The sequence below is a fragment of the Podarcis tiliguerta genome (assembly GCF_965153285.1).
Source record: "Podarcis tiliguerta genome assembly, chromosome: 12".
Lineage (NCBI taxonomy): Eukaryota > Metazoa > Chordata > Lepidosauria > Squamata > Lacertidae > Podarcis > Podarcis tiliguerta.
This window is the reverse complement of record NC_139545.1, coordinates 24,531,673-24,593,856: the sequence shown is the minus strand read 5'-3', so window position 1 is coordinate 24,593,856 and position 62,184 is coordinate 24,531,673. Positions and strand designations below refer to the sequence as shown.

Sequence of the window (62,184 nt, the reverse complement as noted above, 5' to 3'; positions counted from 1 at the left end):
GTTGTTTTCCCTGTCTGCCAGGTTATCTGATAATGCCTTATCTGATTGCTTTTCCTGATAGTCTGCCCATTCCTTTGAGATGGCGATTACCCAATTCCTGAGACAATGGGAAGGTTCCCTCACCCCCTCCCTCCTTGCAGAGAAAACATTTGGTCAGTTTGGGAGGCAAAATGGTTTCAGAGCAGTCTTCCTGTGCTGCTCCAGACATGTGGTCCACATATCTATGTTTGTGCTTGCTTGGTACATTTATGAACATTTATTATATATATTTAAGACCTTAAATTTTTTATTACAACACCATCCATCCATCTTAGGGACTCCACTCTGGATTGTGTAGGGTTCACTCCCTTAGCCTTTTCTTCTCCTCCCGCAAAGCAGTAGAGGTTTAGGATCATAATTTCCCCTCTCCTAGATAAGCTTCCTTCCCAGGGTGGCAAGCCCCATCTGCCCCACACTTCCCTCTACAATGCGTGCAGAAACTGTTTTCTTGACCATTGGAACCACTATTGCTGTTGTCTGTTCAGTCTGCCAGTGCCTGCAGGGGAAGTTCCTAACTCACCAAGAGTTTGATACCCTTTGGCTGCCCTCACCTGGTTTAACAGCTCAGTTCAAACCATTCCCAGGATGTGGCCACTGTGGCATGCTGACAGCTTCTTGGAGCCACAGGTGAGAGCTGAGTTGAAGGTGGGGCGCCCAGAAGGAGCAAGGTGCATCCCCCACCCGGAGTTACTATCCCTCCTCAAACAATTGGTATGAAAATTGGAAGGCCAGGAAGATCATGACATGGTATGTTGTCGTAATTTGTTTCTCCATTTTAGATGCTTTCCTAAGGCCAGCAAACAGGATTTGTGGGCAAATTAGTGGTGATGTGGCACAAAGGTTTTGTTTGACATGAACTTCTGCATAACCCAGAGTTTGATGCAGGGTCCCTCGCTAACAGGACCAGTGGTCAGGGCTGATCATCCCTAGCTAACAGGACCAGTAGTCAGGGCTGATGGAAATTGTAGTCCCAAAAACATCTGGAGATGGGCCAAGTTTGGGGATGCCTGCTCTAGCGTATGTCTCTGCATGGCTTGATTTCAATTTGCATAGGCCAAAAGATGTCACCAGGTGTCACTGTGATGGACAGATGGGTGGCTACGCCCACCTGCCAATTTTGTCACTGGTGGAGATGATGACCCGGCCTGCTTGGAGAGTCACTCACTGTGAGTGTGAACATTACTGAACTAAGTGGACCCAATTGTGTGATTAGGTCTAAGGCCGCCTCCACTATAGTTCTCTCTTTGGTCATTGCAGGAGGCTAAATGAAGGTTGTGACCTGATCCAGCAGGTCTTTCCTGTTCTCTAGAAACCTGTTAGTCTTCAAATACATAGTGGATAAGTCTATCAATGGCTATTAGCCTTGATGACTATATTATCCTTGCATTGTCGGAGGCAGTATGCCTCTGAGTAACTGTTGGCTAGGAATCACAAGTGAGGAGAATGATGTTGTGCTCAGGCTCCCTGTTAACATCTCGGAAAAGGGTGCCGGACCAGATGGGACAGGACTTGGGAACATTTTTAAAGCCCTGGGGGCACATTCTCACACATGGGCGACCTGGGGGCAGAGGAAAGATATAAAGATGGTGGACATGGTCAGAGGCACAAAAGTTTGAGGAGCAACTGATATGATCCTTGCCTTTGTAAAGTAGGCTACTTTCAAGCCAGGCAAAATTCAGGATTTTCCCACACATACCTCTCTCCACCCAAGCAAGTTACAGCCATTATCCTAATGCAAGGACACATTATTCCCAGCAGGTAAAATCCCTGGGTGACTGTTATAAGAAAAACTGCTCCCTTTCCCTTATTATGGGGTATTCCAGAACCCATATAGAGTCCTTAAGTGGGTTCCCTATCGGTAGAAGAAATAACAGAGGCCAACCAGAGTATATTGTCTCAAGGCAAATCTAAAAAAATGTAGTATAAACACTGGCAACTGGGAAATACTGGCCTGTGAGCGCTCCAGTTGGAGAAGAGCCTTTACCAAAGGTGTCGTGGGCTTTGAAGACACTCAAACTCAGGACGCAAGGGAGAAACGTGCTAAGAGGAAGGCACGCTTGGCAAATCCACACTGTGATCAACTCCTGCCCAGAAACCAATGTCCCCACTGTGGAAGGACGTGTGGGTTCAGAATTGGCCTCTACAGTCACTTATGGACTCATTGTTAAAACCATGTTTATGGAAGACAATCTTACTCGGCTAAGAGTGATCACCAAAGAAGAAAATTGAGAAGCAAAGCAGCTAGTAAACCTTATCTTTATTCAAGGTACTGTTGCAACAGGGTCCCCACTCACCACAGACAGGAGGGAGAAGTCTGAACAATGGTGCACAAGCCCTTATCTAGACTTATTAATAAATAAATAAATGATGATGATGATGATGATGATGATAATAATTTATTATTTGTAGCCCGCCCATCTGGCTGGGTTTCCCCGGTCATTCTGGGTGGCTCCCAACAAAACATTAAACAGAATAAAACTTCAAATGTTAAAAACTTCCCTAAACAATTTTGAAATTGTCCACCCTGTAGCCCAAGACCACTCCCCTAAAACATCATCACAGAAGGAGGCGGTCTACAGCAGAAATCCTGCCTCCCAGGATACCTGATAATGGTCACTGATTGCATTACCCAGGCAGTCTGGCCATTCTTTTGTGATGGTTAATACTTTAGTTCCTGAATCCAGGTCACAGGCTCACCCTATTCATACACAAATGTGCCCTTAAGACAGGATTTGCAAGCAAAAAATGACAATGGGAAGGCTTTCCCCATTTGCCTCCCTAACTGCAGAGGAATATTTGAGGCCCCTGGGAGAGTCAAAAGGGCTTCAGGATTGTTCTCCCACACTATTTCAGACACATGGTTCATATATTGAGATATGTGTGCATTTATGAATATTTATTCTATATTTGAGACCTTAAAATTCTTATAACAGTGACCTTGGGCCTTTCAGCCTAACTGGGTCGGGGAAGGGGAATAAAAGGAGGAGAAACATGTACACCACCTTAAACTCCTTGGGCCAGAGGCACCAGCTTGCAAGGGAGACTGATGTTGCAAGGGTGAGCATTGCACCTTCCCCCTAAGCAGTTCAGAAGCTTTCCAGGCCTTGGGCAGGAGGCACCAGGGGCAAGAAAGTGGCTGCTTGTTGTCCGACTTCTGATTTTCATTTTTTAAATAGCACAATTGTTGCTTATTTTATATATATATATATATATATATGCAGGTTTTGGTGTCCTCGGGTGTCTTCCCGTGTAAAAGTTGGGGTGTCTAGGCGACGTTTCGACGAGGTCTCACTCGTCATCTTCAGGCTGGTGCTTTCGGCTTCTTGTTACTGGAACAGAGCAGGATCTCAGTGTTTGAGTTCCTATAAATACTGTTGAGGAGGTGTGGTGTATAGCCTCCAATGTTCTGGGCAGAGAGGAGGTTCCCAGGCTAGTGTGCCTTTTCTTCTTTTGTTCCTTAATTACTTGAGGGATATCTTGAGTGATTTCTTGAGTGATTTCCTGAATCCCACTTAGGTGGGTCATTAGGTGTGGATTAGTTGCTAAAGCCTTCGTGTCTTGAACTCTTGAACTTTGTGAAGAGTTTTTCTGAGAAGATGGCTGTACTGCACTTGGTTGTGCTCTGGCTTGGCTTCGTGTATAGGGGCGAGCTGTGGTTTTGTGGCCTGTGCCAGCCAGATCTGTGTAGGGATTGCAGGGGGGTGCAGCATCCGGAGGTGCCACCCTGGTTTGGCTACTGGATGGTGTCTGTAATTTATCTGTGGAGAGGGTCTGGGTTTGGGTCTGGTGTGGTTGATTGGTGATGGCGTTCTGTGTGCCTCTGGATCTGGTGTCAGATTTTGTGGGGAGGGCTAATCACTCAAGAAATCACTCAAGATATCCCTCAAGTAATTAAGGAACAAAAGAAGAAAAGGCACACTAGCCTGGGAACCTCCTCTCTGCCCAGAACATTGGAGGCTATACACCACACCTCCTCAACAGTATTTATAGGAACTCAAACACTGAGATCCTGCTCTGTTCCAGTAACAAGAAGCCGAAAGCACCAGCCTGAAGATGACGAGTGAGACCTCGTCGAAACGTCGCCTAGACACCCCAACTTTTACACGGGAAGACACCCGAGGACACCAAAACCTGCATTCCTGTACCCGTGAAAATCTACGAAAGCATATATATATATATATATATATATATGGGATGCAGGTGGTGCTGTGGGTTAAACTACAGAGCCTAGGACTTGCCGATCAGAAGGTCGGCGGTTCGAATCCCCGAGACGGGGTGAGCTCCCGTTGCTCAATCCCTGCTCCTGCCAACCTAGCAGTTCGAAAGCACGTCAAAGTGCAAGTAGATAAATAGGTACCGCTCTGGCGGGAAGGTAAACGGCGTTTCCGTGAGCTGCTCTGGTTCGCCAGAAGCGGCTTAGTCATGCTGGCCACATTACCTGGAAGCTGTATGCCGGCTCCCTCGGCCAATAAAGCGAGATGAGCGCTGCAACCCCAGAGTTGGCCACGACTGGACTTAACTGTCAGGGGTCCCTTTACATACACACACACACACACACACACATGAGATAATGTGACTTCTGCTAAATATCTGCTAAATGTGCAGCGCTAAAAAAGTGGAGTCTGCTAATAATGCATTTCCCCACTGAATTCATCTTCCCAAGCCCTCGGCGCCTCCTTATCAAACTTGCGGGACCCAGACAGGCTGCAATCCTGCTTCCCTTCATTTCCCCGCCACCCCCGCCTTCCTCCTGGTCTTTCTGATCAAGCCAGCCGCTCTCCCGGCCTCCTTCCATTGTTATCTCCCCCGCCTTCCCCTCGTCGCAATCGCATCACGTGACGCCGCCCTCCGCGGCTCCTCCTCCTCCTCCTCCTCTCGCTGGCGATCACGTGTCTGCGAGCTCTTCGCTCCTGCCCCGAAGTCGCCGCGGCGGCTGCTTTTTATTCATTCGTCGGCGCGTCTTAGCGACGGCAGCGCACAATCTCGGGCTGCTGTTGCTGCCGCCGGTCTCGTTGCGGGAAACGGCGCTTAGGTAAGTCCACCGAGAAGCAGCCCCACTAGGCAGGGCAAAAGCGCCTCGGCTTGCCTCGCGGTTTCGGTTTCTACGGGAACGAGGAAACCCAGCTGGGTGGGCTTTGGGCGCTGATGCTGCGCGGGATGAACGTCGGTAGCGGGTCTTTCCCCCAGGGCTGGTCCTGGAGGTGGTCTCTCCCCCGCCGTCACCCCCCCAAGGGGGTTGACTTAAATCGATCTCTCCCCGACCCGCTTCAGACCGCTAGCGATGCCTCCTTGGAAGGCAGCGGCAGGAATCATACAATTGGAAGGGACCTCTGAAAGTCATCTAGTCATCACCCCTCGCAGGAATCGTTTGCCCATCGTAGGGTTCAAGCCCACATCCCCCGGTCCTGAGTGCGCTTAGGGCAGGAGGCTTTAAGAAGAGCCCCGGGGGGATCTTTTTTTAAAGAGATCTGGTGGCTTTCTGTTTTAAGCGCGTTGCTGGTGCCCAGGGTGAAAAAGTGAATACAGGAGAATAGTAGTAGTAGTAGTAGTAGTAGTAGTAGTAGTAGTAGTAGTAATAGCTTGGTCGGTAGAGCATGAGAATCCCAATCCCAGGTCATGGGTTTGAGCCCCATGTTGCGTGAAAAGATGCCTTCATTGCCCGGGGTTGGACTAGATGACGCTGGTGTCCTTTCCAACTCGTATGATTCTATGAACAACAACGCTGCCTTTGCTCGTCCTGCTGGGACGTCGCTGTGATTCACCTCTGCAGATTAAGGCTCTTTAGCAAAGAGGAAAATGCACGAGGTCAGTTTGTGGGTCACCTCATAGGCGTGCCCAGCCCGGCATTTGTCACAGCTGACGGGGTGACGGAAAGCCTTGCGCTGGAAGTGATAGGAAGATTGCGCCTGCTTTTAGGTTTGGATGTGTTCCAGGTCATTTCCACAGGCACACTAGTCTCCTTAGGGTAAGGGTGGGAATTGGGATGTGATGGCTCTCAAAGGTTGCTGCTGGAAGCAGCATTACTGCCCATTGGCCCTACTGGCTGGGGGTTGATGGACTTTGGGAGTCCAGCAACTTACGGGGGGGGGGGGGGCTACAGGTTCTCCATCGCTGCTTTATAAACTTAAGAAGCTGCCTTATAACTAAATCATGCCATTGATCCACCTTGCTCTGTACTGTCTCTTTTGGCCAGCAGGGACTCCCCAGAATTTCATAGAGGGGTCTTTCCCAGTTTTTTCTGGAAGATGCAGTCACAATTTCTAATGGATATCAAAATTTTAAAAATGATCACCAATACAAAATACAACCAGTCTTGAGTAAATTGGGAGCCAAACCACATCCAGACATTAATATTTGTGTTTTCATTTTGCATTTTTATGTTGTGAACCGCCCTTAGAACTTTTGGATGTAGGGTGGTATATAAACGTAAAAATAAAGAAGAATAAAAACAAATGAGATACCTATAGAAAGCAATCACATTTCTAATCAATATTATGCTTAAAAAACACAAATAAATGCTGTTTCAAAAAAGAATAAAAATGGGCTGTCTGGAATAAGGAAAAGTGGGACGCCAAACAGTATTCAAATATTTAATATGCATTTAGACTGAAAGGGAGATGGAACAGACTCTTCCTGAAAGTTTAGATAGGTGAAGAGTGGAAATCAGATGAAGGAAGAGGGGATATTAGGATTCTATGCTTCTTGGATCTTGCTTTTAAATTTCTGCTTCAACACTATATTGGCTTCCTAAAGCAGCATTTTCCAACCTTGGGCCTCCAGCTGTTTTTGGACTACAACTCCCATAATCCTCAGCTAGCAAGACCAGTGGTCAGGGATGATGGGAATTGTAGTTCGAAAACAGCTGGAGGCCCAAGGTTGGGAAACACTGTCCTAGAGAACTTCTACTGTGGGCCAGCTCTAGAAATCAAGTGAGTAAATAAATATGGGGAAAGCAAATTGTCAGAGAAGGATCTGAAATATTTCCCTTGAAGCTTGTATTTGTTTTATTCTGGATTGCTTTATCTGATGCTTTAATGTGTTGGAAACTGCTTTGAAATATTTTCTTTTTAAAATATAAAGCGTTATAGAAATGAAATTAATAATAAAAAGAATACATTTCACTGCAAAAAAGTTGCCTAGACATTCTGTTGTAGCCCACACAATGAGTTTTCTGCTTTTGACAGCAATTGCAATGTACTGTGCTAGATGCTGTACGACCATTAATTGTATTTTTGTTGCTTCTTTTATTTCTTATAGATTGTATTTGTTGTATGCTGTAGAATCCAAACTGTAATACAATGAAGCACAATATAAGGAATAGTAGAAGCAAAAATCAGACTGATCTAGTAAATTAGATCGGTAGTTGGGATCCTTTTGAGGATCTCCCTTGAGAGAAGTTGTGGACTCTCCTTCCTTGGAGGTTTTTAAGCAGAGGTTGGATGGCCATCTGTCATGGATGACCTAGTCAAGATTCCTGCAGTACAGAGGGTTGGGCTAAATGACCCTTGGGGTCCCTTCCAACTCTATAATTGTATTTGATGAGCCAACATGACAGTGATGAGGGATTGAGGATTGGAGTGATCATTCTGTGATACTATGGCGGTGGACAAAGCTGCATTGTAACTTTTGAATAAATGTGTTTTAATTAAAACAAATAAATCGGTACAGCTGTTTATTGCAATGGGTGTGCCATCTCTGATCTTCAACCACACATCCACAGGCACATTGTAGACCACCTGGATGTAGCAGTGGTTTGTGGAACATAATTTTGAGAACTGCTGCCCTGCATCTATTTGCTGTAGCGGTGACAGTTTGCACTGGGCTTAGGTGACTTCCGCTTACTGGTCAAACACAGCCGGGCAGCTAGCAATAAACTGAACCAAAGCCCCCTATGTGGACCTGTGGGTTTGTTCAAAGTTAAAAGGTTAAGCAAAACAACTTTGGCATCTTGTGCAATTGGGCATTGTCTAATACGACTGAGAATTTAGCAACAATGAGCGCTCCTAGCACAGGCAGCAAACTGGAACTTACCTGGCGAGTATTTTCCATCAGTGGAAACTATAGTGCCTTTGAAATAGCTGCAATTTAGATGGCCTCGCGTACCAGCAACTAATGCGCTTATATTGCATCTCTTGTAGTTTTCAACAAACATTTGAAGTTTTGACTGATCTGCTTTGGGTCGTTGCCTGCTAAATCTGATCAGCAAGGTTGCATGTACAAAACAAGCTCCCGTTACTCCTGGGTAAGTATGCATTGATGCACTTGAGATTTATATTCCTTTTTGAGATTACTGTGTTGATACTTACGGTATAATATGCATTGCTGCCACAGCAAGTAATGAAAGTTGTGGGCATTTACAGAAAGGGAACTGATTGTGTCAGGAGCCCTAGATCAAAGAATAGGCCAGGGATGGGGAACTGGTGGCCATTCAGATGTTGCTACAGATCCCATTGGCCATGCTGGAAGAGGCTGATGGGAGTTGTAGTCCAGCAAGGGCTGGATCGCTAGGTTGGTTGGAGTGCGGTGCTGATAATGCCAAGGTTGCAGGTTTGATCCCCATAAGGGACAGCTGCATATTCCTGTATTGCAGGTGATTCTCAGGGTCCCTTAAACTCTATGATTCTGTGAGAACATCTGGAAAGGAAAACATCTGGAAGGTCACAGGTTTCCCACCCCTGGAGTTGGTGGTGATGCTATCAGCAGGAAGCAGACTGAGGAGGCTGTTTGTTTTAGCTGTTCTTCAAAAATTCCTTAGCTGTTCCCAGCCAACACTTCAGGAAATTAGTTGATGGGTATTGTAGGATGAAAGTCAGCCAAGCACCCCAGATCTGTGATTCTACTCTCATGGTCTGCTATTCTATGGAGGCAACTGCTCTGTCCTCATTCGCAAGCAAATAAGTCAAAGGAATGTGCCTTCTTGCCTCTTGCTCAATTTTGTACCCATTGACACTAGGTAAGAGGAACTGTTCTAACTAGATAATGCTTATGGCTGCACCTTTTCTGATTCTGGGACATTTGCTTGCCCAAGTCAAATAAATGAACAGGAGTGGCACTTAGATAATAGTAAACAATACTTTTTTTTGTTGGCATCTGTCTGTAACAAAAATAAAAGCTATGGACGGTGGCTGTATAGGCAGCCTAAGATAAACACTTTAGCAGTCAAGAGTTCTCATTCTGTGTTAATAATCCATGGAATAAAATTTAATTTATTCAGGTTGGCCTAATTGGAAGTAATAAAGAATGAACACACATCTGGGTCTACCTATCAATAGCCTGTGCATACTCAGATGTAATACCAAACTGTGGTTACATCAAGGGTAGGGAACCTTTGGCCCTGCAGGTTTTGTTGAACTACAACTCCCATCTTCCCTGACCATTGACCATGCCTGCTGGGGATGATGGGAGTTGTAGTTCAATAACATCTTTTGTTTCTAAGGTTCTCCACCCCTGTGTTACAATGCAGAAGCAGAGTCCCCAGGAGCCTCAGGCGCACATGTTCCCTCGTTCTCCTCCCTTCACATGCTGCGATTTCTAAACTGACTTCTGGTTTGTTGGCAAGCCAGAGTTTGTTGTTGCATTCAAAGGCGGCAAGTTCTGGTTTGCTGAAGTCATTGTTTACTCTTAAACCAGGATCCCAGACAACGGTTTGACACTGGTTTGAGAGGCTGATTGAAGAGCAAATTATGGTTTGGGTATACCAGAGTTTGCCACATTTTGCTGCAACAGCAAACCATGGTTTTCCAAGGAGCTTCCTCTGTGTTTTCCTTTATTCTAAGCATGCGTAGGATTGGTACCTTTGCCCGTGGTCCAGGCAGGAATGTTGCACCATTCTGCTTGTGCATGAGAAAGAGAGATGGGGAACCTGTGGCCACCCAGACATTGTCTTGTAGTATTTTTCCATTTTCTCCTACTATATTGCTCCTTCAGCAAGCCGTTGCTTCCCCATTTTTACCTTTCGTGATTGATTTCACCAGCTCTCATGGCTTCTTCATTGCATGCCGCCTCTGGCAGGCGCACACTTACCTAAATAATTGTTTGGCATTAGTCAGAAGCATGGAAAATCTGAAGTAGCCCTGAGCACAGTGGAGTAATTACAGATAGAGAGATGACGCAGTCACAGGCGAAGAGGTATTTCTCCTGGCTTTACAGTGCCCTAAGTGGCTGTTGCTTCCTCTTTCCCTTGGGAGTCGGTTCACAGGAATTACTTTGCAAGTGGCTCTGCAGTTGGAGGCCTTGCATTTGTCTTTTGCAGTGTGCCGTGAGCACAGTTGCTAGAAGGCAAGAGTGACCAAGGAAGACCTAGGACTCATGTTAGGGTCTCAGTTATGATGCTAATTTAGGGGGCCTTAATGAATGCACCAGGGACGCGGGTGGCGCTGTGGGTTAAACCATAGAGCCTAGGACTTGCCGATCAGAAGGTCGGCGGTTTGAATCCCCGTGACGGGGTGAGCTCCCGTTGCTCGGTCCCTGTTCCTGCCAACCTAGCATGTCAAAGTGCAAGTAGATAAATAGGTACCGCTCTGGCAGGAAGGTAAACAACGTTTCCGTGAGCTGCTCTGGTTCGCCAGAAGTGGCTTAGTCATGCTAGCCACATGACCCAGAAACTGTACGCCGGCTCCCTCGGCCAATAAAGCGAGATGAGCACCACAACCCCAGAGTCGGCCACAACTGGACCTAATGGTCAGGGGTCCCTTTACCTTTAATGAATGCACCAGTCCTACCCCTGACTCCTCCCAATTTTCGCCAAATCATACCTCCCCTGCATCCTTCTAAAAACAGTAGCTCAGACATACCATCGCAAAAGGGCCAGATTCCCTCTGATCCTTTCCTGTCCAAGCACTAAACACGTGGGTTAAACATCTGATTCGACAGCCTCAGGAAACAAGTCAGGGGAAGCCTGGAGACCATGTTGCCTTCTTTGGCTAGACTTGTAGCCTGCCCGAGAGAGACATTGCGGGGTGGACCAGGTGAGCTGACTGGGAGCAACCCTTACATACAGGTTGGAGGGCAAATCATGGCCTTGGCTTATATTATAACCTTATATAGCCGTTGGTAGGAAGCCATTATAAAAGGTTGTTGGCAATGGTCTGTCTCGAGAGACCAGGGGTTAGCAAACTTTTTCAGCATGGGTCCGGTCCACTGTCCCTCAGACCTTGTGGGGGGCCAGACCATATTTTGAAAAAAAATATGGGCGAATTCCTATGCCCCACAAATAACCCAGAGATGCATTTTAAATAAAAGGACACATTCTATTCATGTAAAAACATACTCATTCCTGGACTGTCTGCAGGCCGGATTTAGAAGGCAGTTGGGCCGGATCCGGCCCCCAGGCCTTAGTTTGCCTACCCATTCTGTAGAGTGCACCTCTGGGAGTGAAGTCAAACTCTTGCGTTAGCAGCACAGAAGTGACCTCCCTGGGGCGTAAGGCCTGGCAGAGTGTATGGAGGTCCGGGACTGCCCAGACAGTCTTGGCCTCACTGAGCAATATGTTTGATACCAGCTTGGCTTCATGAGTTTTTGGAAGGAGGCGTACAAGACATCATCCAACCGTTTTATGGACTGCCTTCCAGATTTGAGAAGGGTTTACTCTTTAGCCTTTCCTTCTCCTGAAGATATCCCGCAAGGCAGTGGAGGTTTAGGGTCAGATTTTTCCCTCTTCTAGATCAGGGATGTCCAACTTCCAAGAGACTGCGATCTACTCCCACTAAAAAAAAAAACAACAACTGGCGGTGATCTACTCATTATATTGACCAAGGTTGTTGAGCTTTTTGGGGGAGCATTGGTCAGAGTTGTTCAGCTTTTTGGGGGGAGGAAGACCTAAAGTTGTTGAGTTTTATGGGGGGGCAATCGATCAGGATCATGGGATCGACCAGGGACGAGGGACACCCCGACCAGTAGATCGCGATTGACCTGTTGGACATCCCTGCTCTAGATGGGCTACCTTCTCATGTTAATGGTCCCCATCTACCCCTCACTTCCCTCTACAGGACACGCAGGAAACCCCTTAAACTGAGTATTTTTTATTTTATTTTATAAAATAACTACTATTTCCCCCCTTTATTAATACATGAGCTGAAGCTAGCCTTCTCCAACCTAGTGCCCTCTAGAAGTTTTGTACTCCAACTCCCATCAGCCCCAGCCAACATGGCCAATAGTCAAGGTTGATGGGATTGGTAGTCCATCAACATCTGGCAGGCACTAGGTTGCTGAAGGCTGGCTTTAGGCAAATGGAATGTGTTGATTATTATCAGTGAGTTGTGCTTCAATGGGACGCGGATTAATGAGAGCTATTTTAAGCTTCCACCTCTGCTGTTGGCAAAGGGTGAGGCCTTGAATGAAGAACTGTTTTTGGCCTCAGGCTTCACATCTATGCATTCAGAGATGAAGATGTCCAAGTGTCACAGGGTTGTTTGTAAAGCAGGGATGGCTTTCCAGACACCACTCTCCCCCCCCCCCCCGATTATTTTGGATGCCATCTTAAATCGGCTCCAGGCAGCAGAGCTTTTGATTGCCAGGGATCAGGCCGGGAATTATGGGAGTTGTAGTGCAGCTTGTTGTAAGGGGAAACACAGGCCAGTCTGTCTGACACTTCCCAAACAGAAAGTGTTGTGGCAAGTCATGAGAACCAGTAGCTGCGGTTGTGGAGTTCCTTTGCTTTTATGTGGTGAATTGTGAATCGGTTCTGAAGAGCCACTTTGTGTGCTAAAAAACCACCCTGATCCTTGAAATAGTCTGCTCAAAGGAGGGCTGGAATGTGTGGAGTCGACGTGGAGATAAACCCCTCTCCCAAGATAGTTCATTTCATAGATGTGGAACCCCCAGAGCCGGCCCGCCCATGAGGCGTGGTGGACAACCTGCCTCAAGCACAGGAAGTGAAAGAGGCAGTGCTCCAGCCACCAGATTGCTTCCGTCACTGAGAGGGAGGTGTTCTGGCACATGGCATTGCTGCTTATCTGGAGTGCCCTGGCGGAAGAGTGTGTGTGTGTTTGGTGGGATGGGGTGGTGGACAATTCCTGTTTTACTTTGGGTGGCAAAATAGGACGTGCCACCCCTGGGAGCCACTATCGCAGCGACTCCTCTTTCCACAGAAAGACATTAGGAAGAGCTTTCTGATGGTTAAGAGCTGTTCAGACTTGCCTTGGAAGGTGGCAGGCTGTCCTTCATTGGATAAATACAGTTTGGATGTTAGGGATTCTTTCGCTGTGATTCCTGCATTGGGGGGAGATGACCCGTTGGGTCCCTTCCCACTCTACGGTTCTAGGATTCTATCTATCTATGGTTTCGTACAACCTCCCCGCTCTTATGTTAAGCTGCTCACCTGAGTAGACCTCTTCTTCAAGGAGCTCAAGGTGATGTCCCCCCCCCCCACTCTCAATTTTGTCCTCACAACAACTTTGTGAGGTGGGTCTTATCCCAGAAGTCCAGGATGGTATATACATGGTTCTACCCTCCTCATTTAATTCCCACAACAGCCCTAAGAGGTAGGCTAGGCTGAGGCAATGACTGGCCCAAGGTCACTCAGTGGGCTTCCTGGCTGAGTGGAGATTTGAACCCTGGCCTCCTAGGCTCTAGTCAAACACTCTAACCATTACTCCACCTGCTCAAAAACCTAGATCCTGCTCCAGTCAGGCAGGTATCAGACATCAATATAAGCTTAATTTCAGTCCAAAAGCCAAAATATGTTATCTCTTAGTGATTTGCTTTATCCCATCTTGCTAGATGTTCAGCAGAGATTAAGGTGAGGCAAAATCTCTAATGTGTGAGTCAGCGGTAGTGGTAGGAGGAAAATGTTAATGCGTATGCATTCCTGGGTGGTTTTTCTCACCTGTCTCTACCATTTGATTTTCGCGGGAGAAAATTAATTTCTCCCCTATTCTCATACTCCATTTAGAAAGAAGAAAAACAAAACACGGGGATTGACTCTCATGTTAGGCATACTCAGAGAAGACTTGTTGAAATGAAAGGACAAGAGTAACTTAGGTTTATTAATTCCCCTGGGTCTACTCTTGAGTAAAACTTAGTTGGCTCCAATGCATTTCATTATGTAAGAAAGAATCCTATTTACTAAAAGTCTGACTAAGTTTCCGGAAAAGAAAAACATTGTGACACTGTTCCAATGAATATCCTGGTTTTCTTTTCCAGCTTCTTTTGCCTCTGGGTTAAACTCAGTCGTCAGTCATTTTGCATATGCACAACAACAACAATTAACTGCTGGGTAACTACTAAAGGAATGTGTGAGTGCTAATTGCCCGTGTGTCAGGTGGATGCATGATAATGAATCAGATCATCCTTTTAGTATCTTTGGGCGGAGATAGTATGTTGAGAAATGGAAGTGTCGTTTATCCAAAAAAATTATTTTGCCAGGGGTTCCAAAAACAACATCCTGGAATGTTGTAAGAGTTGTTTGTCTTCGAAGGATTTTCACAAAGCCTTTTAGCCCTTGCCCGACCGGTGTGGCGTGGGAGGCATTTTCTGTTCCAACTTTTAGCAAGCGGGAAGTTCAAGCTGTACATGTGCTCAGGAAATGCATAAAGAGAATTGCGCTGGCATGTTTAGAAACAAGTGGAACACACCCCACCAATGTAAATAAATAAGTTATTATAATGACAATTAACTCCTTCTAATTATTCATTAAACAATTTACAGTGGTACCTCGGGTTACATATGCTTCAGGTTACATATGCTTCAGGTTACAGACTCCGCTAACCCAGAAATAGTACCTCGGGTTAAGAACTTTGCTTCAGGATGAGAACAGAAATCGTGCTCCGGTGGCATGACGGCTGTGGGAGGCCCCATTAGCTAAAGTGGTGCTTCAGGTTAAGAACAGTTTCAGGTTAAGAACGGACCTCCGGAATGAATTAAGTATGTAACCAGAGGTACCACTGTATTGCATTTCTACTCCTTTCCTTCAAGAAGACAGGCATTGCCCTTCCACTAGATCTTCTCGGCAGTGGTCCTGGTAGGTAGGTTTGGCTGAGAGATAGTGACTTTCATAGTGTGGTTTGTGACTGTGTGAGAATTTGAACCTGGGTCTCTCTCCAGCCCTTGCCCATCACTCTCTAACCCTAAGGATTACCCTTGAGGGGGTACTGAAAAATTGGAGAAGGTGGGCATTTATTGCAAAAGAAAATGTTCTTTTGGAGAAACAACAGTAACCTACAGTCGTACCTCAGCTCCCGAATGCCTTGGGAATTTAACGTTCCGGCTCCCAAACAATCGAAAACCGGAAGTGAGTGTTCGGTTTTCGAAATTTTTTTTAGAAGCCGAACATCTGGCGTGGCTTCCGCTATTTTTTCCAGCGTGCTTGTGCAATCAGAAACCAATCGGAAGCCGCACCTTGGTTTCTGAACATTCTGGAATGGATTCCGTTCGACTTCCGAGGTACGACTGTATTTTGCTTCACACTCAGAGATGTAAAGATCATCACATTTCCAACATTATATAATCTATTATTATTAAAATTGTAATAATAATAATACTGGTATTAATTCTAATGCTGAAACACATTTTACCTTTATAAGGTAAAGGGACCCCTGACCATTAGGTCCAGTTGTGACAGACTCTGGGGTTGTGGCACTCATCTCGCTTTATTGGCCGAGGGAGCCGCCATACAGCTTCCTGGTCATGTGGCCAGCATGACTAAGCCGCTTCTGGCGAACCAGAGCAGCACACGGAAACGGCATTTACCTTCCCGCCAGAGTGGTACCTATTTATCTATTTGCACTTTGACGTGCTTTCAAACTGCTAGGTTGGCAGGAGCAGGGACTGAGCAACAGGAGCTCAACCCCGTCACGGGGATTTGAACTGCCGACCTTCTGATCAGCAAGTCCTGGGCTCTTTGGTTTAAACCACAGCGCCACCCGTGTCCCTCTTACTTTTATAGGTAAACAGTAATTATGCCTGAGGCCACATCTGCACCAATACATTTAAAGCACTACTGTACTGCTTTGACAGTCCTGCCTTCCCCAAAGAATCCAAAACCAGAGTGGTGTAGTGGTTAAAGTGTTTGATTAAGACCTGGGAGGCCAGGGTTCAAATCCCCGCTCTGCCATGAAGCTATCTGCAATTGCTAAACTTGGAAGGATAGGAATCCTGTGCTAGCCTCCACCCACCACTCAAATGCAAAAGAGAGTGGCCTAACCCCTAAGTTCATTGAGCTATGGTTCATTGAGCTAAATTCATTGAGCTATGGAAGGATCTCTCAATCTCCCTATATCCTTATGTAATCAGGGCAACTTACTGCAAGTCTTTAACCAGCAATACCAAGAGCCCTGAGCTTGTCTGTCACCACCCTCACCCCCAAGAACCAAACGTACCCATTGATTGACGCTGTCCGCTTTAAACTGTTTACAGTACTGAATTTTACATTGTTGTAACCTGCCCTGGCACCTGATGTTAAAAGGGCTGGTAATGAATTCAGTACATTATACCGATGACGATATTGTTCCTCTGGCATCTCTTTCTTCCATTGTAAAACTGTGTACAGCAGATTATCCTTGTTCTTGTTTGCAGTCACTATAACTTCTTCTGAACCCATGAAGTGAGGGTGCTTTGAGGAGAGGTCTTCCTAGCATTCTCAGTGCCCGATGAGAACTGTCTCAAAACTCTTAGAAGGCCATTGAAGAAGAGGCCTGATATCAAGGCTGTTTATTTATTTAGCACATTTACACCCCACCTTTTCTTCCAAGAACCTGAAGGTGACGTACATGGTTCTCTCTCCCCCCCCCTTTTAAAAAAACTCCTCACAACGACCTTGTGGGGTAGGTTAGGCTGAGAGGCAGGGACTGTCAGCATGCAGAGGGCATGGAGGCCAGCTGGCTAACCCCAACTGGGCCGTCTCCTTCCAGTCTTCCCGCTTCGAAGACCATCGGCATCTGCTCCGACGTAAATCAGTGACCCGGACTTCAAAGCCAGACACACTATCAGCAGAGCGAACTGCGCACACAGAATAGGCGTGAGGCTTGCGGAAGCATACTACAACTACAGATTTATTAATCATAAATCAGGACAAAGAAACATGTCTCTCTCTCTCTCGTCTTCTGAGAGAGAACGGGAAAAGCAAAAGCTATACACACAATGGAAGTTCCCAGCAAGCTGTGCTGGAATGTAAACAGACATGTGACGCGCAACAGTTCCACATGTCTGCTCCTTAAGGTGGAATAGAAATGTTAACAGGGACTGTCCCAAGATCACACAGCAAGCTGCATGGCTGAGTGGGGATTCAAACCCTGGTCCATCCAGAGATGGAAAATAACCGGGTGCCAGTCACATTTCATGACAGGCCCAAGCAGCCTTTTGCAAGGAGTTGGGGATGTCTGGTCACCACATTTTGGCCACTAGCATCTTCATCTGGCTAGCTGGCGCAGCTGCCAGGCAGCTGTCTTGTGGGGCGACACGGCACCAAACGAAGCACGCTTTTTGGTTCTGCGCAAGCCAATTGATTTGCGCAGGAGCTCGGCACCCAAAGGCAGCTGCATAGATCAGCTGGTCTGTGGGGTTAGAGGCATTCCGTTGTGGTGACTGAAGCCGAGGTGTGGTGACTGAAGCCGAGGTTTAAGTTGCCATTTGGCTCCCAGCTTTTAAATCTCATTTTCTAACACTCTAACCATCAGACCACACACTGTCTCTCGCATCTTGTTTTTCAGCATAGCCAAACAGATGCCTCTGAGAAGCCTATAGGCAGGACATTTCTGCCTAGCAGATCCCTTTTACTGCATGCTAAGAATGTCCAATACCCATTTCCTAGATCTGCATGCTTTTTGAGAGCCGACTTGCAGGGCAGCTTTGTGCCTTGGCTTTGCTCCTGGAAAACCCTGACTTTATGCCTCTTCTGGTGCTCCTGTACACCAGACCTTTCCAAACTGTGTGTTGGCTGCATTGTTCAGGCGTGTCGCACGAACACTTCCCATGCAGCTCCCAGGGCTGGGAAGGGGTTAATTTAACCCAGGCATAGGCAAACTCAGCCCTCCCAAGATGTTTTGGGACTACAACTCCCATGATCCCTAGCTAACAGGACCAGTGGTCCGGGATGATGGGAATTGTAGTCCCAAAACATCTGGAGGGCCGAGTTTGCCTATGCCTAGCTTAACCTCTGGTTTGCTAGTAAAACTGAATTACCGTGTCACAAAATGATGCATGTCTAAAAAGTGCGTCACCAACATGAAAAGTTTGGAAAGCTCTGTCGTACAGGAATATAACTGTCTGCTTCCTTCATCCCCCCTACTTGTGCTGGACCCCTGAAGAGGCGCCAAATGACAGAATCAACAGCCTTCTCATTTGTTGCTCTTAGCCATTTCTCGGCACAACACCCGTGACTTTATTTTAAGCCTCTGTTTTCCTATGCTGTTCTTTCGACTTCATTAACTCCTGCACCCAGCTGCAAAAGGACAAGAGTGTGCTTGATCCCTTCAGAGCTTGTTCCTAAGTACACATGCATTAAGCCCGCATTTGCAAAGAGCACAACAGAAGACTCATGCAGAAAAGCTTTCTGCCCTGCCCAAATTGCCATGTAGCTTGAAAAACAGCTGATCGGTATTTAAAGTGGCCTATTCCCAGCCTCGCCTGCCAACCTAGCAGTTCGAAAGCACCCCCGGGAGCAAGTAGATAAATAGGGACCGCTTACTAGCGGGAAGGTAAACGGCGTTCCGTGTGCGGCTCTGGCTCGCCAGAGCAGCGATGTCACGCTGGCCACGTGACCCGGAAGTGTCTCCGGACAGCGCTGGCCCCCGGCCTCTTGAGTGAGATGGGCGCACAACCCTAGAGTCTGTCAAGACTGGCCCTACGGGCAGGGGTACCTTTACCTTTACCTTTATTCCCAGCCTCATCTGATGTTGAAAGGAAGTCCCATTATGTGGTCTTCCCTAAGAAAGTTGCAAAACTGTGAAAAGTTTCTTCTTTTGATGATTGCTTCAGGCTTTGTCTGGGCCCACGCTGAACTTCCTGATTCTCAACTTTGGGCAATGGGATAAGAATACTGAGGAAGGAAATGCCTTGTCCTGTATTTTCTTAAAGATTGTGAGTTATTTTGGAATTGCCAAAATGTTACATAAGTTTCTTCCACCATTAAATAATAAAAGAAAACAGAGTCAGTTGGTTGCCACATCTCGGCGTGCCAAGTTCCTTTCATTTTCATTTTTTGCAGCAGAAAGTGTCACTGTCAGCACACCCTTGGAAATTCCTTCCTGATCCTGGAGGAATTTTTTTTGGGGGGACATGCTAACTCTAGGCTGCCCAAGGTTGTGCCGATCGGTTATATGTAAGCAGTGCGGGGGTTTGCACCATGTAAACTTGCTTTTTAAATGATCTTCCTTAAACTGAATAAATTCAGTTCATTATTATGAATAAGGGAAGTGGCTTCTTGGAAATATTCTAATCGGTGGTCAATGGAGAAACAGCCATCTAAAATATGCTTTTTAACAGCACGGCTTTAGCAGGAGCATGGAATGAAATTTGAGAAGTAGTTTGGCTCTAGAAATCCTATAAAGTGGCAGAGTTGCTCTCTCTCTTCCTCCCCTGAACCTCATAGTGCCTGTGACCTCCCATAAGGAGTAGATCCTGCCACAGTTCAAGGAACAAGTTTTTTCCTCAGCAATGCACCTTACCTTATGTCAGAGAACCATAGTTAACTTCCACAAGCAGAACACAACAGAAGAGGCTGTAGAAAGGTACAGGGAAGGCTTAATTAAGCACACCTCTTGGTTACCCTTGCAAGGCTAATGCAATTTTAGGCTGCATTAATAAGACCATCAGGAAACTCTTCCAGTGCTCGACCCAAATCTACCCTTCTATTAGACCTGACCCTGTACTCTGGGGCACAAGGGAACAAGTCTGTGCCCTCTTCCGTGTGTCAACCATGCAGCTATTTGAAGAATGCTGTCATGTCCCTCCTTCAACCTTTCCTTCTCCAGGCTAAAGATACTCAGTTCTTTCCATTGTTGCTCATAAGAATTGCTTTCTGTTGCCCTGCTTGTTGTTGTTGCCTTCTTCTGAACCCCTTTCAATTTGGACAAAAAGATCACACTCAATACAGCTCAGTAGTAGTAGTAGTTTTTGTTGTTGTTAATCTCTTTTCAGTGTTAATTACTTAGGCTTGCCACTTTTATTTTTTAGATAGACTTCACATGCAGTTTGCAAGATGACGCCAAAGCATGAAAAACAGGTAAGTGCTTCAATTTGTGTGTGTGTTGCTTTTTTAGTTTGGAAGGGGGTGTTTTCCTAGAAATATGGAACTTTGCTTTATACTACTAAAAGCAGAAATGTTCTGCAAAAATGCTTCTCTATTGATCAGCCACTATTCAGCGAACAGCTTTCAAGTTGGGTGTGACTATATCACCAACCAGCACTGAGTAAACAGGGCAGCTTATATCTGGGGTAGCATCTTAGGAGACAAAGTAGGTTGTGTAATTGCTGCAATGAAGAGATGGCAGAAATAGTCCCCCTGGCTTGGATGTTGTAATGCGGCGCATGGGGGAAGTCCCAAGTATCTGGCTCTTTTGCAAGCCGGGGTCATAACCAAAGACAATTCTGCTGACATAGGCTGTTCCTCAGTGCTTGGAAGCAAGTTTGGGAGACCTTTGACCCTTCAGATGCTGCTGAACTACAGCTCTTATCATCCCTGGGCATTGAGCATGCTTGCTGAGGTTGATGGGAGTTGTAGTTCAGGACAGCCAAAGGTTCCCCACCTCTGGCTTATAAGAGCCATGTGTACAGACTGGCTCCCAGACAGGAGTTGACTCCTGTTATGCTCTTCCTTGGTCCTTTTAGCTCAACTTGACATGGCAGCTAAGCCAAGGTTAGACTCAGAGTGTCATCCAACCTAAGGATTGTGGTTAAGGAGGAGAGACCTTAACCCCGATCCCAGATTCTTGGATCCCTTGCTAAGCCAACCTTTGGCTCAGCTCCTAGGCTGTGTTGAGCTAAAAGGACCAGTGACGGGAGCGAGCCAGCAGTAAATTACACCAAGTAAGCTGGAGTTGACCATTAGCAAAAACAGGATCTGCACAGGAGGGACAGGCCTAATGAGCACAGCAACTCATCTCCGCCAGGACTTGCCCCCTGAAGCAGTTGTGGAGACTGAAGGTCCCCGACTTCCCACAGCTGCCAACTCCCCTCCTCTTCAGGATTTTTCCCACCCAAGCAATCTGAGATTGCACCTGCATGAAGCTAACATCTCTGCTCTTTTCATACCTCTCCTGGTTCTGTGAGACCAGGAGGGCTTGTTGCAGCAGGAGGGTGAGACTCCTGTGCCTCTTCACCAGACGGCCTCTTCTCTGCCTCTTGGCTTTCCTCCTTTCCTGCTTCTCATTCTGGACTTCTCTCTGCTACAGACTTTCCCCCCACTCAGTAAACCCTGCTGCCTCTTCAGCTTCCGACACCACCTCCTCCCAGTCTGCTCCCTCTTCTCCCTCTGACCACTCATTGCTGTCCCAACACCACTGCCTTTGCCAGCTGGTTCCTCCGCATCCAACCAGTCCGTGACAACCAGGGAGGAGCAAATGGGCTGCAAACTCCTCCCCCAGGACCTAGCTCATTCACACTGGACCATGGTTTAGTGTGAGACAGTAGTTGTGTTCACACTAAACCACGGTTTGGCGTGAACACAACTACTGTCTCACAGCCTAACGTATCTCAAAGGATTGTGAAGATAAAAGAGGGGGCCATGCATATCATATCAAGCTCCTTAGAGGAAATATTGTCAATAAATGCATCTCATGCTTCTGCACAATCACGACATGTGCACCCTCTGGTTTATCCTGAGTCAGGCCAATCATTCATGTAGATCAGTGCTGTTTCCTTTGATTGACAGAGGGTCTGTAGCCCCTAGAACGAGGTCATTCTCAGCTTGACTTCTTGACATCCTTCTAACTGGAGACTGGGGGGGGGGGGGGCTGAGTGTGTGCTCTCCCACTGAACGGCGGCCCTCCTAATTGTCGCCAGCATTGCTCTCGCATGGGCTTTAACGAAGAGGAAATCGGGAGCTTCGTTTCCCTTGTCAAAACAATTTTTTTGTGTGCAAATAAGCCCACAAGGAGGGTGTCCCAAGTTGCCCTTGTTAAATGTTTGGGGGCAGGCAACAGCCAACAGCCTTTAAAATGCAGAACCCCTGTTGCATTATTACTGATGGATCTTCCCATTAAAAAGGCATTGGAATCGAGGGACAGTGGCATTAAGAAGAATTTGTAGTTCATTCATGCAAGCAGCAAATGTAGAAATAATACTTATATATACGGGCTTGGGGTCCCCCCCCTTTTTTTTAATGAGCCCAAACCAAACGGACACTTAAGTTCAATGAGACAGAACCAAAATCACATGCTACTATTGGCAAATAATGTGATTATAATTGTATACAGAGCGACACCTTGATGTTTCTGAGCATCTTTAGGGCTAATGTTAGGGACATAACAATGCCAATTTATTGTGAGCTGTTGGTTCAGTGAATGAAAGTTAGCATGAAAAACAGCTGTCTGTCTTTTAAAGTGTGTGGGGATATTGGGCCCCAGGTCCTCTCCAAACCACACCTCCTTTCTAGCCAGTATACCTGTAGGAGTGTCTCCACCCCCATCGTGCAGCCTGGACACTGAAGTCCAGCTCCGAAGGCCTTCTGGCGGTTCCCTCACTGTGAGAAGTGTGGTTACAGGGAACCAGACAGAGGGCCTTCTCAGTGGTGGCGCCTGCCTTGTGGAGCTCCCTCCCACCAGATGTCAAGGAAATAAACAACTATTTGTCTTTTAGAAGACATATGAAGGCAGCCCTGTTTAGGGAAGTTTAAAATGTTTGATATTTTATTGTATGTTAATTTTTTTGTTGGAAGCCGCCCAGAGTGGCTGAGGAAACGCAGCCAGATGGGCGGGGTATAAATAATAAATTATTATTATTGCCACACCCCTCCCTCCCAGCCTTTCTGCCCTCTGAGTGTTTTTGCTTGATTGAAATGTCTCCTTGAACTCATGCTTCTTGCTTGTCTGGCAGGAAGATAAGAGAGAGCCATAGGGCCTCATAAGAGAGAGTTGTAAAAACAAACCTACCAAGATGAAATTTACATTTTCTGCACTCACCCTTGCCTCTGGCTCTGGCCTCCAGAATGTCCTCAAGGCAGCACAGTTCCCAGGTTGCAAAAGATTACTGTATTTTGAGGGAAGCAGGAATTTTTAACTTTCGCTTTTCATTTAAGGTCCTACTCATTAGTAATAATAATAATATCTTTATTGTCATTGCCCCCTTCGGGGACAACGAAAATATTAGTGGCAAGCTTGTGGGGAAATAATTGACATGGAATCCACAAAGGGAGTTGCTCTTTGTATAGCAGGTGTAGTTTGGGGAAGTTAGCAAATTTGAAATTGCACATTGAAAAGTCTCACACGGCTGAGAGATGGGCTGCCACTTCTCCATCCCGTTTCAGTGGCCTGCTGCTTACGATAGTAGCTGGCCAGTCCACTTCCCCTCTGCTCTACTGTTCTCACACCCCATTCCCCAATATATTGACCTCCCAACTGGTGACATGCTAGGCGTTCCACACACCCCCTTCTTGCCCACTTTTTTTGGTAGAGAAACACCCACTGGCTTGATTGGGAATTGGGCTTGGTAAACAGGAAGACAAGAAAAAGTAAATAGTTTGGATTGCTCCAGATTGTGCCTCCAGTGATCTTAGGAGTGTGCCGAAGTCTGCACATTTTCTCTTTTTTAAAAATATATTTTTATTAAAGATTTCTTAGTTTACAAAAATACGTGCATTGTCTCTTTTTTCAAGTTGTGTTTTCTACAGATCAGTTTCGTTTGTAGTGAGACATTAGTGTTGCATGCAGGATTGGCTTAGGAAGAAAAGAGGGGGAGGGGGATTGGGATCGGGTGGTTACGCTTATATTCTTCTGCTTAGTGTATTTGTGTTTTGTGTCAGCATCACTTGTATGCGTTCTCTTACTACTGTATTCACTTGTTATATTTCCTTGGTTGTGAGAGAGGTTGGGGTGGCCAAGGGTGTGGTTGGTTGTCCTTGGTTGGCTGTAGTGAGATTTGTTTTTGTGTGTGAGTGGGGTGTGTGTATTTGTATTTTTGGATCAGGTTAGCCATATTGATTCACATGCTATCGACGGATTCTTTGTTGTCTTGTTGGGCTATGTATGAGATAAAGGGGAACCATACTGGGGTGAAGGCGTCTTCTTCTATTTGTCCCTGTGTCAGTTTCGGTTTACAGTACCTTGGTTCTCAAACGCCTTGTGACTTGAACGTTTTGGCTCCCAAACGCCGCAAACCCAGAAGTGAGTGTTCTGGTTTGTGAACGTTCTTTGGAACCTGAAAGTCTGGCTCGGCTTCCATGGCTTCCAAATGAGTGCAGGAAGCTCCTGCAGCCAACTGGAAGCTGTGTTTTGGTTTTCAAATGTTTTCAGAAGTCAAACGGACTCCGTTCGAGAACCAAGGTACGGCTGTATTGGTTAATTTTTCCAATAAGGCTGTTTCCCATACTATTTGATACCATTGGTCCATGCTTAACTCCTGACGGGTCTCTCCAGTGTCTGACTATGATGCTTCTGGCTGTTGAGATTAGGTGGGTTATGAGCTCTTTATAATGTGAGTGGGCATTATTATCTTGGAAGATGTTTAGTAGGGCCCATTCAGGGGTGACTTCTAATACTTGCTTAGTTATCTTGCATATTTCTTGTACGACTGATGTCCAGAAGAGTTGGATTTCAGGACATCCCCACCACATATGGAGGTATGTGCCTGTGGAGGTGCATCCTCTCCTGGAGTCTGCACATTTTCTAACTGGCTGCCAATCATCCAAAATCTGACTAAGAGTTTTCCGGTTTCTGTAGCCTGCCTTGTGCTGTCCCTTCCGCTGACCTGGCAGCGGTTGCGGCAAGGCAAACCCACCACTCTGTTCTGTCCCTGATGTGTCTCCCTACTATGGCAGTACTGCAGCAGGTGGCAAGGAAAATGTAATTTTCCCAGGGCTCCTGATGTCTATCAGGGCTCAGGTGCCGTGGCCTGGGAAAATTATATTTTTCAGGATTCCAAAAGCTAGGCTTCTTGGTGTGGCCTCAGTTGGCAGAGAATAACTACTCCTGGCTACCCAACAGTTTCATATCTGAGTAGTTTTGAACTTGGGTCTGCTCAATTCATGTGCATAACTCTGTCCATTATTATATCCCTTCAGCTGCTAGGAGAAGATGAGGCAGCAGCTAGTTCTGTTTTTCCCTATTGCTAATTGTTTCTCAGATTGCTCAGTAGTTTGTAGCTCCATGAATCTGCAAAACACAAATCTATGTATCATCTGTTGTTTCCTTCTTTCTTCCATTTCTTATAATGCTTACTCACTGCAAATTTAATATTCTTCCTGGTGTTATTTTTCCGGGGTGTGTGTGTGTGTGTGTGTGTGTATATATATATAGCCATAGAATACTAATTTTAACATTCTAGTCCAGTGTTTCCCAAACTTGGTCTCCAACTGTTTTTGGACTACAGTGCCCACCATCCCTGACCACTGGTCCTGCTAGCTAGGGATGTAGTCCAAAAACAGCTGAAGACTCAGGTTTGCAAAACACTGTTCTAGATTGTCACTTAGCTGTTATTGCTGCTTATAGTCATAGATCAGCACTGAGGAACCTGTGTGGCCAGATATCGTCAGACTACAACTCCCATCATCCCTGGCTAGGACTGTTAGGAGAAGGAGAGCCATTTCCCCCCCCCCCCACTTCTGCACCTCTGCCATGGATGCATAATCATCTAGAGAGCTCCTCAGCAAAGATGTGTGTTGTTTTGAGTGCTTGTTACAGAACATGGGTTTTTTTGAAGCACAGAATGGCAACCATCTTTCTCTCCTTCCCTTCATGTATTTCACAGCCTTGCTAAAATCATTGTAGCAATAGTGGGAATAGTGTGCTAACCTCTATTTCCTTAGAAGACTGGGGAAGGAAGGCAGGAGGGGAATTCCTCTTGAGTAAAAAAGAAATTAAAATACCACCTCACTTTTGCCCCCTGCCCCTATTTGGGTATTGCTGATTGCCACCATTCAGTTCATTTGCAAAACCTCATATTTATATTAGGTACTGCAATTTATGGCAAATAAATTGGTTGATTAAGGTAATGCAGATATATTCTGTATTCATTTTACAAAAACATTCTAGCTGGCTTTTCTATGCCAAGTGTACTTAAGGTTTAGAGAACCAGTTTGATGTAGCTGTTAGTGCTGGACTAGGAACATGGAGTGCAGGGTTCAAAAACCTGCTCAGCCATGAAGACAGCCAGCCACTATCTCTCAGCTGAACCTGAACCTACCTCTCAGGGTTATTGTGAGGATAAAATGGGGAGGGTGAAGAGCCATGTACACCACCTTGAGCTCACTGGAGGAAAGGTTTAGGGAAGCTTTTAATGTTTAATAGGTTATTGTATTTTAATATTCTGTTGAAAGCCGCCAAGAGTGGCTGGAGAAACCCAGCCAGATGGGCGAGGTCTAAATAATAAATTATTACTATTATTATTATTATAAATGTAATACTAGAAATAAACAACTGTCTGACTTTTAGAAGACATCCAAAGGCAGCCCTGTTTAGGGAAGTTTTTAATGTTTGAGGTTGTCACTTTTTTATTATTATCTCTTGGGAGCCTCCTAGAGTGGCTGGGGAAACCCAGCCAGATGGGTGGTGTGTGTGTGTGTGTGTGTGTATATAGTGTGTCTGGTTGTTAACCAAAAGGTTGGTGGGTCAAGCCCACCCAGGGAGCCAACAAGATTTCGCAATAAAAAACTCTCAAATGGCCAGTTTGGTAGTCCCAGTAAAGATATTGCCTAGCTGTTTAATACCCTTCTTAAGCCATTGCCAAAGATTTTTAGCAAACAGGCAGCGTGTTAATTGGTTTACCAGTGCCAGGATGTCTGTGCCACCAAGAAGGGTTTGGTGACTCTCCACTATTAAGTACATAATTATCTGCATTGTCTGCATTTCATTTCCCTCTGACCTCACTTTTTTTTGCACAATATTTTCCCCTCCCCAAACCATGTCTGTACCTATAACTCAGGATAACATTCCATTCATCTGATGAAGTGAACACATGCACAATCAGTTGGTTAGACTTTGTTGTTGTTGTTGTTTAGTCGTTTAGTCGTGTCCGACTCTTCGTGACCCCATGAACCAGAGCATGCCAGGCTCTCCTGTCTTCCATTGCCTCCTGCATTTCGGTCAGACTCATGTTGGTAGCTTCAAGAACACTGTCCAACCATCTCGTCCTCTGTCGTCCCCTTCTCCTTGTGCCCGCCATCTTTCCCAACATCAGGGTCTTTCCCAGGGAGTCTTCTCTTCTCATGAGGTGGCCAAAGTATTGGAGCCTCAGCTTCAGGATCTGTCCTTCCAGTGAGCACTCTGGGCTGATTTCCTTCAGAAAGGATAGGCTTGATCTTCTTGCAGTCCATGGGACTAGGTGCCTCAAAAGCTATTTCTTTGGGTTTTATTGCTGCCCAGACTCACTTGGCTGCTCTTCTGGAAATCTCTTTCATGTATCTGGTGAAAGGAGGTTGTTGCTTTGGTTAATCTCTTGAGAAGCCACAACAATCCTTTGCTGCTCTTACTGTGCACACTTATAGAATTCACTCCCACAGTAAACAGTTACGGCCACCAGCTTGGACAGCTTTGAAAGAGTTTTATCTCACGGAAGATAAGCTGTTCAGTGACGTATACTAGTAGTAGACACTGCTAAAATTTGGGGTTGGCTTTTACAGCCCAACTCTCCATCAAAGGATTTAAGTGTCCCCTACGTCCATTATCTTTATTTTGCAATATAGTTTCCCCGCCCCCTTGCAAGGAGGCGAAGACACCGAACAAAGTGTGCAATTATTATTATTATTATTATTATTATTATTATTATTATTATTATTAACTTTTAAGGACTTTAGAAATTGCCCAGCCCCTTCACCAAAGACCACCCAAAGCATCACACACATTACAGAAAGAGGCAGGCTACAACAGTTTAATAATAGTATTATTTATATGCCGCCCATCTGACTGGATTGTCCCAGCCACTCTGGGCGGCTTCCCACAAAAAACAGTAAAACACAATACAAAATCAAGCATTAAAATCTTCCCTGAAATTTGAGATGGTAGCTTGTCTCATGTCTGACAAGATCAGTTGGGATAATGGTCACTGATTGCATTACCTGGCCAGGGGGGCCATTCTTTTGAGATGGTAAATACCTTGGTTCTTGAATCCAGATCACAGACCTGCCCTATTCATACACAAAATATACCCTTAATAGACAGGATTTGTAAGGGAAAAGAACCACCAGGAGAGGTTTTCCCAGTCTATTTCCTTGGGCAGAGGAAATATTTGGGGTCGTTAAGAGTCAAGATGACGTCAGGATTGCTCTCCTGTGCTATTTGAGACTTGTGGTTTATATACATATGTAAGTGTGTTTACTCTGTGCACTTAGGATCACTTGTTTTATATTTGAGACCTTTGAATTCTTATAACAACAACCAGTTGCTGGAAATCACAAGTGAGGGAAATGTTTTTGCACCCAGTTCCTGCTCCCAGACTTCCTGAGAAGCACATTTCCTGACCCTAAGCACATTTACTAGGGTATAAGCCCTTTTAAACATAGTAGGACTTCCTTCTGTGTAAATGTGTGTAGGATTTTGCTGTAATATTGTATTTCTTAAGAAGGCAGTCTTTTTTTTTTTTTAAAAAAAAGGTAGATGTGTTGCTTGTTTAAGCACTGGATATGGGAGAGTGAGAAGGACAAAGGATCAAGGTAAGAGAGAAAGCTGAGAGAGAGAGAGTAAATACAGAAACAAAAAGCTGCCCAGCCTACCAGCAATAAAAACAACATGTACAGAAGGGGAAAATACCTAGCTAGGGCCCTTTGAAATGAAATGGGGAAATTCCAAGGAGAAAATCCCTCTGTGTGTTTTTCCATAATGTGTTACCTGGTGTGGTTTCCTGCATTTTTCAACTCAAGCTAAAACTTAATACTGGGGTCTTCCTCCGGAGGGTGAAGGCACTGCCTGTCTAGGAAGGCAAAGGCTGGCTGCACTTCTTCTGCTCTATGGTTTGTTCTCCAGGGTGCAGTTGTGGTCGGTGTGGGGTGGGCGGGTGCCAGTGCTCACCTGGTCGTCCCATCACTGGCGTTGCTGTATCTTACTGGGTGGTGGAGGAACGAGGTGGCAGCAGGGTCCGTGTTGTCAATCTCACCATCAGGAGCACTGGTGTGTTTACACCATGCTAACCTTCCCTGTCTCTTGGGTAAGGCATAGCACCTCCCATGAGGGGAGGTCAGGTAAGGGTGAAAATAGAGCTGTTATAAGTTGTATGTAAGTCATAAGCCAAAACATTGTCCATTACAGTGGAACTTCGGTTTTTGAGTGGCAGTGAAGCTGAACGATTTGGAACACAAACGCTGAAAACTCAGAAGTAATCGCTTCTGTTTTTGAATGTGCCTTGGAAGTTGAACAGCTTCCACTGCGTGTTTTTCCATTTTTTCAATGGATTTTGCCGACCATCCATTGATCCTTGGTTTTCAAATGTTCCGGAAGTCGAACGGTCTTCTGGAACGGATTACATTCGAAAACCAAGGTTCCACTGTACCAAGATTTGGCAGAAGCTTTCTTGGTTAACCTAGAGTATTAGGCTTTAGGCTAACATTCAAACTGCTTTTTTTTTATTTGAAAAGCAAAATACCTTTCTTTCTCTTTCTTTCATTTCATTGTGCTGGGGAAAGGGCATAGAAGCCTTTGACAGTGCTCTGGTTTGTCATGTAAATAAAAGTTGAATTTCCCCTCTTGCCTCACCTGGACTTTCCCTTTAGATAACATGAAGCCAGATCATGTGCATAAAATGGTTAACTGAAAGTCTGTGGCCTCCAGGCAAAGATTTCTTTTGATCTCCTGCCCCGCACCCACACACACCCCAATTATCTTTTGTTTTCTTCAATGAGGCAATTTGTGGGTGAGCAATTATATCCACAAACTGGTAGGTTTGAGCACTAAACTCAAAGCTCAAAGAACGGACTTCGCCCTGATATGAGAATTTGAACAATGTTTTCATGTGCTGAAAGGAATCTGTTTTTCATTGGGGTTTTCTCAAACTGTGGCACGGAAAGGTGTGTGGGGATGGAAACCCAGAGGGGAATGGTAGCATCTAGAACAAGCATAGGCAAACTTGGCCCTCCAGATGTTTTGGGGCTACAACTCCCATCATCCCTAACTAACCAGTGGTCAGGGATGATGAGAATTGTAGTCTCAAAACATCTGGAGGGCTGAGTTTGCCTGTGCCTGATCTAGAAACAGATGGTGCCTTACCCCTCCAAGACCTCCGTAAATTTCAACGTAATTTATATTGCCCTTTCCTGGGGAGCTGCCTCTGTACCAGCCTCTTACTTGCTCACAGGAGCTGAGATGGCTTTTCACCAAAGATAGACTAAATTCTGTACAGTTGATGGAGTTTAACAAATGTTATGGGGTTCAGTATGGGCCGGCTCAGCATTGCCATTCTGGATCACCAAAAATAGAGGATCTGGTATGCTTTTTATTGGAGTGTCCTTTCTGTTGAGATCTGAGGATCTGCTACCGTGAGCCCCTTAGTGTTGGAATTACTAATAACAGCTCTCCTTTCAGCATTCATTCTGTATTTTTATCTTGTGGACTGCTTTGAGATCTTCGGATCTATGAATCATCATTATCATCAATGTGTATTGGCCGGAGAAGATTATTATGCGACATTTAGGACTGTGAAATTTGTTCCACTGGCTGTAGGGAGGCGGAAGACACTTGCCATTTGAGATGATAATGAATGTTAATACATGTTGAGCAGTAGTAATGGAATAATTTTAATGATATTTTAGCATGGTTCAAAGTATTTTGCATGCACCTGCTTTGTTGCTGCTGTTTTAATGGTTTGTGTGAATGGCCTTATTGACTAAATGAGCAATAAGCTTTGTGAATCAGAGCATACAGTGTGGGTGGCGCTGTGGTCTGAACCACTGAGCCTCTTGGGCTTGCCGATTAGAAGGTCGGCAGTTCAAATTTCTATGACGGGGTGAGCTCCCGTTGCTCTATCCCAGCTCCTGCCAACCTAGCAGTTTGAAAGCACGCCAGTGCAAGTAGATAAATAGGTACCACTGTGGTGGGAAGGTAAACAGTGTTTCTGTGCGCTCTGGTTTCTGTCACGGTGTTCCGTTGCACCATAAGTGGTTTAGTCATGCTGGCCACATGACCCAGAAAGCTGTCTGTGGACAAATGCCGGCTCCCTCGACCCGAAAGTGAGATGAGCGCCACAACCCTGTAGTCACCCTGTAGTCACCTTTGACTGGACTTAACTGTCCAGGGGTCCTTTACCTTTTACCACATGTGTCAGTTCCCATGAAAGAAGGCTATACTTAATTAGATCTGTTCATTGTCATGTGGGCACTGGTCCTATGCACAGGATGGGAATAACTCAGGCTTGCAACCTGACACATAGGAAGACATTGGAAGCTACCTTATACGGAGTCAGAGCACTGAGTGATCTAGCTCAGTGTTCCCTACACTGTCATCAGCTCTATGGGGTTTCAGACAGGGATATTTCCCGGTCCTCCCAGACGATGGCAGGGAGTGAACCGGGGGACCTTCTGTGTGTGATCTATCACTGAGCTGCAGCCTTCCCCCACAAACCACTGAGCTATGGCCAGGGGCAAGCTAATCCTCACGTTAGAAGAATTTGGGCCTTGTTCCTTTGAACAAATGCTTCTGTTTGAACAAATGCTTTTAAGCCGCTGCTTTGCAGTGTCAACCGAGGGCACTCTCTGCTCCTTTGAGTTTCATTCTTCTTAAATTGTTTGCTCAGCAACAGCGACACAGGTGGGCTTTTCTAAGGAGACTCCCCACCTGTTCGGCAGCAGCTGTTGCCAGCATAAACCGGGCAGAAAATTCCTGAAACTGTAGCTTAGTAATCACACATTGGTTTGCTGGAAATACACTGCATTATTCAATTTAGAAATTCCCCTTTGGCGAGCTGACAAGTAGTTTTTCCGGACATGTGCCACAGGCAGGATGAGTCATGGCTTTTCATTTTGCTTCCTTATTTCTCCCCCCCTCCGGAGCCCTTATTTAAAGTCTGTGACATTGGCTAACAATAACAGAAGTGGCTTGGGAACGGCCTCCTTCAAAACTCTCTTAGAAGAAGGATTCTTAACTTGCATATTCACCACTTTTTCATTATTATTATGCGCTTGCAGGAATTTGTCACAGTCTTGGTGCGAGACCCTCGGATAAAAAAGGAAGACTCCTGGCATTCACATATAGACTATGAGATCTTCATTCATGTAAGTACACCAGCTACAGGGAAAATGCTTTTGCATCACTTTTGCCCATGTCCTTTGATCGCTGTGTACATATGCAAACTGTGCCTTACAGCGCATGAGACAAGCGGTTTCTTTAAACTGATGTCTGGGGGGGGGTGGGGTGCTGACCCCCAGTTCAGGGGCCCAATCAGCCCCTCCAGCCCATTTTTCTGCCACCTTCCCTCCCAATTCCACCAGTTTTGGTGGCAGCAGGAAAAGGAAAATAAAATAAAATAAGGGAGACACAGCACTGTGGCGATCAGTGTCTTGACGCACACGATCCTTTCCCTGGTTATCAGATCTGATGCGATGCTTTTGGTGGCTCCACATGCCCTTGAGGTTTAGCTGTGGTCTCAAGCCTTTAATGTGGCAGGCTCTGACCTGTGGAACTCCTTGCCAGTAGAAGTTTGGCCATACAATCCAGAAAGGGTCCCTGCCAGCTAGTTCTTAACCCAACGGTGTCTGATATTTTTTATTGCAATGCTGTTTTTTTAGTCTGCGTGCTGCCTTGTGATGTTTTCTACGAAAGTGCCAATTATGCCTCTGCCCAGTATACCTGAAGGAGTGTCTCCACCCCATCTTTCAGCCCGGACACTGAGGTCCAGCGCCGAGGGCCTTCTGGCGGTTCCCTCACTGCAAGAAGTGAGGTTACAGGGAATCAGACAGAGGGCCTTCTTGGTAGTGGGGCCTGCCCTGTGGAACGCCCTCCCATCAGATGTCAAGGAAATAAACAACTATCTGACTTTTAGAATACATCTGACATTAAAACATCAAACATTAAAACTTCCCTAAACAGGGCTGCCTTCAGATGTCTTCTAAAAGTCAGACAGTTGTTTATTTCCTTGGCATCTGATGGGAGGACGTTCCATAGGATGAGCACCACTACCAAGAAGGCCCTCTGCCTGACAGATGACCCCCTCAACCTCTGTTTAAAAACCTCCAGTGGAGGAGAAGCCACCACCTTTCTTCAGATGCAGAAAGGTATCTGAAGTCAAAAAGAATACATTTAGAGTCCTTGGGAGTGTTGTTGTTTTTTTTCTACTAAAACACAGGCAGTTTTATTTAAGTACATAGGGACTCCGGCTTACTCCAGGCCCACAGCGGGGGGAGTGCTGTTTCGAATAACTTGATATTTTTGCTAAGGCAGTTTATTATTGGGTGTTTATTGAATCCTGTACCCTAGTTTTACCTGCTTCAGATGTAATGGCCAAGTCTGAAGGCTGCAGCCACCCTTTTGAATTTCACCCTCTTGTCTGAATCCACATACCTGCTCTTTTCCCACACGTCAGTTCTTTTCATCTGCTCCTGGTTTGTGCAAATTACATCTTGCCCAGATCTGATTTCTTGGAATAAATTTGGTGGAAAGAAAGTGAAGTATTATGCACAGAAGTGTCATTTCTGATTGTTCAAGCTGCAGTTTGGAGAATAATCCTAACCCTTCCTTTCTCCCTGTATTCTGGAGTTTGATATGTAAGGAGAAATAATCTTCTTGGTTTAATCCAGTATGCTAGTGAGACTAGGAAAAGCAATCAAGTGAGTGATAACACGGGGCATAGTTTCATGAGCAGGTGATGCATTTTATCTTTCAGGCAGCAGTTGGGTGACTGACTTGGTCTTGTGCAGCAGCTATCGCTGGCATCCGTGATAATTGCATTGTATTTAATGGAACAAGATAAGGACATTGGTGGAGACATAGGGAGGCACTTAGACTTCTAGGAGTAAGAATCAGGATGTTGGATGGGCTTTAAAAAAAATGTAGGCTTTAATAGTTTGGTTCTGTCGCTACACACAACAGCACCCACAGTCTTCCTCAAACTTTACATGTATCAAAAGAACTGTGATGGAAACATGGCCTTGTGCTTTAGATGCTAATTATTTTAACCTGGCAGTCACATGCAAAGATGTTCCCGCGATCTGATTCAAGGTTCTCCTGGATTCTCTGTTTAACTGTGGATTGTTTGGGATGGGGTGAGCAGATTCTGGGCTGGGAACTAAAATCCTCTTTGGGACCAAGGGAATTTCTAGGCCTTGGCAAGTACATCGGCTGAAACCTCCATGTTTTCCACTTGAGTTGCAGCTCCACCAATTTGCACTATTCTGACATTCAGGGGCAGTTTTAGAAGGCACTTGTTAGGTGGCACAGAGGCCTGCGGTTAAGAAAGGGGCCTGCTGAGCATTTGCTACCTCGCCATGCCTTGCACTCCTCCTTCCGGCAACTTCTGAAGCTGAGCTGCTGCCGGACATATTGTGTTGCTTTCCTTTGGACCACATTAGCGAGGCCGAGGTCTTGTCACGTGGACTGCCTAGGACCTCCATACACACTGCCCAGGTTTGCTTCCCAGGAAGGTCACTTTACTGCCGCTAGTGCAGCAGTTTGACTTCACCCCCAGAGGCACACTCCATTGGATGGATGCAAACAATGAAGTTCTTGGGTATTGGGAAGGCGGTGCATCTTCGAGTCACGATGAATAAGTCCTGTTTCTTTACAGACAAACAGCATGTGCTTTACGAGGAAAACGTCTTGCGTCCGGCGGCGCTTTCGAGAATTCGTGTGGCTTCGCCAGAGACTTCAGAGTAACGCAGCGCTAATGTGAGTCAATGTCCAAATGTTTCTGAAGCTCGCTTTATTAAAGTGTGCACCTAGCCTTTTCCCTCTCCCAGAGGGTAGGTTAAAATCCTCATTCTTTTTCTGAAAGAGGAATAGGAAATACAGTGGTACCTTAGGTTACATATGCTTCAGGTTACATACGCTTCAGGTTACAGACTCCGCTAACCCAGAAATAATACCTCGGGTTAAGAACTTTGCTTCAGGATGAGAACAGAAATCACGTGGCAGTGGGAGGCCCCATTAGCTAAAGTGGTGCTTCAGGTTAAGAACAGTTTCAGGTTAAGAACGGACCTGCAGAATGAATTAAGTACTTAACCTGAGGTACCACTGTATAGCCTTGATCTAGTGCTGGGGGCGGGGGGTGGGGTGGGAAGAAGCGCTTGATCTTTCTTGCCTCCTTGTCAGGACTGGCCCTACCAATAGACAGAGTGAAGCAGCTCCCTCAGCACAGGAGATGTTGGGCTGGGGGAATGGCGATAAAATGCTGGAGGTTGTGCTGTGTGTGCCACCTGCCTTGCCCCCTAGCCTGCTTCCCTCAGGGCAATGAAGGGCGTGCTCTGTTTCCAGTGTCGAAATAAGATTCAGAGGCCAGTTCAGTTGGCTATTGCATGCAGGATGTGCAGGGCTTTTCCTTGTCCTTTGCCTTGGGCAGCAAAATATCTTGGACGACCCTGCACCATTAATTAGTGTTATATGTTTGCAGGGTTGGGAACGTGGAGAAGAGGGAAGCAAAGGCTTCCATTCAGACCATCCCTGCCTTTCCCAAGTCTCTTGTGCTATTAATAATATCCTGTATTATTTATGAAGTCCTTGTCGTTTCGCTAAGTGCTATGCAACAAAAGGATGCTGAACGTTTTGCTAAGTGCCTGGCAAATAATTAAAACAGACAGGCCTCTGCCAGAACAACTTAACATATTTTTTTTACATGGCACAAAGGAAGGAGAACATTTTGTGGATGAGGTACAGAGGAAGCTACAACATCAGTCACACATGAGAAGGGTACCCACCCATTCAGCAATGCACATGCAATCCCAGTTTAGTGTGGGTACTGTGGTGTAAACCACTGAGCCTTGGGCTTGCCGATCGGAAGGTTGGCGGTTCGAATCTCCGCGACGGGGTGAGCTCCCGTTGTTCGGTCCCAGCTCTTGCCAACCTAGCAGTTTGAAAGCATGCCAGTGCAAGTAGATAAATAGGTACTGCTCCGGTGGGAAGGTAAAAGGTGTTTCCGTGCGCTGCTCTGGTTTCGCCTAAGCAGCTTAGTCATGCTGGTCATATGACCCAGAAAAACTGTCTATGGACAAATACCGGCTCCCTCGGCCAGTAAAGCGAGGTGAGCGTCGCAACCCCAGAGTCGTCTGTGACTGGACTTAACTGTCAGGGGTCCTTTACCTTTACCTTTTAATCATGAACAAGCTGTGATTTTTCATTCTCATTTGCTGGCCATAGTTTGTCAATTCAGACATCGCACCAAGCCATAGCTGAGCTCTCTTAACTATGGCTTTGTGTGCTGTCTGAATTGAGCTACTGTTCTTATTAAGCTGGCTTTGGTCATCACACAGATAGCACATTCAGAACACTCCTCTGCCGGTGAAACTATGGTCTTGAAAGCACATAGGGCCACCACACCATGGAAGCCAAGAGGTCTGGGTCAGTGCCTGCATAGGCCATATGTTTGGGAACCAAACATATGTCACCTTGTTTTCCAAGATGGAAGAAAGCTGAGATAGCGATGTTAAAAAAACATAATTGCTGAGGGAGGGAGGAGAAAAGGATAGGAGAGATACCGCCATCTAACACTTCATGTATCAAATGAAGGAGAGTGTAGTAGCCCATGGAAGCTGTTGCTGCAGTATTATCAGCTAATATTTAGCTTCCCCTCAAACGGTTCATAGCTTTTGCCGCAACAAGCGAACATGGCTGCAACTCTGAAGTTTGCTGTCAAAGTGTGTGGCTATTAGCTTTGCCAGGTGTTAAGTCGTTGCCCATAGAAATCCCAAGTCAGTATTGTTTCATCTGAGTTCAGCAATCCTTTTAACCAGTGCGATTTATCTAGAAAAAGAGGTGTTCACCACGAACGCCTCCCTTGTTCTCTTATAATGGCAATGGCGCCCACCTAAGAGGTGCTGAAACTTGAGTTCCGGCTGAAACCCCCCCCCCCCCCCCCCGCTTTTAACAAACAAACCCACAAAAGCCATGTTTTATCCATGTTTTTCATTTTGGGCTACTCACGCTTTCTGGTTTGTGTGTGTGTTTTAAAGACAACTGCCAGAACTTCCAGCCCGAACGCCCTTTTTCAACACCAATAACCCCCAACACGTGGACCAGCGCCGACAAGGCTTGCAGCAGTTCCTCCAAAAGTGAGTGCGCTTTCTTCTTCTTCTCGTTGGGTGGTTTTCATGTTTTAATGAGGTCATTAATTTCCGGGGTCCTCATGCCTTGTACACGACAGCCACCTTGTGGCCACAGTTGTGCATTTGCACAAGCTCCCAGGTAAGGGGCTGCATAATGTGGCTGAGATGCTGAGCACACTCTGTTTCCATTCCTGTAACGTTTTGTTTACTCTGGGATCTCCTCCCCCTTTTACCCTTTGAAGCAGCACTGCGTGTATGTATGTTTTTCTTGAAATGTGATACTGTGAAGAAACTAAATTGCCGCTCTCTGGTGCAAGCTCAACAGACGTAAAATAGGCAAGAGGCTTAAATTGTCCTTTTTTGCAGCACAAAGAATATTAAAGCCTTACTTAAATAAAGAGGCAGCGTATGTATTGTGTTTGGTACTGTATTGTGTTTGGTGTTTATTGTGTTGTGATTAGGATTGCAGCATCAATGGGAGTTTCACGGCAATAATTGCTCTTTTTTAATATTAATTTTTATTAGTTTTCCACATTTTAACAAATCCATCCAAATTATTTAAATTTAATACACCCCCCCAAAAAATAATTAGGTTTCCCACTCCCGTTAACATATGTCCATTACATTCCTGATATTATTGCTTCATTCTTCTTCTTTAATCACCTTTTCAACCTTATGTTATAATTGCTTTTTTAATATACCTGCAAATTAGAAGCATAGTCCTCAGATTTCATAAGAACATAAGGCAAACGTGCTGGATCAGGCCAGTAGCCCATCCAGTCTAGCATCCTGTTCTCACAGTAGCCGACCGGATGCCTGTGGGAAACCGCCAAGCAGGACCCGAACACAAGACCCACACTCTCCTCTTCTGTGGCTTCCAGCAAGTGGTATTCAGAAGCGTTGCTGGCTCTGATTGTGGAGGCAGAGCTGAGCCATCATGGCTTGTAGCCATTGAAAGCTTTAATCTGTATGATTTTGTCCAACATTGCCTCCTGTGGCAATGAGTTCCACAGCTCAACTATACACTGTGTGAAGCTGTACTCTCAGTTCTGAATCTTCCAGCCTGCAGCTTCTTTGGCTGTCCTTGAGTTCCAGGGTTGGGAGAGAGGGAGAAAAACCTCTTCTCTGCCCTCCTTCTGCATGCCAGGCATAATGTTATAAAGGTCTATTGTGTTAACTTTTCTCTAAACCAGTGTTTCCCAAACTGGGGCCTCCAGCTGTTTCAGGACTACAGTTCCCATCATCCCTGACCACTGGTCTTGCTCGCTAGGGGTGATGGGAGTTGTAGTCCAAAAAAACAGCTGGAGACCCAAGTTTCCTGAGCTCTAAACTGAGAAATCCCCAATGGTGCAAGCTTTTTTCATAGGGGGATTGCTCCATCTCTGTGATCATTTTGGTTGTGTCCAGCAAGCATGCGGCTGCTGTCGAATCTTCTCCTTTGGAATGGTGAAATCGATTAGTAACCCTCTTGAAAATCAGTGGTGCCACCGTGGTCGGACTTGGGGCAGACGTCTAGGGCTCTGCTCAACAGAGCTTCTTAACGCTGTTAGACCATTAAGTCCACAGTGGTCCTAACGGTCACATCCTGTCTACAGGCTTCCTCTACAGTGGCCATCTGTTTGGCCACTGAGAGAATGGGATGCTGGCAGGGCCAGATTTAGGTTTGATGAGGCCCTAAGCTACTGAAGGTAATGGAGCCCTTTATATGTCCACCTGTCCTTTGTCACAACAAATTGTCGCTGCTTTTTGTGTTGAATATATGCTACATGGTAATTTATGGACCTAATAGGTATCTCAAGCCATTTGCACATAACAAAGTAGTATTTTATCAAAGTAATTGTTGAACTTACATTTTGGAAATGCCCATCCAGGTTTTTTCCCCTTTAAATTTTTTGGGGGCTCCCAAGAGAGTGGGGCCCTAAGCTATAGCTTGTTTAGCTTATACATACATCCAGCACCAGAGCTCCCCATATGTTCTTATATAAAATTACGACGAGTGTAAATCCATTCACCAACCCCTGTTCACATGACCAATCCATTATTGATGGCCGTTCAGCAGTTAAAAAGAATCTTGTTCAGGTCTATGGGCCAACACTTTTTTCAGCTGTAAAAACAATCCTATTCTAATACAGTGGAACCTTGGTTCTCGAACTCAATCCATCCCAGGAGTCTGTACGACTCCTGAAACCATTTGAAAACCAAGGCACAGCTTCTTATTGGCTGCAGAAGCCTCTTGCACTCAAGCGGAAGCCGCTTCAGGTGTTGGGCTTCCGAAAATGTTTGAAAACCAGAACACTTCTGGATTTTCAGTGTTCGGGAGCCAAAACGTACTTGTACCAAGGCATTCGAGAACGAAGGTACGACTGTATTGTATTATTGGTATTAGAGGCTGCGAATAGCACTGTCTTGTCATAATGCTATATAACTACACTCATTTTTTTTTTTTTTTTTTTTTTTGCTATTGGCATGCTCAAAACAGTTTATTTTTGCCAAAATAAACCTCATTTCATATTTGATTCCCTGTCCCCTCCACACCTTTAGCTTCTATCCTGTCCCATAAAGCTTCCCATAATTTTTCTTCACCGCAGTGAGATTACCTAGGAAAGATCCAGCGAGGGAGAGCCCTGATGTACTCTCATTGCCTGCAGCTGCCATTTTTTACTGGCGCAGAGGACTCTTATTCATAAGCAGGATTTATAACGTCTGGGAGAAACAGCTAGGATTATAGCTCCTGTTACAGTGTTTATACAAGCATTCCCTCCCATCCTGTGGCCACATAAACATCAGTGCGCTGATCGTCTGATGGAGGATCTGCCTTGGGGTATCGCAAACTGGAAAGGCTGGGGAATCCCCCATCTGTGCAATGTGTAGTGAGGGGTGTGGGGTCCTGTATTTATGTTCCTTGGCTCGTGGGTTGAGCAGGAAGATGGAAGAGGAGAGAGTTGCATTGTGTAATGGAGCATAATTCATAAATAAGGGATTCCCAGCCTTTCCAAGGTGCAAATTCCCTGGAAAGGGAAGAAATGCTCAAAATAAGCATACCGATTTTAGGCCAGAGATGTAAGAGAACTATTACAGCCAACAGGAAAATTGAAAGCATGTTCCTAAATTAGAATTAAGAAGCCTCACTCACATAAGAATAGCCTCTGAATTGCATAATGCAATTATGTGGCCTTCTTGGGCACCCAAACTGTGCCACTTTTGAGATCAGGACCCCGCCCCATCTAAATTTCCTGATCACAAGCCATTTCTCCACCCACAAAACCCTTTTTTCAGTGCCACAGTCAACTGAGGGCCACAAAACGCCCCTGGATTAACCCAAGGGGCCATCAGTTGCTCACCCCTAGAAATACATACAAGACTGAATAGCATGAGGGATACCTGTATTCATGAGACAACTATGCAGACTGGTTTTTCTACAGTGAATATAGCTTTTAACTATTGTGCGGGGTTGGATCAAATGTTCCCACGGTTGAGGTTTGCGGGCTTGTGGACAGAGGTTCCCTGCTTGCCAAAGGTCCCTGGTTTCAATCCCTGCCCTCTGCCTGGATCCCTGAGGAGACAGAAGAACTAAATGGGTAGAAAGGCCTCTCCTTACATTTCAGAGGAGCTAAAGGTGTTCAGAGGCCTGCAGCTTTCCTGGCGAGCGGAATCTGAGCATGCCCTGCCCAGAATCTTGAGGGAAGGGGCAGAGCATGTCCCTCCACATTGGACATGCTCTGCTCTCCTACTTTGAAAATCTAAACCAGAGGCTGGGTTTTTATTAAAGTGAACGAGCAGGCGCTCCCAATTAATTAATTTTTATGCACAGGCTTTTTGTCTCTCTCTGCAGAGCCAGCGCAGCACCGACATAAAACGGTCTGCAGCTTTTATAAATAGCCGTGGCTGTTTCGGTGCCAGAAGCTGCTTATGGCCTGAATCTCTGGAAACACGGAGGAGGGCAGCGAAAAAGCAGCCTAGGGTTCGAGTTCCAACTTTCTGTGGGGCTCCCACTCCCCCAATGCATCTAGGAGAGGGAGGAAAGGGAGAGGTTCCTGACTAGAATGTATGCCAAACCATAAGCCCAGGCCCCACACAAATTTCTGTTGATAGTGTCTGACTAGGATGGTACGTCTACCCTCCTTGAACAGATGCACAGTCTATGAACTAGTCGGCAGTGTGAACTCTGGTCTCTTACGGGGGTTGTTTCCGTTTATTGGAGCAAATGAAAGGAAACCGCCCTTCCTAAGGGAAGTGGATGAAAGAGGAGCCCACCAATGTTGTGGAAGCTTAGGTAGGCCCATCGCTGCTGTCTCTGGCACGATTATACTTCCTTGTGTCTGCTGCCATGGGACAGAGGGCAGAGGAGCGAGCCAAGAATACCTGTTGCCAGAGGCAAAACTAGTCTTCTCCTGGGTCAAAGACCCAGTTTGGCATCCCATCCCCCCCCAAAAAAAACATTTCTGTACACACACACACACACACACACACACACAGAGGCTCAAGGGTGCTCCTCTGGCGGTTTCACACGGGCAACCCCCCCCCCCCCATTACGGCGCTGCCCATTGCTGAGAGAGGGAACAGGTTTTTTTAAAATGTACCAGATTTTCTGCGGAAAGGGTGAGTGAGTCCGCATAACATTGGGGGCTGTGGAATGTGTGCTGGAATTTAATGCCCACAACATCATGGGGACAGGGCCGGATTTAGGTTTGATGAGGCCCTAAGCCAGGCTTCCTCAACCTCGGCCCTCCAGATGTTTTGAGACTACAATTCCCATCATCCCTGACCACTGGTCCTGCTAGCTAGGGATCATGGGAGTTGTAGGTCAAAAACATCTGGAGGGCTGAAGTTGAGGAAGCCTGCCCTAAGCTACTGAAGGTAATGGGTCCCTTTATATGTCCAGCTGTCCTTTGTCAACAACAAATTGTCGCTGTTTTTTGTGTTGAATATATGCTGTATGGTAATTTATGGACCTAATAGGTCCATACACAACGCAAAACACTGTTGCTGTATGTAGGTTTTATTTTATTTTTTATCTTATATTTTGGAAATATACACCCAGTCCCCCCCTTTAAACTTTTTTGTGGGCCCCCCCCCAAGAGAGTGGGGCCCTAAGCTACAGCTTGTTTAGCTTATACGTAAATTTGGCACTGCATGGGGATACTGTTTCATACATTGGGGTCCTGCAGTCAGAACCCCTCTGCAAATCCCCTTTCTTGGATTTCTTGCTATTAACCACCTCAGGGGGAAAATTTGGATTTTAAAACAAAAATGGCAGTGACCCAAATTCTCCCCTAAACTATGAGGATGGCTATTATCCCCCCCCCATGAGATAAGTACGAAAGAATGCATTTGTAAATGCAAGAAAACCAAAGAGGGGTTTTCCAATGTCAGCAACAAACAAGGTACACTGTGTACAAGTCACTGGAATGATCCAAACAGTACACTCCAAATAGAAAACAAATCAATTCTCCCATAAATATGGAATGAAACTTCCAGAACTGGAACTCGTTTCATGCTTTTTCAACCAATGGCTGCTAAGAACCCCTTATTCTCAGTAGAGCATGAGACCCTTGATCTCAGGGTTGTGGGTTCGAGAACCATGCAGGGCAAAAGTTTCTTGCGTCTCATGGGGTTGGACTAAATGACACTTGTGGGGCCTTCCAACTCTATAGTTCTAGGATTGCCTCAATTCTCTGGAAGAATTTCTCTCTCTCTTTCTAGGTAGTGTCAGTACAATAGACCCTGAAAACATACATGTAATTTGTACGCTACCTTTTTTTACACATGGAAAGCTCATTTCAGTTTTCAATTTTGTTAAAAATGTTATTTTATTATTATTTTTTGCATTATTATTTTTTTTGTAAACTTTATTGCAGCCTCCGTTCCGCGAAGATTCCTGCTGAAACATCTATGTGTGTGCATTCAATAGAGGGCACCAGAGCACAGGCTGTGTTTGCTTGTTTCTGCGGTCTTGTTTCGCCTCCTCCTCCGCTCCCTCCCTTCCGCTGCCTTCCCATCATAATATGATGTAAATGGGCTGAGTAAATTTGTTGAAAACAAAATCAGAGTGTTAACCTTCTGCACACATGCAGGCCTGCATCTGTCACTATATTGGGTTACAGAAGATACAGGAAATCTTTAGTTAGGATTAAGTTGCGCAGCTCAGCCATATGCTCTCCTCCAACAGAACAGTGTGTAATATACCTAATAAAATCATGTTGAAAAGAACCAGATTTTGGCCTCTGTCCAAACAAGACCAACCACATGTTTTGCCTTTATTAAAACATACTTGTTTTTAGCTCGGGGAGGAGAAATTCATTCTGATTTGTTCATCCTGAGCCCTCTGCGGATGGTCTAAAAGCAAACATCGCAGAGATTACTTTATGCACAAACTGTTCTTCGGAGGAGCCAAAATGTGGGTTTAGGCTCCCGTTCCAGCAGAGATTAGGATCTTAAAAGCCTCTTTGTATGCAAATGCCCCAAGCTTTATGTGAGCCGGGATGTTGACCCACGAATATAAGAAGCAACAGAGAGTGCCTCTGAGCATACGCAGACTGGTCTTCCCTTCCACCACTAGGTAGGGAAGAGTGCGGCCACTAAGCAGGCCTCAGGCCCTTCATGGGTCCATACAGGTGTGTACGAAAATGTAAAATCTGTAAAGCCCTTTGATTGTATCCCACTTTAATAAGAGCATTGAAGCCTCATATATATCTATTTGTTCTTCTGTAAATTCAGGTGCTCTGCAGGTGTTGCCATTTTGGATTTGGCTGGTAACGTCAAACTGCAGTGTGAAAATTTAGCCCTCTTTCTCCCTGTCTCTTGCCCTGGGGTGTTTTCCTTGAAAGATACCCTGCTCCCATCAGCCAGGTTAAAAAAAGGAAAAAGGTAAAGGACCCTTGGACAGTTGAGTCCAGTCAAATGCAACTATTGGGTGCGGTGCTCATCTCTCTTTCAGACCGAGGGAGCTGGCATTTGTCCACAGACAGCTTTCTGGGTCATGTGGCTAGTATGACTAAACCGCTTCTGGCGCAATGGAACACCATGACAGAAATCAGAGTGCACGGAAACACCATTTACCTTCCTGCTGCAGCGGTACCTAGTTATCTACTTGCACTGGTGTGTTTTCGAACTGCTAGGTTGGCAGGAGTTGGGACAGAGCAATGGGAGCTCATTCCGTTGCGAGGATTTGAACCACCAACCTTTTGATCGACAAGCCCAAGGGGCTCAGTGGCTTAGACCACAGTTTAGACAACCCCCTTTTTTGCTGATAGAATGCAGAAGGATAATGACTGTGTTGGCTATCCCTACTAACTCTCACTGCTGATATAAAGGGTGGGGATTTCTCCCTGCCAAAGGGGGGCTATACATGTAGAGACCCTCCAGGCAAAGGGGAGGTCCTGACTGGGTCTACAGTAGCATGCATGCAGACCCCTTCTCGCATGTGCTGTGTTCCTCTCAAGATATGAGGCAGGCAAGCAAGGCATTTACATCTACTTGTGGTTAGTTCTGCAGCAAGCCTGCAACTTATAATCTTAGAATTGTAGAGTTGTAAGGGACCCAAGGGTCATCTAGTCCAGCCCCCTGCAATGCAGGAATCTTTTGCCCAATGTGGGGCTCGAACCCCCTAGTGCTGGGCATCATATATTACCCAAAACTGGTTTGAAGTCTATACTGTGATACCGGTTTAATAATTTTTGACCTGGCAATATATTGCAAAACATGGTGTGTGTGTGTGTGTGTGTGTGTGTGTGTGTACACCCGCTAAGCAAAAAACACAATGTGGGGAAAAACTCTGAAGCCAGCCAATGCCTCTACATAACTCCATCCTTCATTCAGACATTGTGATATATCGGTATATCCTGATGTTTAGCTGGTGATATATCACAATGTTGAAAACCAGACATCGCCCAGCCCTAGAACCTGTGACCCTAAGATTAAGAGTCTGATGCTTTACTGACTGAGCTATCCCAGCATTTAACTTGTGCACATTCAGATTTATGCGCCTGGCAATAATAATAAAAATAGGGCACAGGCATCCAGGAAAAAAGACTTTGGCAGTCCTTCCCACTATTGCACCCAAGGTCTTTTAAGGTGATTTTGACATTAGGCATGATTCCCAGAACATAACCCCCGGGGCTTACTATATACATTTCAACTAGTAGACCCTCTTAATGCAAAAAATATCGGAGCCCCACGGTTTATTTCACAATAAAAAGCTTGGGGGAAAGATGATTTTAGGGCATGTGGGTGAACAAAACCCATATTTCAGTTCACAGGTTGACTCAGCATTGACATGTTTGCACTGCCAAGTCCCTGTACCTGTTGTTTAAGGGGCGTCTTTCTGATTTATTATTTCTGGTCCCTTCACTTCTTTCATAACCTCCAGATGGCACTGTTAAGCAGAAAAGAGAATAACTGTAAAATAACGAGCCTAATGCAAAATAAAATTGGAAATTGAATTATAGCTATTGGGGTGGGGGCAGGGAACGAGGGGGGGGGGAAAGAAGGTAGCCTTGAGGTGCTGACCAAGCTGTGCTTTTATCACTTCTGTTTGCTGTTCCCAAGTGTTAGGTTACCAGCAAGTTAATAACAGGGCTTTGTCGGTTCAAGGCTTAGCAGAATTGCACTGGACACGAAATAAAGCTAAAATGAATTTCTGTCCAATATCATTGACATTAGTGCTCATTACTTTTGTGGCGCAACGCCTCAAACCATCAGAAATCAATTTTAAAGATTACCGATTATTTTATAAAGAAAATAAAATACATTTCAAACAGCAACAAAGCAGTAACAGAGTATACTCTCATGAACAGTGACTTAGGCTTTAGTTGGGTGGCAAAATCAAACTACTGATAGCACCATTTTTTTATTATTATTACACAAAAAAACCTGCTGAGAACTGAATTGCATGCATGCGTGCTGTATTCAAAAGTCTTTTTTGTTACAAAACTCTGAATTTAAAAATAGGGATGTCAGTATGTTGTTTTTAAAAAATCCTTCGTTCTTCCTGATCTTGCAACAAATTTAGAGAGCAAACACTGATAGTTTCCTTTTTTTAAAAAAAAACAACAAACAAACCAATGCTACTGCTTTTTTGTGTCAATTATGGTTTGAAGCCATAGAAGCTACTGAAGGCATCAAGAAAGGTTTCTGAGTTAAGATTAAGACCTAGTGAGTTTGATGGAAGAATTGAGCAACCCTTTCTTCAATGTAAAATGCTTAACTTTGGCTACAATTTGATCCGTTGTTTATTAACAGAATTCAATATATCACATGGCTTAAGAAAAGTCATTCATACCCTATATACTATTCATATATTTCATTTATACCTCATATTTTATCCAAGAAGCTCAAGTTTGTGTACATGGTTCTCCCCCTCGTCATTTATCCCCAACAACCCTATGAGGTAGAGGCTAGACTGAGGCAACGACCGGTCCGAGGTCACCCAGTGAGCTTCACGGCCGAGTGAGGAGTTGAACCCCCGTCTCCTCAGGCCTAGTCCAATGCTAACCACTGCACCTCATAGCAAGTGAGGTATTTGGAGATTTGCTGTTGTTTGGATAGTTCCGGGTAGAAAAAGGCTGCTTCACTCACCGTTAGGAGGGTAATAGCAAGCCGGAGAATATTTGCTTAATTCTTCATATCTCCCCTGCCTCATTGCAGTTGAAAGTGCTCAATAACGTGTGGCATATTGATGGCCAAAGGTATAGTTGCACTCTGAGCAGACCCATTGAAAACAACGGACTTAAAGTCAGCCATGACTTTTAAGTTCGGTCATTTCATTGGATCTACTGTTGACTATAAGTATCCTCTTCGGTTACATTCCTAACACCACTTACCTGTGGGAAAGCCCCAGAGTATTCAGTAGGCCTTCCGAGTAGACATAGTTAGGATTGTGCTGTGTGCAGGATTTCGCCACAGGGCAATGAACCCTAATCCATTGGTGCTCATGGACAGCTGATCTATATGCAGGCATTTTTAACCTGCCTGAATGCAGTACAGTGGTGCCCCGCAAGACGAATGCCTCGCAAGACGGAAAACCCACTAGACAAAAGGGTTTTCCATTTTGGAGGTGCTTCGCAGGACGAATTTCTCTATGGGCTTGCTTCGCAAGACGAAAATGTCTTGCGATTCCTGGGGGTTTTTTCCCGCTCCCCACCCCCTTTTTCTAAGGCACTAAGCTGCTAATAGCCTTTTAGCAGCTAATCCCTTAAGCCTTTAATAGCCGCTAATAGCCGCTAAACCGCTAATAGCGCTAATCCGCTAATGGGCTTGCTTTGCAAGACGAAAAAACCGCTAGACGAAGAGACTCACGGAACGGATTCTTTTCGTCTTGTATTTGACCACTGTATTTGAAATATTTGTTGAATATACGGCACTCAAAGTGGAGTGGGTGATCATCCCCTTTTCAGATAAATATATAGCCACCCCTGTTTTGTTTCAGGTAGACATAACTGATTTTGGCTTAACCATCTCACTTCCTTTTATTCACCTGACGCCGGAACCATCCCACTTCCTTCTTTAATCCTCATAATAATTAATACTGTAGATTTCCAGGCCTAGCCTATCTATTGACTTGATAGGCTTTTGCTCAAGACTTATTATACTGTACTGGACCCTTACGAGAGAAGATTTTAATTACATTGTCCAGTTTTAATGGCCAAATGACACTTGAGACAATGTGCTTTTATGCTAACCTTCCATGGGGCAGGCAAGGGATGGCTTTAGTTGGCCATACTGAACGAATGGTCCCTTAGAGAAAATTGTTTGCTTTGATTGGTTTCAGAAATGAAAGTTGGGGGCTGGATGCTATGAACTATTTATTAAAACAGCTAAGCTTATCTGTGTAGTATTTTAAGGACCTAATTCTCCTGTTACTGGGAGCAATCCACTTTCATTTTCAAAAATGTTTTGCAAAAACCAGATTAGTTCTGCCAGGGAGGGGGAGAATGCTGTTACTGTTTAATACAGTTTGTGCTAATTGCACATTTAGTTGAATTAAACATTTTATGCAGAACTGAGTGTTTTTTATTTTAAATGTGTGTATTGCAATTATATTTTAAAAAATCACTGAAATGTAAGGTTCCCTTGCTCCTGCTTCCACAAATTACTTTCCCAACCTGTGTAACAGTAGATAATAATTGCACATGGCATTCAATTTGTACATATCTTTAAAATACATATTTTTTGCATTTGTGCATTAAATGATTTCTGTTTTACAGAGGCATTTGAAGGTCCAAATCTTACAGCGCCTTATACTTAGTAATGTTTTTGATGTGTATACAAAGTAACCGATTCTGAACCAGTTTCCATAGTAGTATGTTATTTCAGCCCTTTCGCCCCAGCCAAAAAAGTAATTGATCCACATGGTAGTAGCAGATGGTTAAATGGGAAAAAATGCCCTTGGAATTATTCTTATAACAGATGTTCAAAACTATTAGTGCCATGCTTTTATTCACCTAAAATTCCAAATAATTTATTAAAGAAAAGCACACATCCAACCATGCCAACATATATACTGGATTCAAAACTGTATTGGAAGTTAAGTTAAAAATATTTTTAAAAGGAAGACAATGTTGAAAAAATGATATTGGGAGGTGGTTCATTTTTTCTCTTTATTTTCTTTAAAGGATTCTGCAGAATCCTCTTCTGCTTTCAGACAGTAGACTTCACCTCTTTGTACAAACCCAGCTGAACCCAGAGGACATTGAGGCATGTGTATCTGGACACACGAAATATTCCGTCGAAGACGCAATCCACGAGTTTGCCTGTTTGAAACGACGGTTTCCTGTAGAAGACGAAGGGAGGAAAAAGGAGAATTATGCAGACTCCGATTCCGAAAGGTTACTTCCTTACATTTTGCTAAACATGCACATATGATAATAAACACAGTTCACTTTTGTTGTTGTTGATGCAGTGCTAAGATAATGAAAAAATTAATTGACTGAGATTTTATTGAGCTGTGACAGCTCATCATAGAAGTCTTCACATACACCTCCACACTGAATTAATGAATGCAGTAGAAATTCAATTATCTGCATTCTGATTATGTGAATTTCATTTAGTCAGACTTGAATTATTCGCGTTTAAATTATCTCGCTAAAAAAAATATCCAACTGCACTCCAAATGGCTAATTAAAAGTCCAAATTTCCTGTCTCTCTTTTGTGACTGGGGATAATTAAAGTTCTCCTCTGTTACTCAGGCTTTGAGTGTGTTGTGAAAACCAATTTCCTCTCTCTTCTTTCTCTCCCTCCCCCCCCCCACTTTTCCCCCCTCTGCAGTTCATCCTCAGGGCTTGGACACAGCAGTGATGATAACATTTCCCATGGATGTAAAGGAAGCACAGACACAGTTCCTGAAGAACCCTGAAATATCATTTATGTGTTGCCATCACTCCGATGACAGATACACGGCTTCTATCTTGGTCGAAAGTTACAAATGACATAGACTGACCATGCACCCAACTTTCAAGGCATGCCTTTTCTCAGTTTTCAAAACAGCCTGTTCATTTGCTATGTATGCATTTTGTAGCCTTTGTTATATTGAACGATACAAATACTGTCTGCACCACAACACCTAAATCAATGAGATTTCTTAATGTGATACTGTGGGGTTCACTGTAAGGGAAAGGGAAGGGAGGGGGGGAAACCCTGGAATATCAACATTCTGGGAATCCACAAAATGTATTTTTATTTGGCATTTGAAATGGTGATTCTGTGGTGGTCTTTCTACTGTGGTGTTGACTATGTAACTCAGCTGCAAAGCAGAAAACCAAAATGCCAGTCAGTCATAAGGCAGCAGAGGAGTAAATGGCCAAATGGGTTTTCTGAAAAGTATGTTTCATTATTAAGCTTTCACCTTGAAAGCAAACGCTTGGGTACAATGCTATATGGCCAGTTACAGGCCGCTTGAATTAAATAGGCATGACAGTGCAGTTCTGTGTATGTCTACTCAAAAGTAAGCCAGATTGAGTTCAGTTAAGCTTGCTCCCAGGCTGCAGTCCTGCAATCTACCTGGCAATAAACCCCAGTTGAGACATATATAGGATGGTGCTGTTATCCTGCCTAACCGTGGCAACAGGTCTTACTTTTGTGTGTGTGGCTAAGAAACACGTGTCTTGTGAAGAGGCCTTTCATTAAAAAATCTGTGCTGTTACATGGACACACACACACACACAAACACACACATTGTTTTAAAGTGAATGTTCTTGCAGGAGGATGAAGGAAAGGAACATGTTAACCAGCGAGTAACAGAAATAAACTTCTGGATGAAAGCTTACTGTATCACTGCAGATGTTTAAAGTATCTAGCTTGGCAGTGCCATTAATTAATTTGTGTATGTTTTGACAGCTCCACTATAACTTCACTGGCACTCCATCCAAAATTACATTTATTAGGAAATAAGTTGTGTTCAAATCTAGTGAGGCTGAAATCCTGTGCCTACGTAACTGGGAGGAAACCTCCCTGAACTCTGTGACCCTTACTTCTGAGTAGTCAGGAATAGGATTACACTCCAGTTGTGTTTTAAGGACCAGGGTGAGTTGGGGGGATAGGAATGGGGAGGCCAGATAACTACCACGAGCCAATGATTTTTGTGTGCATGTGATGTCAGCATTTGCACAACGTAAACTTCATTAAGTGTCTTGCAGATAATATTTTTGTTGAACTGTACAAAAATATCCAGGGGCCCAATCACTGAAAGGGAGCTAGCAGCAAGATACATATTTAGACTGCTGTTGGAAAAATAATAATAATTTGAGCCATTAAATATACAGTGATTGGAATTGTTGCTGAAAAATTAGCAACAGACATTAAATAGGAAAACTGCAGCAGTGACTAAAATGAACTGGAAGGAGACATTGTTTACTTTTTAAAATGACATAGCTGTGCTCATTACTGTTAATTTGAAGCAATTTGTGCACTTTAGATTTAGGAGTCTGCAAAGATACCAAGCCTAAAAACCTCTCAACATCGATGTGATTGCACTTACTTGATATTTCCTCATTTGATATTTAGTTATTTCAGCCTGAGCATCATTTCAGAGTTTATTCAGTCTCGAGTTTGGGATTTGTTATGGTCAGAGTGTTGTTTGCTTTATCACACATTGCACAAATTCACATTTTGTATTGTTACTGTGTATTAGTTGCTTCCTATACCTTGGACAGCTGCCTTTCACACTGTAACTGTGATTTTCTTTTTTTGTACACCAAATATTAGTGAAATATTTACATGCTGACTCTTCTGTGTTCTACCTTTTTAATATGTGTAGAAAATGTTTGTATTTTGTCACATTTCAAAATAAAATATCCTGTAAGTATTTTATTATTTTATTCTTTATTTAAATGCAGCGTGCTGACTTGCTTCTGGCTAACATTTGTAGTGTGTTAATGATGAGATTTACTATAATATTTTGTTTTCTAATCATATATCATTAACATTCCCCCCTTTTAATGTCAATTAATTCCCAGCTTTTAATTTTTTAATGCTTTCCCTTTTTGTGTACATTCAAAATATAAAGGAGAAAAAATGTTATATTTCCAAAGTTTATAGTTATCCATTATTTCATGCAGGCTAACAGCTCAAAAATATTTTTGTTCTTTGTCAATATCTACTGGTAGTAGGAGCAATATTTTATTTTTATTTTTTATTTTACACTTTTTGGCATAATACGCAACACCTTACAGAAAACATATTGCAACAACCTGGTATTTGGAACAACTCAGCTTTTGCAGGAAACAAGAAACAATACACAATTTTTCATTTTAAATAAACAGTTGAGGGTCTTTCCACACACACCCCAATGTAAATTTTAAAAAAGTACTCAGCTCCTTTGCTTCCTGGTAGTTATAAAAACATTAACCAAAAAAAGTGTTTACCTTCATAGGAAACTAAGTATTTTCACGCATAAAAGGAATACTTGCTTTAGCAATGCATCCAACTTTGCTTAAATTGTAAAGTGTCCCAATAGTTTAGTTTCTTTTTAGCAAAGGCTAAAAATCCAGACTTATGAGAGAGAAAATCAGCATTTATAAAATACCATATTGTTTTTCTCTCCTCCTTTTGAGTACACTGCATCTATAAAAACAATTCTATACACCCTCCTTCATTTATTTGAAAACGCTCAGAAGTGCTACTGCTTCTGTATATTTTGTGCACTCTCTCTTTCATATTAATTTGATACAAACCCGAAACAATCGGACAGAATAGTTCCTTTTGCCTGAAATGTTACTCTTCCCTTAAAAATGGCTTCGCTCAGGTTCTACATCGAACAGCAAATACTAGATACACAACTACAAATAGGGCAGCGAGGGGAGGGTTAGAGAGGGTGAACACCGAGAGGGGAGAGTATCCTTCTGAGAGGGTCTCGAACTTCCCAAAAGCAAAGTAACCCTTTCCCTGCTGGACTCCTGAGACTTCGAAACCAGGCGCGCACCCACAAACCCAACTTTCCCAAGTATTCGCTCCATCGCAGCGCTTTTCCAATAACTTTTCTTTTTCTTCTCACGGATTAGTTGCTGCTCCTCCTCCTCCAGGTGGAATTTTTTTAAAAAATGAAAAATAAAGATGGGACAGTTGACTTTCTTAGCAACACCCCTGTGTTGATTTTCAGCCCACCTTCCCAGTTCCCACTGCCTAACTTTTTGTTGCTGTTAAGGCACACAAACCCGCAAGGAAAAATCTCTCTACTAACCATCTGCCCGAGGACCCAAACGAGGACTGCCTTCGTTCTCAACAAGCCTCTCCATCCCGCCCCAAAGTCTTTGCTCCTCTGGGTACCACCTGGAGTAACAAGATTGCGGGTTCCTTACCTCCAAGGGCCTCGATCCACTCTTCCATCCCCGCCTCCCCCTTCCAACCCACATGGCTGGACCTTTTTTTCCCTACCCCCCCCCCCCGCAGCAGCAGCAGCAAATGTTGCGCGCTGAAGTGCGGGCGTGTGCAAGGCGCTTGCTCAGCAGCAGCAGCAGCAGCGCTCGCGCCCTCGCTCCCCTCCCGGGGACGCTGCTGCTACTGCGTTCCGCGCGCCCTCCATGTGCCCAAGCGCTGCCGGAGGCTGGTTGTCGGGGAGGGAGACGGAGGGGGGGGGGAGAGAGGAGGCTGCCGGCCTTGATCCCGTAACCCATAGCAACGGGCCAAATAAAAGACTAGCGGGGGGGGGGGGGGAGAAGACGGGAGAGAGTCAAGCCTCGTCTAGCGCATCCACCGAGCCGGCAGATCAAAACACCAACCGATTATTTTGCTTATTGTTTTGATCTTCCGGCTCCGGTGATCCATAGCTTGCAGATTATAGCGTTTACAGGCGCGCGCGCACAAATGAAAATAAATATAGCGCGCGCGAGCACACAAAATCTATATGTTTGCGTGTTATATGTACAGTGCTTTCCCCCCTAAAAGAATTACTCTCGTATTCCTATTGGTATTGAAATACTGCCCCTCAATGAGGCCAAACGTAGATTCACAAAATGTTTAGGGGTATGCGTCTCCCCAGAAAAAAAAAAGCACTGTAATATGTATATACAGACACATGCATGCATATACATAGACACATAATAGCGTGCACGCAGACACATAAAGAAATATACGTATGTGTATACAGAGATATATACAGACATTCATGCATAGGAATATACCTACATATGTATAGCGTGTGTCCTCTATATATGTATGCCTAGACACATAAATACATACATATAGTGTGTGCTGCTGTATGTATGCACACACACTCATCTATGTACACGTGTACGTGCGGATGCGGATAAAGACAAAGAAATTGGGCGTATGGACAAGTCGACAAACAAGACCTTAAAACATTACTACTGCAAGAACACACATATGTACACATATATAGATAGGAGTGCGGGTGGGGGGTGTTTTTCCAAGCAGCAGCCATGCGATTCTAAGGCTTTCTCTCCGCGCTTGTCTGGCCTCCTGATTTCTTTCTCTCCCTTCTGTCCCTCCCGCGCCCCATTTGCATGAAAAGATAAACATAGAAGGGGCTGGGAAACGTTAGGCAAATGGGCTGCCGCTGCCGCCGCTGCAGGGCGGGGGGCGAGGAGGACGCCAGGCCCCGGTGCGGCGGGGAGGGCCGCCTTTGTTATGCAAGCTGCCTCCCCGGCTGCCGGCTGTCGCGGCTGCGCGTCCAGAGCGAGGTTGGCCGGTGACTCTGGGCAAGAAAGGTCATCGGAGCTGGCAGGGGGCTTTGTTGTCTCTGTGCAGAGAGAGGGAGCTGGAGAAGAAAAGGAATCGCAGGGATGGGGAGCTGGAATAGAAGCAGGAAGAAGATGCCCCCTTGAAAAGGAGGAAGAGCCCGTTTTAAAGCTGCCTGGTCAAAAGTTTAGAACGGGGAAAAATCTGTAGGGCACACATTCCACATTTGGTTGGAGCAAAGCAGCAAAGGCCTAAAGTCTTCATAGGGTCACCCACTAAATAATTGGATTATTCGCAGCTAAATTATTCTGAAGTGGGCTGGCTGTTGTTTGTTCACTAGGCCTTGAATGTCCCAGGGTAAGCTATGCCCTTTAGGTAAAGGTAAAGGCATCCCTGACCATTAAGTCCAGTCGCGGACGACTCTGGGGTTGCGGCGCTCATCTCGCTTTACTGGCCGAGGGAGCCGGCATTTGTCCACAGACAGCTTCCGGGTCATGTGGCTAGCAGAAACACCGTTTAAATTCCTGCCGGAGTGGTACCTATTTATCTACTTGCACTTGATGTGCTTTTGAACTTCTAGGTGGGCAGGAGCAGGGACCGAGCAACAGGAGCTCACCCCATTCCGGGGATTTGAACCGCCGACCTTCTGATTGGCAAGCCCTAGGCTCTGTGGTTTAGCAAGAAAGAAAATGAGAGAGAGAGTCTCCTTCTGCATGGATTTTTCAGTTGGCCCAGAATAGTCCCGCTCTCTGTTTTGCACAACACTTTTAAGTGCACAGAATCCCTTGCAAACTTTAAAAATTGTCCCTCTGATGGCGCTGTCAGATGTTGCCCGTTTCGCAGATGGGAGAATTGAGAGGTTGAAATCTCCAAGGCGGAGTCTCACTTTTGTCTGGAAGTCACATTGCCTGATCTTGCAAGCCTGAGCAATAAATGTCAGGCGCATGGCAACTTGGCAATGGCTACCTGGGGACTGGTGAAAATGCACACTGCACGTGCTCAGGGGCATCAGGTATGTTCCAGAGCTAAGAAACCGTATCCTGACTGAGACTTTGTAATGTGTCCATCAGCTTGGTAGGCTCTAAGCTTGGGCCAACTCCAAGTGTTTAGTCCTATTTCAGTTCCTTTTGTGCCATTATTTGCTTCTCTCCTTAGGTAGCCCTTCCTCAAATCTTTTGAGCCTCTCTGCATCTTAACAGATCATAGAATCACAGAATCTTAGAGTTGGAAGTGACCCCAATGGTCATCTAGTCCAACCCCCTGCAGTGCAGAAATTTCAGCTAAAGCATCCATGACAGATGACCACCCAACCTCTGCTTAAAAACCTCAAAGGAAACAGAGTCCACCACCTCTAGTGTGAGTCTGTTCCACTGCTGAACAGCTCTTACTATCGGAATGTTTTTCTGAATGTTTAGTCAGAATCTCCTTTCTTGTAACTCGAAGCCATTGGTTTGAGTACTATACTCCAGAGCAGGTACCCCCAAACTCTGCCCTCTAGATGTTTTGGGACTACAATTCCCATCATCCCTGAGCACTGGTCCTGTTAGCTAGGGATGATGGGAGTTGTAGTCCCAAATCATCTGGAGGGCCGAGTTTGGGGGTGCCTGCTCCAGAGCAGGAGGAAACAACATGCTCTCTTCCTTCATGTCCTTAAGATATTTGAAGATGGCTATCGTACCTCCTCTCAGTCTCCTCTTTTCCAGGCTAAACATACCCAGCTCCTTCAAGCGCTCCTCATAAGGCTTAGTTTCCAGACTCTTGATCATCCTAGCTGCCCTCCTCTGCACACGTTCCTTCTTAAATTGTGGTGCCCAGAATTGGACACAGTATTCCAAGTGTGGTCTGACTAAGGCAGACTAGAGTGGTACTGTTACTTCCCTTGATCTGGACACTATACGTCTGTTGATGCAGCCCAGAATAGCATTAGCTGTTTTTGCTGCTGCATCACACTATTGACTCATGTTAAGCTTTGAACTAAGGAGAGAAGATGGCTTTGAAGAGCAGATGGGCTCATGCCAAATTCCGATATCCTCTCAAAATGAAGGGCAGTTCCAAAGTATTTCATATTCTCTCTCTCTCTCTCTTTCTCTGCCTGTATGGCTTCCATGTGAGGCAGATAAAAGCATTTGTTTGAGAAAAAGTTATGAGAAAAGGTTCAGTCCATCATGCAGCGAAAGGCACAGGAGCTCTGGCAGGAAAAAAGTCTGCAGCCCTGCATGTAGGTCAAGAGAAACCTCAGAAGAACGAACAGTTGGGGAATGGCGTTATCTGCCCCCCTCCCACAATTTTTTTGAAGTGAGGATCAGTGTATTAGATGACAGTTGTTTTGTTACTGCGCAGCACTGTCATTGCGTCAGTTGGAAAAGTCACCTTTCCTTTATCAACCCACTCTGCAAATCAGAAACTGCCATTTCCAAAGCCTGCGATCTGTGTGCTCCTGTTTGAAACCCCCACTATTTAGACAGCTCAGAATTTGCTGGCAGCAGAAGCATAACTTTCACCCCATATTGAAAGGAGAGTGTCTAAAAAACAACAGCCTGGTGGAACATGGATCCTTATTTGAAATACAGTATTTTCAAAAAATTATCTGCTCAGAGATATGGCCTCAGTGTCAAGTCAGTTTTTAAAAGCAGATGGCAGAGTAGGAAGGAAGATGCATATTCCAAGTCTGACGGTTGATGGCATGTTCTACACAGATTGGCAGCAGTTCTCCAGGTATTCAGGCAGGTGTCTCTCTCAGCCGTACCTGCAGATGCCAGGTGTTGAACCGAGGACTTTTTGCACGCAAGGTAAATGTTCTGCCTCTGAGCTGCAGCCCTTGCCCATGTAAAGCAACATATTAGGTAAGGTAAAGGTAAAGGGACCCCTGACCATTAGGTCCAGTCGTGGCCGACTCTGGGGTTGCGGCGCTCATCTCGCTTTATTGGCCGAGGGAGCCGGCGTACAGCTTCCAGATCATGTGGCCAGTATGACTAAGCCGCTTCTGGTGAACCAGAGCAGTGCATGGAAGCGCCATTTACCTTCCCACCGGAGCAGTACTTATTTATCTACTTGCACTTTGACGTGCTTTCAAACTGCTAGGTTGGCAGGAGCAGGGACCAAGCAACGGGAGCTTACCCCGTTGCGGGGATTTGAACTGCCAACCTTCTGATCGGCAAGTACTAGGCTCTGTAGTTTAACCCACAGCGCCACCCGCGTCCCAAAGCAACATATTAGCCTGACTAGAAACCACAGACCTTCATCCCACAATACAAGTTAGGAGAGGGCAGATTGCGGTTGCTTGGTAGTGGGAGGCAGCCTGCACATGCTCAGAGGTTTGTTTGTTTTGTTTTGTTATTTTTTTAAAAAAACCTTTGCCCAGGGCTATTCCATATTCCATGAAAGCAGTTTGAGGAGGGGGCACTATGTACTGCTGAGCATTAGCTTAAATTAAGCACCAGAGGAAAAGGTAGAATGGCAGATTTCAACAAGGCACAGTGCTTAATCCCTGTGTGTCTGCCAGGGTCGCTGTCTCCTTATTCTCTAATGTGATCATGTAAAGCACTTTTCAGTCACAGGTGTCAGCTTCTGAGTAAAGGTGTAATAACTCATAGCAAGCATATGACTTTAACTCAAAGGGACAATCCATACATATTTCACATGGGTCTGAGGCAATGCCACCAACCAGCCTTAAGTTGCTGGAAGGATGTGACGTGTGATCTCATGGATCCCCAAATACTGTGCAACTGCTGCTGGAGCCCATGTTATGTGATCCATGATGTCACAGCTGTCATACAGGTGCAGATGGATTGTGTGGAGACGCACTGAACTGTGTAAAAAGGGAGTGGGTGGCGCTGTGGTCTAAGCCACTGATCCTCTTGGGCTTGCTGATTGGAAGGTCAGCGGTTCAAATCCGCATGATGGAGTGAGCTCCCATTGCTCTGACCCAGCTCCTGCCAACCTAGCAGTTTGAAAGCACACCAGTGCAAGTAGATAAATAGGTACCGCTGTGGTGGGAAGGTAAATGGCGTTTCTGTGCACTCTGGTTTCCATCATGGTGTCCCGTTGCGCCAGAAGTGGTTTAGTCATGCTAGCCACATGACCCAGAAAGCTGTCTATGGACAAACGCCGGCTCCCTCGGCCTGAAAAGCAAGTTGAGCACTTCACCCCATAGTCGCCTTTGACTGGACTTAACCGTCCAGGGGTCTTTTACCTTTACCTTTTGTGTAAGCCAAGCTTAAAATAACTTTTTTAAAAATTGGGGCAGTCTCTTTTCCTCATACCACAATATTTGGGGCAGAATTATTCTAAACTTAAATTTATGTTTTGTTTTAACAAGTATAATATTACCCAGAAAGCACTTACTGCTATTTTGTCAAGCTGTGTATGTTTGCAAGTGGACGAATATACACACATAACACACCCATTGAGGCCATGGTCCAGAGTTATAAAGGTTTCTCATCAGTTTTGTTTTCATTAGTTCCTCCTGCCCAGCCCCTAAATTATTTCAGATGCCTTTTTATCTTTCTGACATGACAGTAGATGAAAATAAACAGATGACTCTAGAGTATTCTAGAATGTGCTCATTATTTCTAGCACCACACATGTCACCTTTCTGCATCCTTAAATCTCTTCCAGGGGTGACAGTACTCTTCTACCTAATATGCCAGTGCCCAATTTTCATATTAATTTTTGAGATGGTAAAAAAAAAAAAAATCCATAAGAGGACATGGGTCTTTTTTATTTCCATTTTTAAATGGTGACGCTTACTTTTGAATTCCCTCTAGCTGGTGAGCTGAGATATTTCTTAACCATGTTTAAAACAAAATGTTAATGTTGTGGTAAATTTTTATCTCTCCACAAGGGGGGGTGTATATTCAGACAAAAGTTTATTTTTGCCAAAAGGACAAAAGCAGGGGTTGGAGTTGGACAAAACCCCACAGTGACCTCCCAAAAACGGATGTGAGAATTAAGCTTCCTCCCTATTGACTGAATAGTCTAGAAGGTTCTAGATGTTCACAGTGTCTGGAAATTTAACAACGGTACTTCATTTTACTCCTGTGTTTTTTCAAAGCACACAAAAATAAATGCCATAGAGAACCTGCCTTAGTGCCTTGGGGGGGGGGGTCGTCTCCCCTCCCACAATATGCAATGAGAGAGTTAGCCTTTCTTTCAGGTTGGTAAGGGGAGGAACAGATTTCTAGGGTCCCACTCCCCTAAACTCTCCCTCCCCGAACGCACTGCTGCAGTACAGCTTTTAATTTAATTTTTTTAAAAAACAAAAGCAATTACAGAGAAGTGCAAATCCAATGCATGACATTTAACACTTGGCTGTGGCAGTTGGGCTGTGCTTAAATGGGGGCCTTTCTGCGGAACAACAAGAGCCAAAAGGCCTTGTGTCATGGAGTAATGTAAGACACAATCTCGCCTGAAAATGCACAATGAATCGGGAAGGATTTATGTAATTAATTGACCAGTCTTAACCTGTTATCGTGATGTAAGGAATTTGGAACTCATTAATTTGGGCTCTGACAGATTTCATATTAGAGCTGGCAAATATGGATTGAGCCTCTTATTCGTGTAGCAGCTGGAATTTCCATGACAGTGAGGATTAGTGAAGAAGACCTATTGCTGGAGTCAAACTGCCTCTTTTGTAATCAGCAGCCCTGCTCTGCATTAAAGGGATAATGGGAAAAATAGAACAGTGGGGGGAAGGGAGATTACCCTGCCGGCAGAGGAGAGGATGGCAGTTCTGCTCGCTCTGCTAATATTTATATTGAGCACCAGCTTTTGCAGTTGAATGAAAACATTAATTGCAATCATAAAGTGAGGGGAACTGATTCCCCCCCCAAACAAAGGGGCAAGAGACAAGGCTGCCTTGGGGCCTGGTACTGTTGCCCAGCCTTGTGAGGGTGTTCTCTCCTTTTAAATGAGGAGTTTTGGGGGTCACATTTGTCATAGAAACCATGGCCTCTGGGAAGCACAGAAACCTTAGTCTTATAAGGAGCAAAGACAAGCAATTGGGTTGGTGGCTGAAGAATAGGTACGCACTTAGCACATAGCAAGGTACCGTATTTTCGCTCTATAGGACGCACTTTTCCCCCTCCAAAAATGAAGGGGAAATGTGTGTGTGTCCTATGGAGCGAATGCAGGCTCCTTGGCTTCAGCGATAGCAATGGGAAGCCTCTGAAGCGCAGTGGGAGCACTCCCTCCGTGCTCTCCAGGCTTCAGGCAGCTATCCGCAAGCCTTCGGAGCGCGCCCCCAGCCCCTCAAGCTCCGGGCGTGGCGGCAAGGCTGCGCGCAACCTTGCTGCCGCTCCTGGACCTGTTCTGGGGGCTGGGGTCGGGGGAAGCTCAGGCTTCCCGCACCCCAGCCCCGCGGCTAAAAACAAAGCCAAGAGAGCGAGCAGGATGGATCCATCCCACTCGCTGTCTTGGCTTCTGCCAAAGCCGCGCACAGCCTCTCCTGGATGGATGGATCCCGCTAGCTGTCTTGGCTTCTTTACTCTTGGGGCTGGGGGGGGGGATATTTTTTTTCTTTATTCCCCCTCCCGAAAAACTAGGTGCGCCCTATGGTTTGGTGCGCCCATGGGAGCGAAAAATACAGTACATAGAAAGCTGCCTGATGGAACGCCCTCCCACCAGATGTCAAGCAGATAAGTAATTCTACAACCTTTAGAAGACATCTGAAGGCAGCCCTGTATAGGGAAGTTTTTAATGTTTATGTTTTATTATGTTTTTGTGTATGCTGGAAGTCACTTATAGAGTGGCTGGGGCAACCCAGTCAGATGGGTGGTGTACAAGTAAGACAATTATTAAAATTATTACATTATAATAAAAATAAAAACAAAAATTATTACATATACCAGAGTGGCTAGGGAAACTCAGCCAGATGGGTGGGGTATAAATAAATTATTATTATTATTATTATTATTATTATTATTATTATTATTATTACTACTACTACTGACCATCTTGTGCCTGATTCACACAGTGCATTTAAAGCACTGTGATACCACTTTAAACAATCCTGGCTTCCCTCCAAAGGATTCTGGGAGCTGTAGTTTGGCTAAAGGTTCCGAGAGCTGTGAGGAGAGGACACCCCTCTTCCCCTCAACAAAGCTGAAATTCTCAAGAGTTCCCTGTGAAGAGGGATTCACTGTTAAACCGCTCTGGAAATCGTTATCATCTGCGAGGGGAATAGCAGGGCCTCCTTCTAAGTTAGCTCTCAACACACTTAACAAGATGCAGTTCCCAGGATTGCTTGGGGGAAGCCATGACCATTTAAAGTGGTATCAGTGCTTTAAATATATGGTGCAAATGTGGCCTTGGTTAGTATTGCCACTATTAACAGGCAGCAGTTCTCCAGGTTTTCAGGCAGGGGGCGCTCCCAGCCCTATCTGGAGACTGGAGACCTTTTGGGTGCAAAGCAGATGTTCTGCCTCCAAGATGTTCATAACCAAGATCAGGCTGCCATCTACTGCCACTACAACTTTCTATGCTCTTTCAACAGCTGCTGCCGCCACCTCTCCAAGTCTGCCTGCTGTGTTTCCTAAGGATTGCACATATCCTATGCATGCGTCTACGGTCATTTTAAAATATCCATTGCACAGAAGCACACATAGCCGTACAGTGGTACCTTGGGTTAAGAACTTAATTCGTTCCGGAGGTCCGTTCTTAACCTGAAACTGTTCTTAACCTGAGGTAAAACTTTAGCTAATGGGGCGTCCCACTGCCACCGCACGATTTCTGTTCTCATCTAGTCCAACCCCCTGCAA

The 62,184-nt window shown here is 45.1% G+C and overlaps 1 protein-coding gene across 2 annotated transcripts; it reads left to right on the top strand.

The window, feature by feature from the left end:
* Positions 1–4,899: 4,899 nt before the first annotated feature.
* Positions 4,900–51,601, top strand: SNX10 (sorting nexin 10). 2 transcript variants are annotated; one of them, XM_083405210.1, is made up of 8 exons: positions 4,900–5,071; positions 8,178–8,281; positions 20,149–20,197; positions 32,234–32,320; positions 34,828–34,928; positions 37,205–37,303; positions 48,910–49,122; positions 49,562–51,601. In XM_083405210.1, exons 3-8 carry the CDS (start codon positions 20,174–20,176, stop codon positions 49,647–49,649), a joined length of 612 nt encoding a protein of 203 aa, XP_083261336.1. In that variant the 5' UTR covers positions 4,900–5,071; positions 8,178–8,281; positions 20,149–20,173; the 3' UTR covers positions 49,650–51,601. The 2 variants fall into 2 exon arrangements, with proteins under 2 accessions (XP_083261336.1, XP_083261335.1); XM_083405209.1 differs by having other exon boundaries at positions 4,920–5,071; positions 20,153–20,197.
* Positions 51,602–62,184: the final 10,583 nt, after the last annotated feature.

Coding starts and splice junctions, on each gene's coding strand:
- SNX10 (XM_083405209.1), top strand. CDS start 8,252: ATGTACAAAACAAGCTCCCGTTACTCCTGG. Junction 20,198..32,233: donor CGCCAAAGCATGAAAAACAG/GTAAGTGCTTCA, acceptor ATGCGCTTGCAG/GAATTTGTCACAGTCTTGGT. Junction 49,123..49,561: donor GCAGACTCCGATTCCGAAAG/GTTACTTCCTTA, acceptor CCCCCTCTGCAG/TTCATCCTCAGGGCTTGGAC.